Below are 63,289 nucleotides of genomic sequence, written 5' to 3' on the forward strand. Positions count from 1 at the left end.
GCTGTCATACATGTTGGTATCTTCAAAGTGGTTTCTCAGGATAACAAAGATATGCAAGAAAGATCTAACAAGTAGTTACAGCCTAAGGGTTGTGAAAAATAGCAGATTACCTCCTCATCAGTGACTCCTTTCACTGAGGTGTGACGGCTGGAAGGAAGGCCAGGATTGAAAAGACGGACTGAGAGACTAGCACAAGTGTCTGGCAATAGGCTGTTTACTTTTTCCTCTATAGTCATGATTATGTGGGGCTACTCCTTGGAGATAATGGTCTGGCCAGAGGGAGAAGGCAGAGTATGCCCTGGACCCCTTCATTCCTATTGGACCAGCTGGTAGGAGGGGTCTGAGCTCTGGGGCCTTCGCTTCAGAGTGCAGTCCGACCTCTAGTGGTCACCTTTACAGTCAGAGCATGGCCCAGGGGGCTTCTTAGGGCAGTCTCTGTTGAGGTGGTCTGGCTTTTGACAGTGGTAGCAGATGAATGTAGTTGACAAGTTCTTCTTGGGGCCCTGAGAATCAGACTTAGGGTCTGTTTCCCTTAGTGCTGCAACAAAAGCAGCTGTTTTTTCTCGGTCTCTTTGTTTTCTCTCCTTGGCCTCCTCCTCCTCATGGCTATAAAATACTGAGGTGGCAATTCTTACTAACATCTCAAGTGAGCCATCTGGGGCAAAAGCCATTTTTTTGTAACTTTTTTCTACTCTTTGGGGCTGACTGAGTAATAAACTTATCTTTAAGAATATTTTGTCCCTTTACTGAACTGGAATCCAGGGAAGTATGCTTTATCAATGCCTCTTGTCTAAGAAAGCAGAGGGGTGTTCTCTCCAGCCTCCCAGCGCATTGGGACCCCACAACCACTTACTGTCCTCTCCCTGACCATCAACACAGGTGGCAGGAACATGTGGAGGTAGTCCTCGGCCTGCTAGTCAGTCACAGCACTATCAGGTGTGAAGTGTCCCAGGCAGGTAACCTAGACAAGTACCTTCTCCATGAAGGCGGTTCTTCAGAATCTGAATATTGGGCACCCATGTAATCTGTGAAGTCTTGGTGCCCTATTATGTTTTTTGTGTTCTTTATTTATATTTTGAGTTTCTCAAGGTGCATCAATTTTCCTACAAATGACTTAAGTTTATCCTTCTTTATGACAGAGTAGTACTTCACTGTGTGTATATACCACATTTACTTTATCCACCTATACTTTGATGGACATATAGGCTGTTTACAATACTTAGCTATTATGAATTGTGCTGCTATAAACAGGGATTTGCATGTATCACTGTACAATAATATTATGTCTTTAATTCTTTTAGGAAAAATACTAAGGAAAGGAATAGCTAGGTCAAGTAGAATTTTAATTTTTAGTTTTTTGCTGAGTCTCTATACTGATTTCCATAGTGTTTGTACTAATTTACACTTCTACCAACAATGAAGATGAGTTCCTTTTCCCCTGCAGCCTCACCAGCTTTTATTATTATTTGATTTTTTGATGATGCCCATTCTTACTGGGGTAAGATGAAATCTCAGTGTTGTTTTATTTCTAAAAGTATTTTTTTTTATTTTAAAGAGGCTAAAAAACATTAAAAAATGGTACAGTATATCAAATCAAGATGATAGGAAATCATCAGTTTTAAGTGAAAATTCTTGTTGGGTTTTATGCTCAGCTCCTCTGTTCTTAGAACTCAGATTCTTTTTTTATTTTAAATAGAATGAAAAACAAAAAAGACCATTTAAAATGATACAGAATTTCAAAATAAGATGATAGGAAATCAACAATGGTTGTTATATTGCATACTGTTATCTTCAAAGTAGTTGTTCAGATTATCAGATATAGGAATGTAAAATTGATCAAAAGAAAATTAAGCATTAACTATTCTTTTCAATAAATCAATAGAAATTAGTAGTACAATTATCTTAGCTATCTTGTGTATATATATATTTTTTCTCCTTCCTTCTTTCTTTCTTTTCTCCTTTCCCTCATCCCAGTTCTTTCCATTTGAGCAGTTTCTTTCCTTTTCACAATTGCATAGTAATATCTATTGTACCTTTTGAATTTTATTTACCCTTTCAGTTTCTCACATTAGACAGACGACATGATGTTTACACATGCAGGTCTGCTTTATTTCACTTATGAGTATGGTCTCTAGTTGCATCCATTTACCTATAAAAGCCCTGAGTTTATCTTTCTTTATAGCTGAGTAATACTCCATTGTATAAAAATGTATAAAAATACCACATCTTTTTTATCCATCCCTCACTTGATGGGCATTTAGGTTGTTCCCAAGATTTAGCTATGACAAATTGCACTGCTATAAACATGGGTGCACATATATTGCTGTGGTATGATGTTTTTAATTCTTCTGGAAAAATACCCAGAAGGGGAATAGCTGGGTCTAATGGGACTACTAATCCTAGGATCTCATCTTACTGAAAAGTTTTTGCACATCAAAAAAAAATCACCAACAGAGTGAAAAGAAAACTCATGAATGGGGAAAAAATTTTAGCCCACTATCCCTCAGACAAAGGACATCTGTCTAGAACATATAAAGAATTTTAAAAACTCAGGCCTCCAAAATTCAAAGACTCAATCCAAAAATGGGCATCTGAGATGAATACATACTTCTCACATGAAGAAATACAAATGGCAAATAAATATATGAAAAAACGTTCAACATCATTGGTCATTTGAGAAATGCAAATTAAAACAACACTGAGATTCCATCTCATGCTAGAAAGAATGGCTTTCATCAAAAAACCAATAACAAATGCTGGCGAGGCTGTGGGGAAAAAGAAACCCTTCTCCATTGTTGGTGGGAGTGTAGACTGGTGTAACCACTGTGAAAATCAGTATGGAGATTCCTCAGCGTTGTTTTAATTTGGATTTCTCTAATGACCAGTGACGCTGAGCATTTCTTCATGTATATATTGGCCATTTGTACTTTTTCTTTGAGGTGTGTATTCATTTCCATTGACCATTTTTTGATTGGGCATTTTATTTGGAGGCTCTTTATATATTCTAGATGTTAGTCCTCTGTCTGAGGAATAGCTGGAAAAATTTTTTTTCCCATTCTGTATATTGTCTCTTCACTCTGTTGATTGTTCATTTTGCTGTGCAGATGCTTTTAAATTTGATATTATCCCATTTGTTGATTCTTGGTTCTATTTATTGTGCAATCAGCATTCTGTTCAGAAAGTCCTTAGTTACACCTATGACTTCAAGAGTTTTACCTATTTTATCTTCCAGCAGTGTGAGTGTTTCTGTTTTAACATTTAGATCTTTGATCCATTTTGGTTTTAGTTAGGTACACAGTGAGAGATATGGGTCTAGATTCAATCTTCTGCATGTGAATAACCAGTTTCCTAGCACTATTTATTAAAGAGACTCTCTGTCCTTCAGGGAATGTTTTAGAAATACATCATATCTAATAATCTCTCCATGGATTTAATGATAAATTCCAGGGATAACATTTGTATTTCCTTTTACTTATACAATCAATAAGTATCTATTGAATAACTGATACAAGGTATGAACTGGCTTGAACTCTGAAGATACAATAATGATCAAAACAGATATGGCCCTTCCAGTAAAGTGCTTATATTCTAATGGAAGGAGTGGGAAGAGAAGAGAATAAATATCTTAACAAATAGTATGTTATGAAATGAGAAATGCTATGAAGCAAATTTGGGTAATGGGATAAAAATGGCAGGGGTAATTTTCTTCATTAGATTTGATGGCCAAGGAAGGCTTTTCTGTGGTCATTTTAAAGGCAAGATGATGAAGAGTAAGCCATTCAAAAGTTTGGTAAAAAACTTTTCATAATGAACAATAGCAAATGCAACCTTGTTTTGAGACTAAAAAGTTTAGAATGTTCAGAGGAAAATGGCAAGTAAAAGGAGTAGAGGAAGGAAGAAAGGAGAGGGAGGGAGGAAGAGAGACAGAGTGACAGAGACAGAGGGAGGGAGGGAGGGAGAGAGAGAGAAGGAGGCAGCAATTTCTACCTACCGGAGTTTAAAAACAACTTTGTTGTGATGTTACTGAAACACAGCAAACTGCCTATATTAATGTGCTAGGGTCTCTCTCCAAATCTCTGGTTACCCTTGGTTTGTGGCAGCCTCATTCTAGTCTTCCTGGATCAGTCTCCTTGTTCATGTGTTGATTTCCAAATTTCCTTTTTTCATAAGGACAATAATTATATTGAATAGGGATTGATGCTTTTCCAGTAAAACTTCATTTTAGTTAATTACAGTCTAAAATGCTAAGGATTAAGACTTCACATATGAATTTTGGGGGCACATAATTATCCTCTAACACTGCATATAAAGTATACAATTTGGTAGAATGTGTATATCTTGTGAAATTATTATCACAATCAAGGTAACATGTTCTTCACCCAAAAAGCTTCCTCTGCCTTGGTGACCCCTCTCTATTGCCCTTCCATACTTTTCCCCATCCCCAAGTAGCCATTAATCTTCTTTCCATCTTATGATTAATTTATATTTTCTATAAACTGAATCATGTGAAGTGTACTAATTTTTTATCTTTTTCTCACAAAATGTAATATTAATTGTAATATGTCAACTTGAGAAAGAACCACTTAGCAGATTAGTAAATTCTGAGTGTGTTTGTGGATGATCTTATGTTTGAGGGTCACTGGGATTTTGGATTGGATTTATAGTTTTGATAATATTGGTATACTTTTCAACCATTGTATCTTCAAATATTTTTTTCTGAATTTCCTTCCTCAGAAGATTCCAATTTCATATATATTTGAGATCTTGAAATTTACACAAACTCATTGATGATGTTCTTTTTTTCCAGTTATTTTCTCTGTGTTTTTAGAATTATTTGCATTGCTATGTCTTCTACTTCACTAAGCTTTTTCTATGCAAACTCTCATCTGCTATTTTAATCAACCCAGGAAATTGTTGTTTTCATCTTTATAAGTTAAATTGGGACTTTTATTTTTCCATGTGTCTTCATACTTATTCTTTTCTCTAGTTACTTAAATATAGAAATTAGTTATGTTTTGTTGTTCTTATCTACTAATTCTATTATTTGTACCAATGTTGGGTCAATTTCAACTAATATTCTCCTCATTATGAATTGTATTTTCCTGCTTCTTTGTATGCCTAAAGATATTTTTATTGAATGCCACATATTGTAGCTTATACTTGTGGGGTGCTGGGTATTATTATATTCCTATAAATAGTCTTCATCTTGTTATATGACTTAGTTATGTTACTTGGAAACAGTTGATCCTTTTAGGTAGTGCTTTTAAGCTTTGTTAGAAAAGGCCAGGACAGCATCTGGTCAAAGGCTAACTTTTCTTCACAATTGAAGCAAAATCCATTTTTAGTATACTACTTCATTTTTATGAGTTAGAAGATTTTCATGTTACAGGTTGGAGCAGGTTCATTCTGTGTGGATCATTCTGTGTGAATCTAGGATTGTTTTTTAATCCTTTCGGGTGTTTCCAGCCTCAGCTAATTTTCTTGTATGCATCATTTTATCAGTTTTCAGCTAAATACTCAGAGAGATCCCCTCCAAATTTTCACAGTTCCCTCTCAGTGAAGCTCGGTTCTCACCACTAGTCTTGTCTATGAACTCCAGTTGCTGTGGGTTCCTTAGACTCCCAGGCACATCTCCTCAGTCTGGCAACACTTCTAGCTTCTGTCCTAGTATGTCTTCCTGCACCATGGCCAAGGAACTTTCTGATTTGTTTCCATGTCTCTGGGATCACTTACTTTTTAAAAAAGCAAACCCTGATGTTTAGTGTTTATAGAACCATTATTTCATATATCTTTTCCTGTTTCACAGTTATTGTAGGTAGGAGAGTAAATCTGGGTCAGAGTGTAAATTCAATCTGTCTGCATTCATTTAAGAGTGTAAGATTATATACAGAGTCCCCCTTTAAAAAGAAAATCACTGCCTGAATATGTATTTACTATAGTTCTTCTAACAACTAGCCAAGTATATCAGTTAGTGTATATCACTTATACACACTGTATGTATGAACTGATACACACACACCCCAAAAGGGTGATCAAAATATACAGTGAATAAAATTTTTAAAATTATTACAGTAAAAGATAATTACTATTAGTCCCCCTTAAAATACTCCCCCTCCACTTTAAATATACTTATTCTATTGTTCTTGCCACTTTCTGAAGCAGTTCTGGAAGTCCTACTTTGCAAAAGTCTTTATGAGGTGTTATAAAAAATATGGTGAATATTTTCTGCTACCAAATGCCAGTCAACAGAAAGGCAGGCTTGTGAAAACATTATGATGTGTCCTCATCCACCTTACTGACCACTGTGACTCTGGCTTTTTTCAGTTCAAAATAACCATGAAAGGTAAGTATTTTGAATCAATTCAGGACATCAAGGCAGCCATGACAGGGCAATTAAAGACACTCAGGAAAGAAGACTTCCAGAACTGCTTCAGAAAGTGGCAAGAATGAGGGAATAAGTGTACTTGAAGCAAGGCAGAGTATTTTGAGGAGAATTAATGACACTATTTCTTTTACTATAATAATTGTTCTATTTAAACATTCACTATATTGTTTGAATGTATATCTTCAAACAATTATATTTAGAGAGAGTGCATTCCTGAATCAGTGCTTTATATGACAGAAGCATGAATTCCCTTAGAAACACTTAATATCCCTCAGTTTCCATACTGCTATCTTAGCCTCTTGCCAGGAATCACTTAAAGTTAAGTTTGGCATCCCATTCCCACTTTCCCTACTTTCAGTGTTCTCTTACCACGTAGTTCTTCATATTTCTAAGATTTGGGGGTCGCTAGATATATTCCTAGAATGTATTTGCCAAATTTACCTAAATCTTCCCTGAAGATGCCTGTGTGCTGTGAGTCCATACATAATGAACTGAAACCTAGGTATGTGAACTAAATGAAAGCCTAATTTAAGCACATACTTTTATAACAAATAGCTGAGTCTTAGTCAATCGCAGCAGCCTAAGCTCAGTAAATCTCAGGTAGCCAACTGACCGGAACACACACATGTAAGGCATGTGTTGCCAAGCAAGCTCTTTCTATACCTCACTTCTGCTTTCTCTCCATAAATGCAGCCTGTCTGCGTTTGGAGATTAGTTCTCTGAACCTTTTCTGGTTCTGAGGGCTGCCTGATTTATGATTCATTCTTTGTTCAATTAAACTCTATCAAATAAGTAGTTCTTCCTAAAGTTTTGCTTTAATATATTCCAGACTATGCTTTGACTTCCCATCATCCTCCAGGGGAGACTCACTTATACTGGGCACTATTTTTTCCCTATAACTTTCATTAACAGTAAAGACTAGCATAAGTGAAGACTAATGGGGTTGTCAATTGCCCATAAGAATACCTATGATTTACTGAGTATCTACTGTATGTCAGGGTTCCATATATTACCTCTAATCTCCTTAAAACTAACCAGGAGGAAGGCTTCAGGGAATCAGAGGAGGCTTCACAAAAGGGTGCTTTCCTGGGTAAAGGAATGATGAGAGGAAGGTAGGTGAGATAAGGCATAGAATGGCTTGTATCCCAGCAGAGGGAATGGCATATGTAAATTTTTGGAGGCAAGACAAAATGTGTCCACCTTGAGAAACTCAGTTTAGCAAAAAGAGAAAAAAGGTAGCAAAAGGATGTGGCTTTAAGATAAAAGAAAGATGGAAGATGGGGAATGATGAAATTGAGCTAAAATTGATCATGTGGGACTTTGCAAATGATTCCAAGTCTTTGGATTTTTTCCTTGAGGACAGTTTGGAAATGCCCCATGCATTTTTGACATAATACTTTTAGTTACAGTGAGGAAAAGTGGTTTAAAGGTGTCAAACTGAGCTAAAGCTACAGAGATGGAAAGGCTGTACATCTGTTCCAAAAATTCAGTAATGACATATGCATTCTCTCAGCCGTTTTATGCATTCAACAAATATATTGCCTGCTTACTGGATACTGGGACCTGTGACTAAAATATTTGTTAAACAATTATATATTATATTACTACAAATTAAGTATCATTTATTGAGCCCTTTTGTGCCGTACACTGTGTTAAGTGACTTCCAGAAACATTGCCATTACTTTTATAACAGGTGAGGAAACTGAGCTACAGAGAGGCAAATACAACAGTGACAGTTAGTTAACGGCAGGGCTTGAATTTGATCTCAGGTCAGTTTGACATTCTGCTAGATTTGGCTTTGTTACTTACATTCACAAATATCTTTTCAAATACAAGGGAAAAAAAGTATTTTGAACTATTTTTTTAATCAACAACTTGTAGGTCAATTGCCCTAGATTTACATGAAAAAAGTTGTCACTGCTTTGTAGATGAGGAACAATTTTACACGTCTCTGCATGAGCAGTTAGATGAAATTTGGAGCACTCAAGCCTCAAACTAATTTTCATTCCCAAGACTTCCTTAGTTGATGTTAAGGTGCTTTTTTCCTATTTGTACTGCCCCATTTTGTGGCTAGCCTTTATTAATATTAACAAAGGATATGTTTAAAAGAGTAATTTTATTTTGAAATAGGAGAGACGAAAACGCATACTAAAATAATGTCAGAATTTCCAGGGTAAGATATTGGAACTTGTTTGTTTAAACACATTTTATTCGGGGTTTGGTATGAATTTTCAATAGATGTTTTTCAGATAAGAAAGCAGTAATTCAAATACAATTATATAAACAAGAAGATCAGAGGGGAATTATCCTGAAGGGTATAAAATGAAACAAGAGTCTGGGTCATCACAGCATCGGCTCACCAATGCAAAGTAAGGTAGGTGTCTATACTGAGAAGCCTCTGTGAAATAAAACACTTTTATTCTGATTTTCTTTATTTTTACAGTTGTAGCATATATTTAAAAATTGCAAATGCTGAGAGATACTTTGCTTCATTAGGCTTTAAATTTTTAATTATTGCTCCAAATTGTTCAATTGGGTCAAGGTGAGTGAACTACATACGTAAGGATAGGAAAAAACTTTCATCACCTTAAAGGAAGAGAAACAGTTGCTAATTTCCTAATGAAGGATGATTGATGTGCATGGATTGCTTATGTTCTCATCTTGATTTCAATGTTTTTATCAATTTAATAATCTGTGTATTAAATATGCTCTGTTATTAATGGTCATTTTGATGAAAATATACTAGGAAACCTTAAATTCAGTTTTTAGTACCTATGGGGGTAATAAACTCTATTACAAAGTTTTTTGGCTATTTAATAGTGTAACCACCTTAGATAATATCCAACACACACACACGCACATGCCTAATATTCTATTTTTCTGTCTAGAAAAATATACTACTTTAATAAATTCTGGGATTGTTCATAGGACAAGAAATTCATCCTTTTCTGTAGTATAGTAATGAATTCATGAGAAAAGATTGGTGAAAATTAGCAGGGCAGACAGAAATGTGTTTATTAAAAACAAAATTAGAGCAAAAAGAAGAGAGAAGGGATGAAGGAAAGAACCTATTTTGGAATAAGGAAAAGAATTGAAAGCGGGGACATTCTTAGTCATGGTGCTGAAGAAGGCAGGCCACGTATCATTACTAGGGTTCTGCCTGAAATTGTGACTTCTGTCTTTAAGTGCTCAATAAATTATTTATGATGATTTTATAAGAAGTAATTAAATTGCAGAGATGAAAACAAGGTGATGAAGAAATTGTAGCAGATATGTGAGAAAGTACTAATTAATAGTGAGTCATATAGCGTTATATAGTTATATATTTTTTCTTATGTAGCACTCTTAATGTTTCACGTGTTATTCTTTTTATCTTAGGAAGGAGTATATGGAAAAATGAAGGCAAAAGATATTAAACTTTTATTGACACACAATTGTAATTAAATCTGCAAATAGAATTCTAGATTGCTAATTTTCAGACTAGGGATCTAATACTAATTTAGCACATAGAATCACAAACTATTTGTGCTGTATAGGCTTACATAATCACCTTGTAATTCTAAGCCTTCTTTTTATAGATGAGGAATTTGATATCCAGGAAGATTATGTGGGTGAACTTTTACTATATCCAATAAAAAGTTGAAAGGGAAGGAAAGATACTATTTTATATCCAAAAGTTTCTTCCACTAATGTGGCTAGTAATTCACCATTGTTTGATATTTTACTTTTGTTAAAGATCTACATTTACAAGAGGAATTTAAGAAAAGTTTCCACTGCAAATAGGGCAACAAGGGGAAGAATTGCAACATAATTTTTCATCTTACAATATTAAAAAGGATTTCTATGTTCAGGTGTGGAAACAAGGTCCAGATAGATGAAATATTTAGTCAGTTGCTTGTAAATCCATGGAAAAATTCTGTTCTTTTTTAGACCAGTATTCTCAATACTAGCTCACCACGCATATATTTTATATAGAACTATAGAATTAGAAGAGATACATAAAGTTAATTATTTCCTTCAGTAAAACTCAGTTGATGGGTGTCCAAACAGCCAAGAACTATATGATCCTATTGAATATTTTATCTAATCACAATGGTTGATACTTTTAAGATCCTGCAGGGTATCCTCTAGGCCTGTGGCTCTAAAATATTGAAACCAACTTTATACCATAGAAAGAGCTCATATTTGTGAAACATTTGAGAAAACCAGGTCTCATAAGTAAGGGATACTTATATTTTCAGGCTTATATTGTAGCTCAGTGGTCAAACAGGTGCATGAGGCCTTGGGCTTGATCCCTAGCACTGCAAAAAGCAAACAAAAATTTCATAGGAATTCTTATGTTTTTACTTGTTAATGTAAACACAAAAAACCCTCCAACAAATGCTTAAATGTACAATATTTTATTTTTGAGAGTTCACCAGAAAACCTTTGTCCTAAAATGGTTTAGTTCGTCTACTCACAAGTAAATGTAGTGAACATATGGAAAGTTTTGAAAATTGTAGGCCTCAGAGTCATAATTTAGACTTTTTCAGTTCTCTTAAAACAATCTGTATTTAAAAATTTGTGTTTATACTTAGCTCTTCTACTGGACCGTCAGTCCTTCAGGCCAGGGGCCTTCTCTTATCCATTTTGTATCTCTCAGTGCCTTGCTCAGATGCTCAATATGTATATAACTAATTTATCTGCAACTCTTATTCTAGGAATAGGAGATTGGTTGGAATGACTATTAATCTTTAGAAGCTGATATTTTAAATAATTCACTGGTAACCTGTGTAATGTGGTTTCCATTTTTTCCTATAAGTTTAGTTAAGATAAAATTCTTAACTTTGGCTGAGTGTAAGAGGCTGAGGATGTGAGGTTTCAGTAAGCAGAGGTCTTAGAGTATGCAGCTTAAAGACTGCTAGGCTATAATTGACAGTTGAGAAAATCTTGATACTTCCTGGTGATTGAATAAAAATGTTTAGTGAAAATTTGTTTCATAGGCTAAGCAAAGAACTTTGTGTTCATATATATCAATTCTAGTCTATTAAGATGTATATTTGCTTTACTGATAATGATACTTGAGAAGAAAAGAATCTAAACACACCTAGCTGTACAATATTAGTAAAATGAAAAAAATCTTCTAAATCTTTGAGGTGATCAATTTATATCCAAAAGTGTGAAAATTAGTTACCTTCTTTTAGTAGCAGAACTAAAATAATTATGTCATAATGTTATCCAGATCATTACAATGTCCAATTGACGCGGAACATGTTCTTCCTTAGACAAACTATTGAGATGTATGTTCTGCTCCTTCCTGGGGCACAGTGGACCCTCTGTTGCCTTCCATGAAGCTGAAAAATATTTCATATTCCTGGCTAACCCATAATGGGTCTGTCACCCTTCATTATTTTATTCTCTGTATGTTTTTTACTTACCTCTTTCAGATAATGAGTTCCATATCTTCTATGTAAAATGATATTTTATTTGGTTCAATTCTACATCTTTTCAACCTTAAAGGAGGATCCTAAGGATTCAGAAAGGGTTCCTAGATTTCTGAGTTAGCTCCTTCCCCCCCAGTGGAGATTTTAGTTAACCCTCTGTGGACTCTCGAGTTTTTTTGGAATCTACCTTGACCAGAAATACGGGGATGCCACTGGGACGGTACTGACTTTTGGATGTGCTCTTTTCTTTGCTTCTTTGCCATTTTTACTTACGATAGAAAGTGTGCGGGCCTTTTAAACTATCAGAGCAAACGTTTTAGAAAACTACAATTTTGGGAAAGCACTTACTGAAGCATAATTGTTAACTTACTTCTTAAAAGACAGGTATTTGGATTATATTTCCACAGAATGAGTTGTTTTATATTTAGTTGATATGTATATCTATGCCATTTTTTTGTTGTGATGCTTTGGGCTTGCCATTTCACTGCCCAGAGAGTTCAGTGCCACTGCTAGCTGTACCTCCACTAGGTGAGCTACCTACACTATGGACTGTGTGGGTCATTGCTAGCTCTAAGTATATACTTGGAGAGTTTGACAGTATTAAATATGTAAAAACACTTCACATAGGACCTAGAACAAAGCAGGCATAAAATAAATGGCAGTTGTTTTTATTATTGGCCCTTTGTGTATATCTTCATATATCTAAACTTTCCCGAAATGTGCCTTCTGAATGTCCTGAAAGGATACATGTAATAGGTTCTTTAATTTTATCTTTTATTTAGCATGCCTGCCATCTTCCTGCTGTCCTTGCTTCTGGGTCTTGCATGTGGGCGAGCAATGTCTTTTTGTATTCCAACTGAGTATACAATGCACATCGATAGAAGAGAGTGTGCTTATTGTCTAACCATCAACACCACCATCTGTGCTGGATATTGTATGACACGGGTATGTAGTTCATCACCCTTCTTTTAGTTATAAATTATATAAACATAGAGTCAGTCCATTCCTACGTGGAAAAGAAATGAGATAAATCACAACCTTATTTTCTAAATCCAATGGTTAGCTCCTTAAGTAGTAGAACATATAGTCTGTAATATTATGTGGATCTACTCAGCAAAATGAGTACAGATAAATTTATAAAAATTTTACCCACTAGACTCATTTAAACTTTATCTTCTTCCCATGATAAAGGGTAAGACAGGAGGGTATCACTTTTGCCTCTGTAGGATTTAATCCAGATATATTAAATTGGTATTGGAGACTAAGACTAAGGAATCTTCCCCTAGTTGTATTTGCAACAAATAAGTGTATGTTTCCTTTATTTATAAGTTTTCTATCTTCCTTTCATATTATGCTCCTTTTTCTATTCTTTTCTCAGGATATCAGTATCAAGCACCTTGTTCCCAAATCTGCTCTGTCCCAGGATGTTTGCACATACAGAGACTTCGTCTACAGAACTGTGGAAATACCAGGATGCCCCCATCATGTTGCCCCTTATTTCTCCTACCCTGTTGCTGTTAGCTGCAAGTGCGGCAAATGTGATACTGACTATAGTGATTGCATACACGAGGCCACCAAGACAAACTACTGCACCAAACCTCAGAAGTCCTATCTGGTGGGGTTATCTGTCTAAATTGAATAATGACATAATTTGCAATCTGGTTATGTGTGTTTATCTTGAATAAAATAATAAAATATCATTATGTTTCACAATACCTTGTATACATTTGGAGTGTACATTTCAACCCTGTGCATACCCACACACGTATCAGAGAGTTTAAGAGGCTTTAGAAGAAAAGGTGAGTGAAAGATCCTTTGGGGGTTTTTATAAGAGAAAGCGAAGTGGGGGTAAGATGGAAAGCAGAGACGCAAAGTGCTCTGAAAGTCAGCTGTGAGAAGCTCTTCTAACAGAATTACAAAAAGCAATCTGATCAGACGCTGAAGGAACATATGGCATTTGGGTGCTAGAGACATCGTTCAAAGGCTGGAAGCAGGGTGGAGGAGGGGAGTCGGGAATACATGAAACCTGCTGTGTTTAATACTTTATCCTAATCACGCAGCCATACTGGCTAAAACTTCAAAACTCAGTAAAGAGTATGTGAACTATTCTCTTTAATTTAATTACTCTGGTGGGCCAACATGAAAGTTATATCCCAAAACGTCAATTTACAAAGCCTGGAAAAGAGGCCACGATCATTTTACACGTGGAAGTCTAAATCCTTCATAGTCCTTCAGTAATAGGAGATACTTTCCAGCATTGATACCAGCAGCAACTTGTCCTGTTTTGGTTTCTGATATCATGAAAAACTAGTACAATTATGAAAGGTTTTAGGAATGGGGGAGAGTGCTAAGGGATTTAATGGAGTAGAAGAATTCTAATCTAAACCTTCATTAATAGTTAAACAATGTTTTCTGGTGAATACGCTTGGCAAGAAACTGTCTATTTTTCTTTTCTTTCTTTAGATACTCTTTCTTGAGAGCTCAGTTTCAACAGATGCTGAAAGTGAGACATTTGTAATGCCCTGTATATTTGACCGGAAAAGGTCATAATAACTCTAAAAAGAGGATTATTTATTCTCTAGTTGGCCTTTACTCTCTGACAACACTGTCATCATTAAGGTGAAAACCAATTATCAGCAAGGCTTTTGGCTTTGCTATACCTCACAACTACTGGTGAAATTCAACTGGGCATCTTGTAAATGCATGTCAATGACCATGTGACAGAGGTGGTACAGATACATTAGTATTAAAGTATCAAACCATGTTTTGCCAAAGTTAGGAAACATTTGTGCATTTACATACAAAAGTGTCGGGAATGTGCAGTACTTATTTTTACCTTAGTATCTGAATAGATATTTGCATGATTTCCAAATATTAATCCGGGACCTTGGGTTTTCATATCAGTTGATAATATGAACACTTAAAGCTGCCCACCCCTTAGAACTGTCCATCAAATATAGATCTTTGATTAATAAGTAAAAGATCTAATTTTCCAACCTTTCTAGCACTAGTCCCAAATGACTTTCATTGATTCAGAGAAAAATTTTTCAAGGACTTGACCTACATAAAGGCCAAGAGTTTTAAGGAGGCCCCTATAAACAGTCTAGCTCAGAGATTGTAATTGTTTAATTATTTAAATAGGCTTCCTCCACCTGCAGAGAGGAAGCTGGGCCTAGACTTAGGTGTGGTGAGCCTGTACTACCATGAGCCATGGAAGCCCAGAGTGGGCTCATGACAGACTTTGCTCCCTTCCACTGACAGCAGTTCATTTGGATTGGACGCATTCATGAATTACATTAAAGTATTCTTGAAAGTGGAGTATTCCGAGGCAAAAAATTAGGACAGAGTTCAGAAATTAGAGTAACCAACAAATCCAGTAGATCCAAAACTTGGGGTTTGGAAACTTTCGGAGGGTCTTGGTGTCCTCTGGATTTAAGAGAAGAAGAATGGACAGAGTTTAGAAATGGAAAGGTGAACGATCATTGCTTCCATAATAGGAAGAAAATGAACACTGGAACATTTTCTGAGGTGATGTTTAAATTCAACCCTAAGTTTAAAGGAATCAGTTCTTGGCAGAGGAAGTTTGAAACCCTTTGCTTTAAAAAAAATTCTCTCTTCTTTCCCCACCTTTATGTTCTGAAATACAAAGAATTCTTTCAAAACTGGATGGATTTGGGATCAGTACAGCAACAATCTCTGTTTTTCTAATGGGCAACTCTTTAACAGTAAGTAAATGTACGAGGATGCATATTAGCAGGTGACAGCATGGTGATTCCTGGTATTAGGAAATTCTGGGAATGGAAGCTCTCCCATTTATATAATAAATTGCCATTTTCTTTATTTAAGAGCAGCAACTTTAATAAAAATTATTTTATCCAGGCTACTTACATTCTAACCCTATTGTTCAACGTTGGGCTTTTCCCTACCCTCTTATTATACGCCTAGCTAATTATTATCTTTTAAGCAATTTTGTCTCACTTTCTCTTCTGCTACCCTCCTTCCGCCTTGTCTCTGAGCACCCATGTCCTTTCTGATTGCTACACCTTGATTTCCTTCTGGGAGGTTCTCTGCAGCTTATTAGTGCAAGTGGCTTAAGTGGGGCTGACGGAGGCGGGCAGAGTACTCAGGCCCAGTCAAGCTTTACTGGTTGAGAGATGGGCATGTGACTTACTCCCCTGCAGTGAAAGTCAGTCCCAGGACTTTTAACTATTGAAGAGGGATTGCTTGATTGATTGGGGTTTTTAAACTGATAAAAATCTGAGCCTGGAACTACTACTGGCCATTTCTGGCATCTCTTGGAAACAAAGATGAGAATACAGCCAAACCAGAAAATCAGAGGTAAGCAAGGGAAACTGAGGAGGGAGCAACTTGCTGATATCATGAGAGCCTAATCTGAAGCCAGCTTCATCCTTAAGCTTTCTTTTCTGCTTAACTCATTAGACTGGGGTTTCTGACACTTGCACTTGAGAAATCATGATTGCTTCAGCATCGTTCCCGCTAGTGTCATGTTCTTGATTCCATCTCATCTCCATCAGCACCTTGCTGTTTCCTCTTGTATCATTTTTCCTACTTCCTTTCTTTGAAACTGTCTCTTTAGTATGAAGCATCCTTCAACCTCTTCCCATTATATATATAAAAAAAGGCAACGGCAAGTGAACAACTTTCTTGAAGTTGAACAACTCCTGTGCAGTGCAGCTTTCTAGTTATTTGCTTCCTTACTCCTTGAGTGCTTTTTCCGGGTTTTTATGAATGAATATACTGATCATCCGCTTCCCCACTTCTCAATCTCTTTTCAGTCCATTACAATTTGGCTTCCATGCCCATTTATTTTGAAACCGTCTAGTAAGGCCAACAATGACTAGCACGTGGTCCAATACATAGGACACCTTTTAGTCCTGATTTTCTCTATTTCCCAAAGGACCCAGTGGGGGTCACATATCTGTAGTCACAATGTAATACAGTCATGGCGCTTACAATTAATCCTAATGAGGATGAAATCAACCTTTTCTCACTTTTTCATTCCTTCCTTCCCCACTCATCTGCAAAATGACTCAAATTCTATACTGTGATCTTTATATGGCAACAGTTTGGAATGTATATTTCTTGGTCACTTTGTTAGGTGTTGTAGAGGTGAAAATTCTAGGTTTTGTGGAAGAGGGGTTAGAGCTATATAATAATCTTATGTGTCTTATTGACACACAGAGTGCTGTTAAATGTAGGACAGGTTAGAAACTCGGGTTTGTATTAATTCGGCCTTGAATGTCCTAAATAATTACATCCACTGTACTAATCTGAAAATGGCTTCATCCTTAAAGAAACGTTAAAGGTAAGAAACTTTCCTTTTCTGCTTAACTAGCTGTGGTTATGTTTAGATGTTAGATGGCAGCTACTGAGGAATACAGGCAATCAAGAGACTTACCATTCTAACTTACTGGAGGATTCTAATTTTTTTAAACTTTAATTTCTCAGTGCAGATTTAATCATGAGAGGTGGCTCCTCTTGTTCAAATCAGTACTATCACTTTTATGTAGAAGATTCCTGAGTTACAGATTTAGTCTTAACTTCTCTAAGCTTCAAAAGGGTCAGGTATCCGGTGCCTGTCTGTATTTACTCTTGGATGTCCTCTAGTTATCTCTTACATCACCATTATGTTCTGCTTTTCTTCTTGTCAATTATTTTTTTCCTATCACAGCAGAACCCGGGGATTATTCTAGGTTCTGCTCTTTCTCCCATTCCTCACATCTAATTTCTCTTCTTGGTAGGGTTTCTAATACCTTAGAAATCCTCATGACACTGGTTTTGCCCTACATCCAATCCTCACACTGAGGCCGAATGATCTTTAAAAGATTCAAGTTTGATTTTATAACTCACTGTTTAAATTTCCCCATGACCTCAAAACAAATATAATACTTCTTAGGTACAGTTTCTTTCTTTCTTTTTTTTCCTTAGGTACAGTTTCACAGGGCCCTTTATCTCTTGAGCTCTTGACATGCCCTCTTTGAATGTTTGCACGCTCTCTGTTTCAGGGTCTTCTTGCATGCTTTCCCTGGAAATCTTTTTCTTCCACACTACCACTTCTGATTTGGCTGATTTGGAAAAGTTCTTCAAAATTAAGTTTAGAGACCTAATATTCAGGAGACCTATTATTATTACTCTCCCCAAGTCTTGAGTGGGCCCACTCTGAGTTAAGGCTTAACATAGTCCTTGTTTCATGATAATGCACTGGCTTGCTTTGCCTTATTCTAAGCTCCTTGTCTCACTGACCTTAGCATGTCACTATTCTTACAAAAAATTTTTCTGCCTGTCATTCCAGTACCCGTGAGGCTGAGGTTGCAGGATGGTGAATCTGAGGCCAGCCTGGGCTATATAAAAATTTTTTTTGGATGCATAAAATAGAAATATCAAATTAAAAAAAAAGTTTCAATGTTAGTGTAGGCTTTATCTTTCAAGTAGAACAATCCATAGAAAAGTATAAGATTCTGACTTTGCCCATTGATGTTGTTTTTAAATTAGATACTGCACTTGATCTTAGCCAAAAGGCCAAGAAGCAATAAGTTTTTAAATTAGAATTGGGAAATGTATCAAAAGCTACTCAACAAATGAATGTATTCATATAGATGATTGGCATCATACAGAAGTATATTCTTCAGTTTTGTATGATTTTTAGAAAACTGATTTATACTTGACAAAATTCTCCTTTCTTATCAGCACAATAATTATACTAGTAGCTAATATCACTAGTTGCCAGGTGTAGCATGCACTTTCTGTTGATTATAAGGGTACCTTGGTTCATGAATGCTTTTGTTTGTGAACAATTCGGTTTGCAAACAGAAGCATTTGGTGAAATTTTGTTTTGGTTTGCAAACTCTGCATCATGTGACAAACATGACTGCAACCATCTTTCACACATGAACACGAGTGTGCCATCTTTTCCAGGATCATGGAACAAATTAAGTTTGTGAACCAAGGTACCACTGTATTTCTTTTCAATTTATTTAGTAGATTTCTGCTACTTAATGTAAGTAGAAACTTATAAATTACATAGGAAAAAAACTCATTTTAATACCAACACTTTGGAAGAGTTTCTGGCACATCAGCTAAGCACTATACAATCAGGTTATACTTTGCAGTATATGCCCCTCTGGTTCACCACGCTTTCCCTGTTCCCAGGAGTTAGCCCTTTGAATAGTGGGTCCTGTATGCACTTAGCCTTTGCTGTTGTAATAACACCAAAAATTAATAATGTTCTGTTCTTATGTGATCTTTTCACATTTAAAATTACAACTATATAATCCCTTCCATGTTTATTTTCTAGTAAAAAATGAAGGCTCATGTTGAAAGAAAGTAGAAAACTTGTCCCTCTTAGAAATACGCATTAACACGTATTTGATTTTGATGAAACCAAACTGAGGCAATGCTGCTAATCTACTAGCTTCAAGGGCCCATGAGTAGTCCTTCTTAAGAGTATGGAAAATGGTGTTGTGGCAGTCGAGGAGCTGGGGTCAGCGAGGATATCAAGGGAGCTATTAACCAGTAAAGTTGGGGTGTAGTACACCCGCTGAAACTCCAGCGGTTGCCCTTAGGGTCATGGACGTTCTCTTTCACCTATGACAAAGGGTGGCTTTTTTTTAGTCTTTGATAAACTTCTTTCAGAAGGGAAAAATGCTCTTCCCTCATTACCATCTTCCCACCAGCCTCCCTCTCACCCAAACTTTTGTGCACCACCTGCAGGAAAAGGAGAGCAACTACTGCTACTGATTGGGTGCAGGACACAGCACGCCAGACCCTGGACCAAGGTACAATTTTACAGACTAAGCTGTGGATGACAAAAGAGCTATTCTGGAGAAAAGAGGTACAACTGGGGTGAAACAATAGTGATTGAAACACAACTACATGCAATGAAAGTCCTTAGGGTATTGCTTTTAAATCCAGTTCCTAACAATTTTATAGAAGGGTTAATAATCTGTTTCATATTTTATAACATTGTTTGGATTCACAGGTAGTTGGACATATAAATAAGTAGTGTGAAGGTCTACAGAAAAGTATACTAGGATAAAGTATACTTTTTTTTGTACCAGGTATACTAGTATAAAGTATACTTTTTTTTTTGTACCAGGAATTGAAGTCAGGGCCTTGCACTTTCCAGGCAGGTGCTGTGCCACTGAACTACATCCCCGGCCCTATACTAGGAATTTAAGATAACTCAAACAAGCAAGTCCAGCATATAGAACATTTAATTTGAAATAATTTAAAATACCCCATCATGAAGATATTTTAATCCATGCCTTGGCACCTACAGTTTAAGAAAATGACTGAGTTTGATCTCAAATTAGTATAAGTTGACAGAAATAACTCTATATGAACATGTATTCAAACTATATATGTATTTATACTCAAGAGATACATAGTCAAGATGTAAATGAATTTAACACATACAGGGATTTTATATACATACATATGGTGCTATATATTATATTCATACACAGATATATACGTAAATATATTATATAAATATATATCTGCATATTTATACAAAACTACCTATGTGGTGAATGTAGGTATAACATTTGCCTTCATTTAGTGGTAGAATTCTCTAATTTTGGTTATGGGACATATTTTGGAAAATTTTGCCCTAAAGAGACGTGCTACTCATATATTAAACAGATCTCTAGTTTCTTAGTTTTTTAAAAAATTAAAAAACATTAAAAAATTATTTTTTTCCTATTCTTCCACTTTTAACTACTGTAATCTTTAAGGCCTTGAACTTGGGTAAGGAATGCAACTCAGTTTTGTGGAACCAAGGATTATTCTGAGCTAGAAGAACCTGAGTATACATTTGAGCCTTTTTCTTATCTTCAAGAAGAAAGATGAACTAAAGCTACTAAGAGGATGGGTTGGTCTTCGCTTAAAAGGTTACATTTGTGGGATATCAGTGATTTTCTTAAAAAGTTCTTTACATATAGATGCAGCCATGCATAATGAAGTTTGTAGATTGCTTCCAATCTTTTTTTTTCCCCTAGAAAAGTTCCCTCTAAAGTTAGTAGTAGTGGTGAGTATGGTCAAAAGAGAGATGCATTGTGATGTGGGGATAAGACTGTTTCCACCAGTTATGTCTTTTCAGCAAAATGTTTTGTAACTTTCTTGGGAACATGGCACTTTCTCTTGCTGTATACCCAACGCGTTGTGTTCTTTCTTCTGTAGAAGCCTTGTCACTTGGAATTTTCCAAAGTCTCTCATAGCTCCACTTTCGTGTGATCTTATTTACTAAGTGTAACAAGTTGTTAAACATTATTGAAAAATGTGCCAATTTAGGTCCTAAGTTTGTGTTACCTACTTATAATAAAAAAATAAGACCAAAAAAGACTAGAATATTTTACTTTCATAGGGGACTTGCACAGAAATACGTGCTTGTGTTGTCTATGTGTGTGTAGAAGTATGTATTTGTTTCCTTAACTTGTCTCTGTTGTGTGTGCTATAAATAACTAGGAGAAGATGTTTCTCTGTTTATTGTAGTTTATCCAAGGATGCTCATGAAATGATATCTGAATTATGCAGGACTTTTATTTATTGTAAGTGGTGAAACTGTAGTTCTAAATATATGAAGAATTCTCTGGATGAATAAATAAGAAAACTACAAAAAATTATGAAAATATTGTAAACTCAGGTTGTGAGGTATTTCAAAAATACAATGTCAGTAAAAATACTCTTTTCCACAATTGTCAATGGCCAAATCGCTTTAGTTTTTCTGTTTGTTTCTTCCCTTACATCTGGAGAAACACAGCAGAGTGTGAGATAAAAGCCCTTTTGAGGATGTGAGAAGAGTCAGAAAGGGAAAGCAATAAAGCAGTACTTAATGTCTGTGTATAAGAACAAAAATGTTTCCTTAAAAAGTGCTTACAAACTTTTTTAGTCCTAAAAATCACTCACTTTTATAGAACACATGATTGTCTGTGTAACTTCTTTCCAGAGGGAGAGTTTTTTCATTTTTAAATATAAGGAAAGCCGACTTATTCAAATTAGATTTTCCATGCTGTATTTCATTTTATAGGTGTGTTTAGTTTAAAACTATGGTTTACTGTATTCTTGGGAGAATATGTATATAAAAAAAAATCCCAAGGGCCAGAGATAGAGCTCAGTGGCACAGCACCTGTCTGGCAAGCATGAGGTACTGAGTTCGATTCCTGATACCAAAAAAAAATTTTTTTTTAAAAATCCCAGGAAATCCTTACACTCAGATACAGTCATTTTTAACACTACATTGGGACTTCTTAATTACTGTAGCTTATTGCTTCCATTAACCAGAAATCCTTGAATTTTCTATATTTAATTTTCATGGCTGAAGTCTGACAAGCTGGTCTGTTATTACATCTTATGAATAGCCAGGTTTTTAAAGTGTCCCCAAAGCTTTTTGATCTTTTTCTAGTAGACTGTTCCTCTTACCTAAGAAGAACTAGGAATTCCAGCAAGCAGATTTCATTAGGTGTAATGCATTACCAGAAACATACAGATTCCACGTGAATACATTCTCGGCCAACACACACAAGCATTCACTCGGGGCAAACCAATAATGACCCAGACATACATCCATGTGCAAATGTACAACTGACATCAAATTATTTCAGATCCTAATGTCCTCTGAATATTAAAAATGAGCTGAGAGACAGCTCTTGGGACATTTAGTATGAAAGCTTTAGACTGTGGTTTTCATGGTGAAGTAGTTTCAAATCACATCTCGTGAGTTTCTTATTGCACAGCAAAGGACCATACTGAATATCATGCCAAAGATCTGCAATAGAAGGAACCACTCATTAGTGACTGTCAAACATGTATTATTTGATAAAAAGGTTAGCAAACTGCCAGGTCTCTAACGCAATAAATGGTTATAAGCAATAATTATTGTTTGTAAATGGCATTTTTATATGTTCATTAAGGATGACACCGGGTAAAAACTTCATTATTAACTCTGCTTAAAATGCTTCGCCATGTTATTATTGTTAACAACTAACAAGGTTCTATTTTAAGAAAAGGGCCCTATTTTTGGCTTATAGAACAGTTCTAAATTGTTGTGAAATAGTGATATATGACTGGGTTTTGAATTTAATATTTTTAAGTTAATCTAAGACCTCTTATATATTCATTCTGAAAAATGTGTTAATAACTTCTTGTTGTTTAAATATGCTTATAGTCTAAAAAATTTTCCATTGTCAGAAAAACTTTGAATGCTTACCACAATAATCACATATTAAAAAGTGGGGCATCTCTTAATTTCTGGTCCATTTGTAAGTGCAAATGATACTTCACTGGTTTACTCCGTAGTTTCACCAACACATAAACTGAAGCATTTGAATGATGGCATTCCTGACTTCTACCTTTTGGGTAGTTCTTTGAGTGGCCAAATACTTGGGTGAAATCAACCTCCATTTCCATAGTTTGAATGGAAGTGTAACAAAAGCTCTTTCTTCATTTCAGTCATTACCCCAGGGAGTTTGCAGAGTCTGTGGAACCCTGTTTGTCCGTGCTGTTTATAAACAACTATCATTATTTGTTTTTAAAAATTCACACCATAACTCTTTGATTTTCTCCTCAGTCCCACCCTGAGTCAGACAAGGATCTATAAAGGCTAACCACAACAAGGCATAAATGTTCAGTTGTTCTGGAAGGGCAAGAGCAGACGAAAGTAACGGATAGCCTGGAACAAGACTTTGCGCTTCTGAGTGACAAAACCCAGTGCCAGTGTGGCAGGGGAGACACCTAATGGACATTTGGTTAAATAATGACAATGCGCAACCTGTGTCTTACTCAAAAGAACCACAGAAGAAACTCTGAAGGTGCTGATCCAGGAGCCAACCTGCGCATTTCCCCTTTACCATGTGCTACAGTTTGGACCTTAAATGTCCCTCAGAGGCTCGTGTCTTGAAGGATGGTCCCAAGCTGATGGTGCTTTGGGGCAGTGGTGGAACATTTAGAAGAAGGAAATGAAGTCACTGGGGTGGGCCCTCAAGGGAATGCTGGGACCCTAGCCCCTCTTGTCTTTCACTTCCTGGCCACCATGAGGTGAGCACTTTTACCCTACTATGTACTGTCCACCACGGTGCGCTTCCTGTTATGATGTTCAGTCTTGCCTCTGGCTCAAAACAACCAGGCGAAGTGGTCACAGACTGGAATCTCTGAAACACTGAGCAAAATGAACCTTTCCTCCTTTTACATTATCTCAAGTATTCTGTCACAGTGACAGAAAGCTAACACGCCAAGGTTGCAAGGCAGCCTGCAGGCCCTACCTCATCCTGGTTGTACTCTGAAGGGATCTCTCAGAAAGAAAGTTCTTTAGTCTCAGCTGAGCCACCATGAGTCAGGGGTGGTTCTAGGCTACTCATTAGTGGAAACCGGAGAATTATTTAATTATTAAGGGTCTATTTAATGCTTCTGTTATAGAGTTTTCAAATTTCCTGCTTCAGGACTGTCCAGGGGAAGCTGCAGAATTGCAACTAGGCTAACTCCAGAGCCAGTGGAAATGGTCTGAGAGATGTCCTCGGACTCAGAGGACCTCAGCCACTGCCTAACCCTTTTGTGCTCTAAAGTCAGAAAAGGGGAAAGTTCTGGGGCTCCTACAAAGGACAGCTTTATGGATTCCCCCCCCCCCCCATTCTCACAGCCCTGTCTCAGTGTACGCCGTCAGTTAGCTTATACAGTGCACTGGAGAGCAAGTGCTACCTCAGCACTGGCTGTCATCAGCCAGGCTCTGGACAAGGGAGATCACCTCTTCGCCAGCCTCTCCTCCATCGTCTGGTAACAGGCCAAGTGACCCTGGACCGAGCTGTGGGAAACTGAGCCAGAAAAAACCCTTCTTCCTTTTAAATCGATCATGCCGGTATTTTCTCACAGCGGTAGCTTTAAAAGCTTGTTTGTAGTTCTCTTACGGAGAGGGGTGCTTGCAATCCATCTACACCCTCAGACTGCTACATCCTTTGGCTCTCGCCTCAACCTTTCTTTGATCCTGCACCACAGGTTCTTCTATCCCTTCAATGCTCTTCTCTCTGAGGACGAAGTCCAGCCTCTCAGAAGGGCACACTGAACACTCACTTATATGGACCTGAAATCCGCTTCAGTGCCACTCCTTGCCGCTCGTACCACATCTGCCTGTGGTCATCTATTCTCCCCATACGCTCTCCTCTTGTACTGTAGAAGAGGTGAGCCACCTACAGGCGCCTGGTGCACGGCGTTTCATGCCTTCCTGCATGCCATTCCCATCACCTGGATTTGGGTTCAGGAACAATCAAACTGTGTAGTAAGCTGGTACCTATTGGATGCCACATGTTCCAGACATTTCTAATTAATTAATGTGTAATAATAATGTATGTGCCGTATCCCATTTAATTTTCACAACAGTCTTAATTTAGTATCCTAAAACCCTCACCCAAGTGTGGTGATGGATCCCTGAAATCCCAATACTCTTGGAGACTGAAGCAGGAGGACTGCAAATTTCAGTCCAGCCTGGGCAACTTAGTGACTATCAAGACCCTGTCTTAAAATAAAACTTAAGAAAAAGGGAGATGCAGTTCAGTGCAAGAGACCTGGGTTCAATCCCAAGTGCTACAAAAAAAGCCCCATTTTGCAGATGAGGAAATTGAGGTGCAGAGAAATTGAGATGCATTCCTGAAATTTGAGGTCTTGTAAGTAGTAGGGCCAGAAAATTAATCTAGATCACGTGATGCCAGAGCTTAATTAACCACTATGGTTTGCTGCCTTTTCAAATCATAGATTAGCCAAAATGTTATTTTGAATTGAAAATCACATTCCTAGATTAAGATTGGTGGCCTTAAAATGGGAAGTTATTACAGTGATAAACTCAAATTCACAATTATGTCAGGACTGAACTATACAGCCATATTTTAGAGGACTAAGGATGATGTACTTAATTAGTTTTGTTCTTAGAAGATGTACTGTGAACAAATGCCCTTATCCTTTATGAAAATCATCTCTTGAAATACTATCTCACTTGGAGAGAAATCAGGTGCAAAGGTTCAAGGCTTTTCAGAGGGCAAAAAAAGGTAAGTTCTGGAATTTTCTCACCGTGAGACCTGCAACTCCAATTCCAACAATTCCAATAAGCTGAAGCTTAACACTGATTATGGTTTCAATTTCATCAATGCAATTCTGTTTTGGAAAAAAAAAGAATAAAAACTGAATGTATATGTAAATCACTCCTCTCCCCTGGTCAATTCTTTCTTTGGTACAGATAATCCTGTGAGAGTTAATTCATGTCAGCCTCTGCTTGTATTCACCCTTGGGTGACATCATCCTGACAACCTTAAAGCAAAAATGTAGTTTGGGGAAAAATATAATCCTCTCCTTTTGGTGGGAGTTTTCTATTTAGGCCAGTTACTACTAAGAGCCCTGAAATCTAGCTGAGGAAGCTATTCTTTAGGATCTGAGACATTTTAAAATTTGGGACTTCTTCATACTGTTGTTTTTTTTTTTTTTTTTGGTCCCAGGAATTGAACTCAGGACCTTGCGTTTGCCAGGCAGGCACTGTGCCACTGAGCTATATCCCTGGCTCAACTTCTATGTACTTTCAGCAAAGGAAAATAAGAAGAATAGCCCTAGAATAACAACATTTGTTTTTATGTTGCTATTTAGTATTTAAAAGACTTTCTATGTACTTAATCAAATTTGTTATGCAAAGTAGGTGTTACCTGCTAAGGAAGTATAAAGGCCTTGTACAGGTTTAACTTAAACAAAGGAAAACCATGGCTTAGTAAAGCCAGGTTTTGGGAGTCAGAGAACCATTCTCTCTTGTGGTGGCTGTGTTGTGCTGTGGACCCCTGTCCTTATGTCCCTAGGGGACCCATGAAGCAGTGTTCAAAGGATCTGCACAGATAGGGGAAAATTGGACAGGAAGCAGAATAGGTCACCAGTAATCCTTGCATGACTCACCAGTGCTATGGTTTGGAAGTGTTCCCCAAAAACCCATGTGAAGGCTTGGTCCCCAACCTATGAAAAGTGGGGTTTAGTAGAAGGAAGTCAGGTCCCTGGGGTGTGTCCTGAAGAGGGTACTGGGGCCCTGGCCACTTTCTTTTTTCTCCTTCTCTTTCTCTGTGTGCTTCCCAACTGACATGAAACAGACAGCCAGCCTCTCTCCTGTGGCCCTACTGTGACGTACTGTGCTTCCACAGTGCCAGCGCAACAGGCCAAGTGACCCTGGACCGACATGTTGGAAAGTGAGCCCGAATAAGCCTTTCTCCCTTTTAAATTGATCGTGCGGTATTTTGTCACAGTGGTACCTTCAAAATCTTCTATTTGTAGTTCCCTTAAGGAGAGGCGTGCTTGCAATCCATCTACAACCTCAGCCTGCTAGATCCTTTGATTTGTCCCTAGTCAGCTCCCTCTGGTACCCTCAGAAGCTACATGAAATCTTGAGAATGCGTCTCGTATCTGCTTTCATGCTTCCACGAGACAACAAGCATTTCTTACACATCTACCTTGTGTCAGCACTGGAATGTGCTGGTGGATGTGGAAGACAAAAGACATGTTTTCTTCTGTTGTCAGGAGGCTCAGTTTAAAGAAGGATTCATACTCACAAAAAACATTATGATACAAAAAGTTTCAGAGACACCGCTGTAGACACCGGGGGCCCTTACAGACGGGAGAAAATGACAGTCAACCTGTATATAGCACTTCTAACTTTTGTCTCCTTTCCCTGTGTTCTCAAACGCTTCCTTTCTTCAGTGGGGGGGGGGCGCTGCTGCAGGTAGTGAGCAAACAAAGGGGACAAGGCAGTCCCTCTCTGGCTTTTCCTCCTCTTCTCAGGGCCCAAGAGGTACCTTTCCTGCTGCAGATTAACCTCCTCTGTGGGTCTCAGTCCCTCTCTTCTCTTTAGTAAGCCCCGCTACCCGCCATCTCCTTTCCTTCCAATGCGTTCAGCCTCTCCTCCACTGTCATTTCCCCTCATAACCCCAGGCCCAAATTCAACCTAAAACACACAGTAGTACTCATAATGCTGTCCTCCTCCAGCTCAGCCGGAGTACCTCTTTTCCTTCACAGCTGCCTCTTTTCCTTCATAGCTGCCTCTTTTTTGTGAAAAACAAGCTAATGAAACATGTGTTCACTTAACTTAGCCATAAAAGAATATATGGTTATTGAAGAAACTTGGAAAATAGACGTTTAAAGAAAGAAAGTAAGAAACAGCTGTCCTCCCACCAATGATTAACACTGTCAGTGATTCTTACACATAGAAACACCATGCTCCACTTAGTATATTCAACTGCATGATTTTTATTTTTATTTTTTGGAGTGACGGAAATCAAACTCAGGACCTCGCACTTGCCAGGCAAGTACTGCACTGCTGAGCTACATCCCTGGCCCCTACTGCATGCTTTTAAAACTTAAGCTTGCAACTTCAAAAATACCTTGTTCCACTAAAAAATTCCTTGAAACCATGATTCTTAATGGTGTTTCATCATGATTCTTAAAACATTTCATCAACTGAAAGTACCATAATTTACTTAAATACTCCTCTGTTGTCGCATACAAGGGAACTACCCAATACTTTATTCTTAGCAATAACACTGCAGTGGGAAAACCAGTTCACAAGACTTTCCACATTTCTGATTCCTCTTCCTTAGAATAAACTATGAGAGCTGTAGCTATGGACACAGTGCATACTATAGCCTTGGATAATCTTATTAACCTCTGAGACTACTGTACCAAGTTTTTTTCTGAAAAAATTTACTTTACGTCATTCTTGCCAATCAGTGTGATATTATTGAGGGAGAAAAATCTGGCCAATTTCATAGGTTAAACAATGGAATCTCTTCATTTAAATTTTATGTTAATTTTTAAGATTATTTTTAAGTGCTTCTGCCTTTAATGTGCTTAATGGTAATTTGTATTTCGTGTTTTATGAAAACTCTTTTTATATCCTTGACCCAGAGCCAAATACTTGAAAGCGTGCTTTCTCTTTTCATATCTCACTTCCTGCAGGATGGGCCCTGTCCTCACATTAAGTTCCCGTTTACTTCCTTAAATGCTAAGTACTGTCAGCTTGTCAGTAGTTACTTCAGTGGCCTTGTTAGGCTTTTAGTTCCGCAAGAAATGATCATGTTTTCAGCCTCTATGCCATTGTTTGTGCCGTCCCCTCTGCAGGCAGGCCAACTCCCTCCCTTTCGTTGCCCAGGTTTAGGGGAGACATTACTTCCGGTCGGCATCCACCTGGTCTCCCAACTTCCAGCTTATTCTAAGTGCCAGTCCCTCTGTCTTTCACACCACCACCGTTGAACAAAACACCATCTTGTGCCAACTTTCCTGCTGCACTGCGGCCATTCTGTGTTCAGTTCTCCTACTACACTGCCAGTTCCTTGTCACTAGGGACCTCTTCTTATTCATCTTTGTGCGCACAGTGCCGGACACAAGTCAGTACTACTGACCTGACTTCCATGGCAGCACCTGGCCTTGGTGGTTATCGCCGCCTCCTCCAATGATGTCTTTCCGTTGGTGCCTCGCTACTCATCCCTGTCTCCTTATTCTCCTGCTCCCCCTTCTGAGCAGCCTGTAATGTTGTTGTTCCCCTGCGTTCTAGCTTGTACTTCTTCCTTCTAGGTCTCATGGATCCAATCCATATCTATAACTAAGATTCTATAAGCCACCCACACTTCAATCTCTTTCCAAGACCACAAGCTGGACATTTCAATTTTTTTTTTGGATATTTCCTCTTGGAAGGTTTTCTGTCTTCTTAAAAATCATCATAGGAGGGGTGGGGAAAGAAAAAAATCATCATGGTAAACACTGAACTCATTTTCTTTTCTCTGTAACTGGCTCCTTCTCTACTCTTCAAGTCAGCAAATGATGCCATCAGCTACAGGTAGAAGAGTCAGAAATCCAGCGGAAGAGCCCCCTCTTCTGGTATCTAACTGGTTATCCAGCCAGTACGCTTTACCTGTCCTCCATTTCTGTTGCTCAGTCCATCTTGCCTCAGTTAGCCTTCATGGCTGGCAGAGAAGTCTTCCCAACTGTTCTGCTCAGGTCCATGCTGTTCACTTTCCATCAATCCTCCCCACTGCCATCACCGCCAACTTGATAAAGTGCAAATCCCACTCCAGGTTCTCCGCTCTGTGCTTTCCTAAGCTCGCAGCTGTTGGCTGGACTTTTGTCTTCATAAGGATCTTCAAGAATGGCTTGCTCCTCTTTGAAGAGCTTATTTCTTCCAAGCACCTAGGTTTTCAGACTCTTCTACATGCTGGTACTTACCTGAATATGAACAAGTACCTTCTCTGTCCCCATGCCTTTGCCTTACCCCTTCTGCCCCAAATTTCTTCCTTTCTTCCATTTGCTTACTGCACTCCTATTTATCTTTCAATTTTCTCATGTCAGGGAAGCCTCCACGGCTCCAGGTGAGTCTCTTGTGCCATCTGCAATGTAGCCTTAACTGCTCCGCAAGTCTCCACAGCCAGGCAGGAGCACTTTGAGCACCGCTGTGTCTTACTCATTTCATCCAGCTCGGGAGGACCTAGTAAGTGTTCAGTGCTGATTCATGACACAAACTGGAGCATTATATTATCACCCTTCACGGCCAAATGTTGAAAAGGATTGATATCATTATCTCCATACTGTCACCTTTCCCTGTGCTTCCTCAACTACCTCACTGACACTGTGTGATGATCTTCTAAGTAACAAATCCAACAAACTCTTTTGGGCCTTCATTTACTTGTCTTCTTCCCAGCCTTTGACTTTATGGGCAAACCATGTCCTCCTCTGGCTTCCCAGATACCACTGTCTGGATTCCCTCTTACCCTCTGTCTCTTCCCTGGCTCTTGTTCTGGGTTCTTGTCTTCAGTTTACTGCTTGAACAACAGCGTCCTTACCTCTTTCTCTGGTTTGTACACACTCCCAGGCTCTTCTCAGTCATCCCTATGGCTTCATCTACTGCCAATATGCTGAGCTTCCTACACCCGTGCCATCCTTCAGACTACCAGTAAGTCCTACAGGTACCTCAAGTACAAACTTGATTGCAAATAAAATTGTAATTTGCCCCTAGGATGGTCCCTTTCATTATATTCCCTTGTTAGTACACATCCAACCACCGAGCAGAAATATGGAAACTTTGGTGTCCTATCTTGCACTCACCACTTACACCCAAGAGCTTAACCTGTCCTGTGGATGGGGTCTCCTGAACATCTCCCGACTGCCTCACTCCCTCTCCTTCCCCACTGTTTGTTACTTGCTTTGGCCTCTCATCCTTTCTTGCCAGGTGCCACCAAAGGTGGTCTCCCTCCATTAGTCTCCACCCTTCCGTTTGACCCTTAACATACCGCACCTTAAGTTTCTTTCCACAACGCAAAACTGATTAGGTTTCATTTTCTGCTGAAAGCAATGGTTTCCTCAGACCTTTAAGTTTGCCAGCTTCTCCCAAAATGTTGTTCTCTACTCCCTGTGCATTCCCTGTTCTCCTGTTTCTTAATGCCATGCCTCTGTTCCTGCCACTTTCTGGGCCTGGAGTGACCTTCCTTTGTCAAAATTCAGCTCAAGGATCTCCTCCTATATGAAGTTTCCTAACTCCTCTGTGTGCCTCTGGTACCCTGTACAGATGCCTCACATAGCTCTGTAGCCCTTAATTAGTCTGCAAGGCTGCTGAGGGCAGGGGCCGTGTCTTTTTTGTCTTGGAGTGGCATAATGCCCACCTGACACAACACTTAGTAAGTGAAGCATTTATCACTGTTTTGACTCCCTCAGAGAAGTGCGGGGCTATGATCTTGGAGGACACACCTCTGGGCCTAGAGAGTTTAAATCCATAAGCGAGCGACATCCCACTAGCAAGTTAGCCTACCATTATTCCCCAGGATGCCAGGAGGTCAGCTCAGCATTGCTTTGCTTATTTAACATGGAATAAAGTGGGGCTTAGAATCCACACAGAGAGGGTCTCCTAGAACCCATCAAAGGTAGGAGCTGAGCCTCTCTGCCTTTACCCAAAGGCGAAAACAACCTCATACTACAGGGGTAGGTGGGAGCCCTGGTAGAAGCTTACCTTATGGACTAGAAGATCCTTTGGGCACGTGGGTTGGACCTGTTCAGAACTTCCTTTTCCACAGCACTGAAACTAGAAAGTCAGAAAGGAGACTTTAGAACACAGGAGAGGGAAGCAACAGCTACAAGTCTGGGCACTGCTGCTAAGGTCTGGCAGTGCCAGGACAGCAAAGAAGATACAAGTCCTGGTTTAAGCAACCCAAACTGCTATTTCTGGAAAGAGAGTAAAGAATCACATACTCATGCTAACAAACCAAGAAACTTTCCTAAAGCTGTCTGAGTTTTATGACAGGAAGTGACTCAAGTCAACCCAAACAAGGCAAGAAACTAATTGACAGTGTCTGTTCAAATTGCTTTTCAGACAGGAGTTGGGGCCTTCACAGTCCTTCCTTCAGACTGAGAGGCCATATAACTGAGGAGCTAAAGTTTTACAACCTTGGGAAAGGTCTTATTAACCAGGGTACTGTCTGGGCAGGAGAAAAATGGCCACAGTCAATCCCAGGGGCTGAAAGGCCACGCTGGGGGACTGGCTATCAAACAGGTGTCCTGCCCCAGGGCTGGCCCCTTCAGACAAAGGAATCTGTGTGCTGCATTTTGCTTCTGGGACATCTTCCAAGATATTTTTATCACAGAGAAAAACCTGCTGTCTGAGAATACTTAGCCCAGGAGCTTGCAGCTTCTTCTCCAGATCATAGTGTTTAAGAAATCAGAGCAACTCTGGCCTGGCCCATCTCTTTGGTAAACTAGAAAGTAGATTTTCTGGCTTGAAGGCCTTGCTTGCTGCTGTCATACCCACAAGGGCACCCTTTGAAGGAATCTGACACCTACTTGGGATGCTTCCTTTGTGTTCTTGTTCATGCTCTTTTGTCCCTCGTGGCACACACCCTGACTTCCTCTTCTGAACTCTGCGGTACACCTCTTTCTTGTCTACAGTTTTGTATTAAACAAAAGCTGTGGCTCTCCTAATGGCTAAAATAGGAGGCTGCTGCTCGCCTTTACTGAACTTATTTTTATTTTTAATCCAGCTGATCAGAGAGAACCTGCTTCACACATGACCTTTAGAAGATGGGACGTCAAGGAAGAAGTAAAGTTACTCACTGCTGAGTGGAAGGTAATGAGAGTCCCGTTTCCCTTCTCCCGGTCTTTAAGGTAATCACTGTAGGCCTCTTCGTACATGGTCTGTACGTGTCGTATTGCCTGAAAACACACCAGGGAACGTGACAGCACAGGGAGTGGGAAGTTTCAAATGTTCTCTTTCAAAGGAAGGAAAGTCCTTTCTTCCATACCCTTCACATGCCTTTCCACGTGTTCATCTGTATTTTAAGATGATTCTGAATATATGGAGCAGAATGTAGATTCTAGAGTTTCTAACATGCTTTTGATGATGGAAGGATAGACTGGCCAAGAATACTTTTCATGGACTAGAAAGGCTGCTTAGCTTTCCAAATCTGATAAAGTTTCAGCATCAACTGGACCCCAGATCCTGGGTTCCAGCCAGGAGATTCTGATGCATAGCTAAGGTTGGGACCCACAGAGCCAGGCTACTCCAGTGGTTAAAAGTACTCAAGTCTCTTCATGGCATGGTTCAAAAGTTGTTCATTACCAAAGATGATTTCTGAATTCAAATACCATAGGAAGCTTAGGGGATGCTTTCTCTTGTATTATAAAGGCGTATGAACCCTAATCCACAGAAATTTCAGGAAGTCCTAAGATCTAGTTTCGCTTCTACATAGAGCTAAATTTAAACTCACCTAAGAATATAACCAGCCATCTGAGAAAAATTTCAGAGGAAGCAGCATTTACTTATTTTACATATACTATTTTAATAAGTTCATACACATAACACTGACGACACACAAACTAATTGGAAATATAAACACTTAAGGTTCCATTCTTTTTCCTTTTCCTTTACATTCCTCTGTGTGAATATACTCCTAAAGGCAACTTCCTCTGTGGGTTCTCCTGATAACCTATTTTGGATACCTAGAGTTGGACAGCAATGTAAACTGTCTTCATTAGCACACAGCAGGCCATGGTTTCATCTCTGAGGCCAGGCCTTATGGACAAATGACAGTCTGACAAGAAATCCTCATCCCTCTTTCTTATGTCTGTATTCCTGCCTCATTTTGTTGTTGTTTTTTTGTTTTGTTTTCTTCAGGTACCAGGAATCGAACTCACGACCTTGTGCTTGCCGGGCAGGCACTTTTGCCGCTGAGTCAAATCCCCAGCCCCCCTGCCTCATTTTGAACTAGAGATAATCTTAAATTAGAGATTCTTTTAAAAGTCACAGACCACTGTATAAGTCTATGAATGCTGTGAACTTGTTTCCTAAGAAGACATATGTATTTATGCACATGTGTACACACATGCTCTCCACTCTGTACACTACCTCTAGGCTAAAAAGTCTGCTTATACTATAATTTGGAAAGGCTATTTAACTTCTTAGTAACATGATCGGTCAATACCCTCATATCTTTTGTCATAAAGAGAACACTTTAATCATCATCTTAAAAAGTAGGCAATTTTTACTTACTACACTCTTGCCTATAAAAGCAAATACTCCAGTGGTTACTTCAGCAGCAAATATCACCAGTAGGCAGGTAAAAAACTGAAGAGGAGAGAAAAATACTAATTTCATTAATTTAATACCTTCTCAGTGCATTTACCTTTTTTGATTCTAGTCCCATTGGAAAAGCACGAGGCAAGTTTGAACTGACAGACCTAACAGGAAGTGTCTGCCTCCTTAGTTCCTTTTATGCAAAGCTGAGTCAGTTTCATGTAGTTCATTCATTCAGCAATTGTTTGTTGAGTGTCTATTCTGTACCAGTACTGACCTTGGCAATAGTCAAGAGGATCACAATGGACCTCCCATTGGTCAGGGGAAGATATAACAAACAGTAAAGGATTAAAAAGTGAGTAAGAGAATTTCAGGTAATGATATAGAAGTCCCACTACTGAGGACAGTGCTTCCCACTTATCAGTAAAAACTTGATGAGCAAAAAGGATATATAATGAGATAATATAAGGTCAGAAGATGAAGTCCCCAATTGGGCCTGGGCTTGGGGAAGAGGTTAACATGAACCTCATGGTCCAAAAGGCTCCTCTGAAGAGAGGGAGTATAGGTGTACGTGTGTGGGCTCTTTTGGGACATTCTTTCAGGTCTTGGGTTTGCTCTGATCAAACTAAGTTCAGAGATAAACAAGACAGTGAGATGCTTAGCAAGAGGAGAAACAATGAATCAAGAAACAAATTATATGTCTCACATAGCAAGTGATCAGAAGCAGCACGGTCAAAAAGCCCAAAGACGGCCATGAACAGTGAGAAACGCGAGGCTGTCTGATGAAAATGCTGTTACACAGCCCTCAAGGAGAAACAGAAAATATTGTTTCTTCCCAACCCCGTTCTTTCTACTCGTTTCTCCTAGGCTACACTGACATTGGCTGGATAGCAGTTAATTGACATTATTTGTTTTTTTCATTTGTTTGTTTAAACAGAGGCTTCGGAGGTTAAAATAAGCCACCAGAGGGATGTTTGGTGAAGTTACTGACCTTAACCTGAAACGCTTTTCTTGTAGATAACAGCTCTTCTCTGGCCGTAGGAATCATTTAACTACCTCGCCCACAGTGAAATATTATTTTTGAAAGAACAATCATAATCACCTCTGACAAGTGCTAGGCACTTTTCTTTTCCAAACATCTTTTCAGTAATGACCTCATTTTTTTCACACTTTCCACATGAGGCAGGGACTAAAATAATATTATTCTTCTGCAGGAGATGGAGAAATCTGAGACTTGGGGTAAAGGAGGGGGTGCCAGGGGTGCTAGTGAGTCCTGGAGGGGCGGGTGTTGCAGGCCAGGTATCCCAAGCCCCTTCAAGCTAGTTCTTCACCCTTTTTCCAACCCACCCCACTCGCAGTGCCCTACTTACTGATCCGAGCACACACTGTGACTCCCTCATGGCTCCACAGCACCCGAAGAACCCCACGGCCATCATCAGGGCCCCAGCTCCAACCAGCACATAGAGTCCTGTGGGCAAGAGATCGGGAGACATTCAGGGTTTCCCTGAGCAAAGCCTCCACTCTCTGTCCACCCAGGGCCCGGGCATTGTCTCCCACCCATAACTGGGCTCCGGCTGTCAGTGCTGCGAGGATAACACTTGTTGAGTGCTGGCTGAACACTTCAGAAAGAGTGGTTCTTGAAACCTATGCAATGATTCTACAAGGGAGGGGCTTCTCATCTCCAGTGAACACAGAAAGGGCAAGAAACTTAAGGAGACAAAGAATACCGCTTGAGAGCACACGGCTTGCAAAGGGGGAAGGCACATCTGCCGGTCTCCCAGAGCCGGTGCACTGAACTGTCACCACTGCCTCCTCTGAGCCAGGCACTGTGCTCCCTCCCAGGGCAACAGTACAGACACTGGGCCCACAGGAGGCTGTGTTACAAGAAAACAAGGAGGGCAAGTAATATGCATCAGTGATATTATTAGTTCCATGTTCTAATCAACCGAGCTACCCGGCGCTGAGCAATGTTATCATGAATATTAGCTTATCACAAGGAAGCCAGATGCCGGGTCTCACAGTTTCCCCTTATCTCAGGATCAGAGAAGGAGCACGCACGAAGGCCTCATTATTTTCAGGCACTGTTCTGTCCATGTAGGGTAGATTTATTAATGTAATTTTCATGGAAGCCTTTGGAGTGTGTACTATTATCACCTCCACTCTTTAGACAGAGGAACCGGGCCCCCAAAGGGTAAGCGATCTGTCCAAGGTCACAGAGCTGGTGTGCCTGGCAGAGCTGGCCCCTTGCCATCACTCCACCCTGCCTCTCCAGTAACGGCACAGCCTGAATTCAGATGGTGACGTCACTTCCTACCTAAGTCAACCCTCAACAGTTCTCACAGAGAGAGAAAAGGGCAGAAATGCTCTGGCTCTGTACACTCCAGCCAGGCCTTCCCTGATTTCCTTCTCTGATCCTGAGATAAGGTGAAACACAATGTGAGACCTGGCACTTGGCTTACTTGTGATAAGCTAATAGTCTCTATTTCATTTCTTGCATTTTATTCAGATGAGTCACCTGGAAACCACTCCCGTTCACAGGAGGTGGGAGGCTAATGTCCTGTCCCTTCAGGGAAGCCCTGGGACTGGCATTCAGGTGCTTCCTGGGCTCTTTGCAGTGGCTGACAGTGGTTTGCGGCAGCTGCTCAGCTCATAGACATAGATGGAGCCGCAGGCAAAACCCCTCTGCTTCCTGTGCTGCCCCACCCAGCCCCCTGGCAGCCTGGGCTCTCCTCAACCCTGCTGAGGTGGCTGCTCTGCAGTTCCAAGGGAGTTGCGCGTTTCCTCCCACTGCCCTTTCTCTGAAGTGGAATTTCATGGGGAATGGACGTGGTAACAACAGAAATGGTGCCATATTAAAAGTAATAATAATTTTGGCCCCACTGCCTGTGTACCTTACTGTTTTTAATAATGTGCTTTTCAAAACTCTCCCACTTCTATCATTTCATTGGCTGCTCAAAACAATCCAGTTAGCAGGCATTTGTTTAACAAATGGGGGTCAGACAGGCAAGATGGCTGGCAGCCTGGAGTCCTTCTTCTCACTTTACACTCCTCAAAGTAACAACTTGAATAAAGGGCAGCAACAACAACCAGCTTGTATTCAGTTCCTTCTAGTATGTCTGATGGATGGACCATCATTTTATATATATATATATATATATATATTTTTTTTTTTTCCCAGTACCGGGAATCGAACTCACGACCTTGCACTTGCCAGGCAGGCGCTGTGCCACTGAGCTAAATCTCCAGCCCCTATCATTGTATATTGATTTCCTGCTTACGCAGCTCATTGCCTTCCCATTGCCACTGCTACAACTGCTGTGTGATACAATCACAGCCTAAGGACCAGTCCTCTGAGTCCTTATCCATCCTACACTCCAACCACATGGGTATCACTATGATCTGACTGTTAGATGTCCCCCCAAACCCTCATGTGGTCATAGGTGGGGCTTCTTCAGAGGTGGCTGGATCTAGAGTGTGTGATGCTGGGATTAAGGGTGTATGATTACTAAATCAATCCACTGATTGGTTTGGCACTGACCTAATCCAAGTAGCCTAGATAGAGTATAAAAGGGGCAGAAAGAAGCTACTATAGTCTTGCTTTCTTTGCTACCTTCTGCCCATCATGAACTGTTTCTCCTCTGCTATGGCTGTCTACTGTGCCACCCTGCTTAGGAGCGGGCCAATTATGTATTGAAACCTCTACAAACTGTGAGCCGAATAAACCTTTCCTCCTTTTACCTTTGGGTGCAGGGTATTTTGTCTCAGCAATGAGAAAAGTAACTAAGACACTGACTGTACCCTGATCTTTTCTGATTTGTGCCTTTGCTGGTTTCCACGATGTCTCTCTATAGATTTCAAGTCCACAAACAAACCTTTTTCATCCTCCCTAGAATATGCCAGCATAGGCAGAATCCTCAATCTGTGTTTGTCAGTCAAATAAACAAAGAGAGTAGATCAAATCAGAAGTTCTTGACTGGCTATCTCATTACCTATCTTTGTTCAGAGATACATGCTAGGAACCTGTGTCAGCACATATATATGAAGCCACTACAGGGCTGAGTTCTCTAAGGTCAAGCAAATGAGGATGGAGCCTCTATATCCTAAGGAGGTCTGGAATAAAAGAAGGAAGAGTGCTCTCAAGAAGGCGGGGCCTCAGGGAACACAGGGCCTGGGGTTTGAGGAGGACAGAGATGCTCCAACAGGGTAAGGAAGACTTGGTCTCTCTGGCAACAATCTTTACCCTTCTGAAGCAGTGAACTCTCCAAGAAAATATGCATACTTGGACAATATTCCATGCTCAGGGTCCCAGAATCCCAGAGCTCATGGCAAAAATGACCTGAAGCTGCCCTAGCAGCTCTGCTCCCAAGGCCTCTTCTCAGCAAGGCTCTATGCATGTAGGAGGACGCCAATGGCGGCTCCCGTTCCAAATGAGCATGACCTGTGGGGCTAGCGGTAAATTTCCTCGGGCCTGCTCAATCCTGTTTAAAATGAGTCTGGTTGTAACATGCTGCACAATATAAGGCCACCTGTGGCGTCCAAAAATGCCTTATCCTCTATATGGTCTCCCCCCCAAAAATGAATAAATTAATTTGCAGCCACATTTTAATTCACAGATGGTTTCTTTAGAGCCCTCTGCCTTCCACAGCAGCATGCGTGACAGACATTTGACCTATTTCCCAAATCCCCTGTGCTTTCCAAGTCCTATTTCCTTTGAAGAGAAAAAAAAATTGAAATTACATTTTTATCATTAATTAGTTGGGCTTTGCAATGCTAGTGACCTCTAGTGACATGTTACCAACAAGAAAGAGCTTTCACTGGGACACCTTCCTCTGTGATGACTCCATCCCTTCTGTCTCAGACTGCAGATGCTCCTTTTAAAGTAAGTAGCATCACCAAAAAAAAAAAAAAAGAATATGGGGCTGGGGATTTAGCTCAGCGGCACAGCGCCTGCCTGGCAAGTGCGAGGTCGTGAGTTCAATTCCTGGTACCGGAAGAAAAAAAACCAAAAATAAATAAATAAATAAATAAATAAATAAAAGTAAGTAGCATCATTTCAGCTAACAAAGGCCCCCCCCCCCCCGTACCTGGAATCAAACTCATGACCTCACGCTTGCCAGGCAGGCACTATGCCACTGAGCTAAATCCCTAGCCCCTGAGAGGGCTTTTTAAAAGCCTCTTAAACTCCTTTTTGAAATAGCTTCCCCTCATGGGGCCTGGACACTGGCATGGTCATCGACTTGAGTAACTCAGCAGCAGATGGTGTTATGTAACCTGCTAATGACCAATTTCAACTAAAAACTTTATGCTTCTGCATCAAGGCTGTCCCTCCATCCTCCCTTGAGGACATACAATTATGGTTCTGCCTTAGTGCGCATGGGGCATTAGTTCTAGGACCATCCCCCGAAACAAAATTAGTGGATAACTAAGTCTCTTCTGTAAAAATGATACATATTTGCATAAACCTATACACATCCTTTCATATACCTTAATCATCTCCAGATTCCTTATAATACCACAAACAATGTAAATGCTATGTGAGTAGTTGTTACACCGTCTTACTTAGGGGATAATGACAGGGAAAAAAAGTCTGTTTGTGTTCAGTATGACTGCATTCAGTATGGAGTATTCTTAATCTGTGTTTCACTGAATCTGCAAATGTGGAATCCAGGGGCTTGGGGGCCGACTAGATATGAATATGTAGAACGTCAGCTGGGACTTAGTTCAGAGGACTCTGAATCTGACAGAGAGGACTTGATGCTCTCTTGGCAATAGCAGCAGCTGTCAGCTACTGAGCCCTATTCCCAGTGCTTCACTTGTCTCAGTCATGGAGTCACTCAACACTCTTGGGAGTTAGCGCTGCTTCCTGGCGGCTCGGCCTGGGCAGCACCTGTACTATGCTCCTGACAGATGTTATTACCTGAAGGATCCACTGGCTGAGAAGTTCTGTGCTACAAACTAGTCTCCAATCCAGGCTAAAGGGCATCAGACCACTCTATCTCTTCTTCCTGTGTTCTCCCACAGTCATGGCCCTAGCAGACGACCCCTTCCTCGGCAGGGCCCCAGGACCGTCACAGCGACTGCCAGGGTCTCCTAAGAGCTTGCCCACAGTGGGCAGTGCCAAATGCACCTTCACTTTTCACAGCCGAGGAACCTGAGACACAGAGGGCACGTACCTACGACTGCCCAGCTACCGTGGGGTAAAACTGGAGTTCAACCCAGTCACACTCCTTTAACTCAAGGATGCACTTTTGAGAGGAGCTCAGAGCAGTGACTCTCTTAGCCGGACATCTGCTTATTTATGAATGGAAGGAAGGTTCTTCATCCTGTTCTTGAGAAAAGTGCTTGAGGTGTCTGGAGTTGATGATTCCTGATCTTCCTCAAAGTACAGGGCCGGGAGCCAGAAATCAAGGTCCGCTAACCTCAGCTACATGAAACTCCTCTCATTCTTCAGTGTTATCTGCCACATGGAACCAATGAGCGACTCCAATTTCTTGTACAAAGCTTTGGAGAAGTTGTCTTAACACTGCAAGACACAGCACCCCTCGGTAACCCAGCTACCGCGGCTGTCAGGTACAACTGAAAACCGAGAAGTTAAAAAATGTTACCAGATGAGTCAGTTCTCAGAAAAGCAAGCCAACCCCTTAATGTTCACCACTGGAACACTTTTCTTACACACAGTCTCCAGCCACAGCCCAAGCCAGGCTCCGGGACTCTGAATTTCACGGGGAGAGACAGCTGCAGCCAGGCTGTGACCCTGGAGAGCCAAGCGGCTCCTGTGTGTGTGGGCAACCCCTCCACGGAGAAACCCGCTCACATCCTCTGCTCGCAGACATGACCTCATGCTTCCCAGCACACAGTCTCCAGTCCCGCGAGGGCTGAGGGGATGGCTCCCCACTCCGCGTGCCTAGAAAGAAGGCCCTGGTGAGATCCGAAAGCCAGCCCAGAGAGAGACTTTCAGGGAAAGTTGGATGGACAGGGTGCCAGAATTTAGATGATGTGGGGGCTTCTCTCAAATTTTCTGCAGGGACTAAAGTGGAGAAGGTCTAGGAGACCCCAAGTAATCCAGACCTTCTTGCTGCCGGTTCCACTCTTGCCAGGGTCTCGCTTGCCCACCTGAGCAACGCAGGGACACACAGACCTTGGGTCAGGCTCTAGGCATTGGCCCGGACCCAGAGGGCCCACGGAGAGTGCAGCAGCAGCAGTCAATCTGTCTGCCCTCTCTGGTTGTCTTCATTTCCAGCAGCTGAGTTCTCCGGTCCTGGCCTAGGATTTACTGCCTCCCCAGGCTTAGAAGTCATGCCTGGGCCTTTACCATAGGAAGTGCAACTCTATACCGAAGACGTAGAAGCAAGGATGTCAGAAAGGAAAGCATCCTCCCACAGACGGGACAATCACTCCAACAAAGTTTGGCGGCCATCTGCCCAGAAGTAGGGAGCAGGATGACAGGTCTTCCTGGAGTACCTCTCAGAAATAGGACTCTGGCAGAAAGGCCTCCTTTGCTTTCTCTTTCTATGTTTCTTTCCGTTTCCTTTTTCCTTCCTCTTATCCTTCCTCCCTTTCCCTTTTTCTTTTCTTTTTTTTTTGAGATGGGGTCTTGCTAACTTGCCCTGTCTGCCCTTGAATTAGTGGCCTCCCGGCCTCATCCTCCAAAACAGATGAGACTATAGATGTGTGCTACAATGTGAGCTAAAAACTTACTTATTTAAGTCCCACTTCAGTGTGTCAAGCCTGTGCAGGAGATTCTTTAACTAAGAGGTGATATGAGTTTAATGAGCTGATTGCTCTGGAACCCACTGTGAAAAGAACACACGGATCAAGGGAAGGAGCCCTGAGAGATTTTCCCCAAACTGGGCCTACTTCTTTTTAAAGTCCTATTACCTTAAACTGTATGACATAAAGTAACAAACTGTGTCCTACTGTATTTTTCTTCTTGTTTGATTTGAAAAATTGTTTTTTGAGGAAAAAAATTAATTTCTACAAATATGTATGTTGCTCTTCCATAAGAAATATTTTAAGTGAAGAAAAGGTCTCTAACTTCACAAGGAGTTTTTGTTGACACAATGAAGAGGCAGCAGTGGGAAATGAGCCACCAGAGGCCTGCATGGCAGCAGACCTAGGTTCTGGGCTGAAGCCCCCACCGTACCCTAAGGAAGAGGTGGGAGACCTTGGTGACTGCCAGTCTTAGCTGCTTGGCCCTCGGGTCCTTAGCCTTCCTATTCTGCCTAGTGCGAAGTTTCTATAATAACTCACTTCCGTATCCTTTTCGCACTTACCACAAACATCCTCTCCACCAGTTGCTCTGGATAAAACTGGAAAAAGTAGATGGGGCTGAGGATGAGCTAAGGTGGGTAAACCCGCACGCATGCCCCGTGCCACCGAAGGCAAAGACGACTCAAGCTCTTCTTCGGGGCTGCTGTTTTCTCTGCCCAGAATCCACTCTTCTTCTTATCAGATAAATGAGACTCTTCCATTCTCACTCTGAAGCTGATTCACTTCAAGCTCCAGGGTAGTCATGAAGCCAGACTTGAGTCAACCAGCAGCTGGCTGCAGTGACTGGTTTGGGGTTGGGCACCAGACATGATATGGCCTATGAGAGGGTACAGACCTTAGCTGGATCTGTTGGAATGAAAGAAGCATGTTCTCCTAAGGTCAGAAGCCCACAGCCACTGGCAGCCATTTTATCACGTGGAGAGTAAACTTACCTAAGAGTGTTGCCAGAGGAAGGAGACCCAAGTCATCACTGGGTCTGGATTATGGTCACATTATTCGAGTTCTTGAGACTAGCCAGTTTTGGACTTATATGAAGCAGTAAATTTCTATGTTGTGCAAACCGAATGGAATAGGCTTCTGTGATTTGCCATAGAAAGAGTCCTGACAGATATGCCCTTCATGTTATGACAAAACAACTCCTTCTTGCTGCTTATATCTCAGGAGTGTACACACGGCTTTGGTTTAGGTTAGAAAGCAGAATTAAGAATGTCTGCACAGAGATAGCTCCCTTTCCTGCTCAGCAGAGGAGACTCCTGAAGTGGCACACATCCAACTCTGATTTTGGTCACATTAGTGGTTAAATACTGACATAAGAGAGAGTTAACTTTTGTCTATGAAACAGTCTGTTCAACTTTTTTGAGTTATCAAATCACTGCAAAGATTTTCTTATATTGAATCCAAATCTATACCTGTGAAACTGCCATCAGTGCTTTGTTTCTGGAACAACACAGACAGAGGCCACCCCCCGAGCTGGCCGCTGACCCGAGGTCCACACAGCCACCCCTTGCTCTGAGGCACAGGAGGCCCCTTCCACTGTAACTCGGTTTCTACCTGAAACATATGAACCATCACTGCACAGCTTGGTTCTGTCTGTCCCTGATCTTTTTGCCTTTTTAATTCCTTCTGTCTCTGAGCTTGATTAGGTAGGCTTAATGATGTTCAGTAACATTTTTCATTTTTCTGTCTCTATGTTTATAATCCCTACTGCAATCACCATAGGTTATACCCTTATTTCTTTGGGCTTGACTTTATCAATAATTTATCATGTTTACTTAGTCCTAAATAACTCCTTTCTCATTCTACTACTGCTAGACTAATCTCTCTGAACTGCAGTACAGATTCTATCCTGTCCCAAGCCCCCAAATATGTCTCTAGAGCTTACCTTGGACCCTAACATCCAAGGACCCTTACATTGTCCCTCTTCCGCAGAGTAATTAATCTACTTCCCATCATGCCCTACTCCTCCCTCCAGTGAGAGCTGCCACCCGCTCTAGACTTGCTCCTCACTGTCCTATGGACATCCTGTGTACTCTTGTCCCTCAACCTTTGGAGTCTTCATTCTTCCTCTTCTCCAGTCTGGTCTTTAAAATCTAACTCAAATTCTTCTTGCTTTACTGGTCAAGAATGATACTACTTGGCTGACATCTAGTTACACACCAGCACATTATAATCTCAGAAGCAATAGACTTTCATTGTTTTATTGGGGCTGACCTCATGTAGCTACTGACCTCAGAGTAGGGAGTGAAAATAAAGTTCACCCTCAGTATCCCGCTGTAAATGGCTGGGAAGAGTTGGGTTAAGAAGGGTCCCCCAAAGAGTAACCTGAACAGTTGAATATATTCTCCACAGGTGAAGAAAAATATGGTAACTACTTGCTCTACACTTGCCAATCTTAATTCAGTGTCAAGATAAAGCTCTCCCTTACTCAATCTACCTAAAGGCTACTGTCCTTCAAAGCCTCATTTCAGTGAACTTCACCCTGAAGCCTGTCCTACAGCCCCAGTGCTCGCTACTGTGTTTAACTCAGTGTTTACGCCTGTACCTCTCACACAGTGCTTATCGTATGCTGTGACTGCTGTCTGCTGCTGATTACTGAGCATTTCTTTTGTTATGTCTGGAGAGGAAAGAATCCCATTAACATGGGATTAAGTGGGACTCTGAAGATGCCCTTCTTCTCCTTCCTCCCCTCTGCTTGTTCCTGGGGCCCCCTTCCAGGAAGGGGCTTACTAATTCATGGACAAGGACACGCTAGGCTTGTCCTTGGAACACTTGAGTCCTGCTCCGGGACAGGAAGATGCTTCTGGAGAAGCTTCCAGAACTAGGAGTCCTCAGGGAAGTGAGTGTGTTAGCTTTGATGGAAGGGGTTTCCACCTGGAAACTGTGAGTAGAGAAGTATATTTCAGTGTTTATTTTACAGAGGATTGCTCTGCTCTTTTCCTGTCACAAAATCCAAGTCTGGTCCAAGCGTTGGGAGCCTGCTGGGGAGTCCGGGCCTCGGTCCAGGCCCAGGCATGAATATTTGTTATAGTAATTTTCTTGGGCGTGCTTGGATGGGGCATGGATATATAATGCAATTCTGGCCAATAAGCTGCAAGGGAAAATGTGTTTTTGAGGAAGTTCTGGGAAAACGGTTCTATTCATTCCTACAAAGGGCCATAGGAAATGGCACTCTTCTCTCCGTTGGAAGTTGCTGCATGAGGATGTGCGCTGTACGAGGACTCCCCAGGCCATGTTTGAGTGAGGAGGGGAGACACCTGAGGGCCTGCTGAGATTGCAGAGCAGAGCCAGGGAAGGAACGGGGTCTTTGGTGACTTTGCTAAGTCCTGAGCAAAGTCTGGAAATTCCCCAGCTGCAGACACTCATCAATTTTGAATTTTCCTTTCTGTATTTTAAAAAATATTTCAACAATTTTGGAATTAGGATTCATACTTTATGGTATGTCATAATTAAATTGGCAGCATGTCTTTTTTAAAAAAATAATTACGTTTATTGGTATAATTTAGTATACATAATGATCACATTTATCATAGGGAATTTCTACCTGTAGATGACTTTCTTTAATGTAACCTAGGTGGGTGTTTTTACAAAAGACTGCATCTAAGATTTCCTGAACCATGGGATGCTCTTGTTGCTATCCACCTTTTCGTAGTTTTCTGGTGCTTTCCTCTAACACATCCTGATACAGCCGCTCTCCTTGCGGGAGGCTGCTGCACGGAAGGGGCATTGGGAAGGAAAAGGGGGCTCACTGCTGCGCTGGCTGTGTGGGCACTACAGTTCTCCTTGGGGGCTAGAGTCTGTCCTGGGGAAGAGATTCCACTCTTCTTAGGATCTGGAGCCAGTGACCTGCGTAGTTCCTCCCTTCTCCCCAGACACGGAGATCATCACAAGCAAACAATGCTTACTCTATGGCCAGAGCGGTTCTTTAAACAGCCAGTGAGGCGGGGCACTGCCGACACTGACAACGGTCTCAGGATTTGTGAAATCTAGAGTCCAGTCCACCGAGCTGGAGAATGAGAAAAGGCCAGAGGAGAGGTCCAGACGCCATCAGAGGGAACGAAACCCAGGAGCACAGTGCCAGCCCCTCCCACCAACACCTCTTCTCCAAGGGCAGCCTTCCTGCCCCTCCCGTTGGTCCCCTCTCTCTGGTCCTTCCATTCGCTTCTCTCCGCCCCTGCTCTCTGCAGTCCCTAGTCCTAGAGGGACTGAGATTAGCATCTCCAAACCTTGAGTCATTGCTCTTCATTTTGAGTTACATGTCCCCGCATGTAAAATAAAATGCTGAGCCGGCAGGGGCCCTGTGCCACCCTGGATAACCTAGTGGATAACAGATCTATATGTGTACTCACTTGACTCAGAATGTAAAGGGAGTTTTCTTGTTCTCTGAAGTGAATTTTATTTACATTTCCTTGAGACCTTTTCTCTACAGTACAACAGGCCAGTCCTGCCTGTACTGGTCCTTCTTGATCTTGGGGAATGGAGGTGCAGGCAAGGTAAAGCAGGGTTAAGTAAGAACTCTCACCTACCCTGCGTGGGCACATCCCAGAGGGCCAGGCAGAGTGTCCAGGGGCTCAGGTGTTGCTCCTGCTGCCTCTTTCCCTGCCCCTCATGTCTCCCCGACCCATCAAAGTCCAAGCTCCATTTGTGCTCTGAGCCGTGGGGCAGTCCTACCTGAGCTAAAGCTCAAGGAAGCTGAAGTCACTCACCCACGTAGAAGTACTCTGGGGACTTGTCCTCTGACGATAAATCCTTCATGGTGCCTCCAAACCGAAACCATAGTCCAAACGCAATGACGGCTGACCCGGCCAGCTGCAAGGAAAAGCATACCACATTTACAAGGGGAGGGAGAAGCACACAGACCCACGCAGGTGTGGGAAACCTTCTCAGGCTGGGAGAGGTTGCTCCTGTGGAAATCACAGTCCAGCGATGGCAAACTTTTAGAGCATTCAATAATAAACGTCCCACTGTGGTATGTGAGCCCTAGGTTTACCACCACTAACCTAGGCCACCTTGGGTTACAGTGGAAGAAATGGAGGGTCAGAGAGGTGGGAGAGTGTCCACAGGGCCCTGTGTGATGGCCACCCTGGGCTTTGGGTTGTCCATGCTGCCAACGTGCCCTACGGTCATAGGACACAGGCAACCTGGCCCTAGCACAGCACCGCTGTTCCAACAACGTCCCCCTGGCAGGCATCTGTCCCCTGCCTATTGTTCCTTTCAGGGCACACTGGACCGCTAGGTAACTGGCTTTGAGGTGCCAGGTCATCAAGGGCAGGATGAACTCCGAGACCTTGGGGAACCCACTTTTCTAAATTAGAAAATTATGCCACCCTTGAAACCCACCCACATCTCATGATGCATGGTCTCCAATTAGAATGCTGCTGCAGTGCCTTCTGTGACCCTGTCCCCCCATCCCACATGGTGGTCATTGCCTGGGCATAGTTTTGCAGGCAGGGAGGGAGCCTGGCCTTTTTTTTTTGGTTGCTATTTTGAGTTTCCATGGAAAGCAAGAAAGGAAAAAATAATTTTTTTTGGTCTGTGTGCTGTGTGGCTCACGGACAGGCTGAATGGCTGGCGCGGGCAGTGCCTGGGCAGGCTGGCGGCTGGTAGAGTCATCACCGCTCAGGCCCCTTCTCTTCTGCTCCGAAGAGTGTTCTGGGGCTCAGCATCAAAGCTGGAAGCCCTTTCTGCCTTCGCAGGTCTGTCACAACCGTATGCCAGCAGGCTCTGGCCACGGTGTTCTCTCTCCACAAACACTCCTCTCAGATTTCACTGTATCAGTCCATCAGTAGATATTTACTAGGCACTTTCTGGGTGCCAGGCATGATGGGAAAATAAGCAGAAAAGTAAAAATAGCCTCCTGCTTCTGCCAATCCATCCAGTTACTGTCCCAAACGCTCATCAGATGAGCACGCTAAAGTCTGCCCTGCCTGAACAGGAAAGGCACACATAGATGCTGGCAATAGGAAAACAGGATGGAAATCAGAGGAGCAGAGGTTTAGTAAGAGACAGTCCACGTGAGGGTTAGACCAGAGTCCCTTTCACATGCACTCCTTCCTCGTGGGGCAGCGTATGAAGGCCCTGGTGCCACCCTTTAGGGCTATGCAGCTACGTTCTTATGAGAACTTTATCCTTCACCCTCTGTTTCCCAAGGCAAACTCCCGCTGGGACTGGCTGACACAAACGCTGTGTGACTTCTGTAGCGAGGCGGAGTTAAAGGGGCAGAGCTCTACGGGCTGGACTCTCCGTGTGGAATAACTAACAATTTCCAGTCCTCAGAGGAAAGCACTAATTGGATAATGTGAAGGGCAGCTACAGGAACTGGCTCAACCAACTTTTGAAAGACTTCTACATTTTAAAAGAGTGGAACGGAAAGGAAGTCATGCTGAAACATTAACAGTGTTCATCTTTGGAGGGTAGGACGACCATTGATGTTTTTTATTATATTTTTGAAGTTTTCTGAATGAAGCACCTATTACTCTGTTAAGTTGAACAGTTTTTAAAAAGTATTATGTGGTAGTTTTTATGTTCAGGTGGTAAAAATGCGGGGAGAGTCTTCCTGGGCTGTGCTTTAGCTTGGGAGGAAACCAGCTTGGGGTCCTCACCGTTGCTGTGCTAGCCCTTGTCAAATGCTGTGCCCAGAAGCACTGGGGCTTCCTGGGACAAGTCTGCCCCGCAGAGCTGCATAAGCAACTCAGCAATTCTGTGGTGACTCGATGGAGAGGCAGTTTCCAAATACAAAGCAAAATCTATTGACACAGGCACTGGGCCAAAGCCAGCAGCCACCAAGCAGACTGTGGAGGAGGTGGCTGGTCCTAGGGACACCCCACCATGAGGCCACATTTTTGGAATCTCTGTACACAAACTCTAATTTATAGCTGTCTGGGATCTTCCTTCTAGACGGAATACATGTGTCCAGTTCTGGCCCAGATGTGTTTGATGCATAATGGAAAATTAAAAGACAAGTTGCAATTTAAAGCTATCAGGCAACCGGGAAAAAATCTAAGCTTGCTGGGCCACACCCCCAACCCCAAACCACAAGGGTTTCCTCCTGGGTCAAGGAAACTGTGGCTTAGCTGAATGTCATCACTGTGTGCAGGGAATCCTCCCAGCACGCTGCTGGCTGTGCCGGGGCTGTGTGGGTGAGGACCCGGGCCGCTGCGATGAGAAGCAGAGTGATCATACTTTTGCCCTCACCCATCCTGTAAGTCTCACCAAAGGCTCTGTGTTTCCTGGACTTTGGCTGGTCTACCATGCACTAGAAATTGCTTGAAACAGACTCACACCAATTTTATGCCAGTCAGAAACAAACTGAGTAACTCTAGCATCACTAAGTTCTCCCTACTCTCTGCATTCCGCGTGGCCAACAGAGCCGGTCTTCCCAACCCACTGAGGGAAGCCTTCAAGCCTTGCTAATCCTAAATTTCAACCACACCAGGCTAAAACTCCCCTATCCTTTATTATCTCCTCTGAGCTCCGTCCTTCTCATGCATACAGACACACGCGCACCTCAGCCGAGGTTAAGCAAGTAGGAATGAGACGGTGCCCATTTTTCTTCCTTTCCTTCTCCTGTCCCCAGCCTCATCTCCTTTCATTTCCTTTCTGTCTTTCTTCCCTGCATGTTTATTGAAAATTAGGTATACGTGTGGAGACATGAAGGAAACAATGATGGAACATGCTGAGTTCCTAGTCCAACAGAGAAGATGGTCATATAAAATAATAACTGCAATATAAAGCAGAAAGTGTGCTGAAGAGGAAGAGTATGCACACTGCCACGGGATCTAGCAAAGCTCTGCCAGCATGATGTGACAGTCGCAAAGAGGCAAACCGGAGGGAGAGGGCGGTCCGGTCACAGGTCCGTGCACAGGGAAGAGCTTTACTTCCTTACCTGGATGCTGTGCTGGGGAAAGAGGCCAGTCAGGGGAGGTGAGTCTGGCTGGAGTGGGAGTTGGGGCAGCTGTGACTCATGGCTTCCCCTTAGCTTACTACTGTCTAGGGGAGCTCACAGCAAGACCTTGATGGGAGGGGAGACGAGAACTCTCCTATTAATGGGAGCAATAAGGAGCAAAATGTTATCTAAGTGCCTGACATAGTAAGGAGCCAAAGGTAACAGCCTTAGTTGAACTAGCACCAGAGAGAACACTAGGGAGTGGGCCTGTGGAGCGCCGCGAGACTCAGTGAGAACCGGGTACCAACTAAGGAACTGCTGAGGGCTCCCCTGTCTGAGACCGGTACCACTCCCTGTGCTTCTGGAAAAAGGACAACCAGATACATTGTCCTTTCTGCCAGAATGTGCTTTTTCAGACAACAGCATAAATTAGGCCTTGATGTTAATCATTAAAAAAAAACATTTATTGAACGTGCATCATGAGCTGGGAGTGAAGAATTCAGAGAAGAGGAAGAGCCAGAGGTTGTCAGGGCTCATAGAGAAGCCACTGGGTGGCCTAGGAGGAAACCTAGTCCCCCGGGTGAGGATTTAATCCCAGCCCCAGCCCACTAGAATTTGACAGGACACCAAACGGTGTCACTGCTGTGGACATCTTTCCTTTCCTGAGGACCCGTCATGCACAAGGCACTCAGAAAATATGCAACAGGATTTTCAGGGCAAAAGTGTCGCTACTACTTAAAAACAGAAGACAAGAGAGAGAGAGAGAGAGAGAGAGAGAGAGAGAGAAACAAAGAGACATCAAGAGAGAACAAGAAGGAGGAGGATGATGAGGAGGAGAAGAATGTTGTAAAAGAAACAGTAACATATAAATCTGTGTCCTTAAATAGGGGATCACCAGATTCTCAGGAGCAAGTTATTTCGGTAGCTAACCATATTCCAGAGAGTTGTCAGGACAAAATACTGCAAATTGTAAGCATATGTCTTTAGAGAAAACAGTTTGTGGCCTAAAGCTAAAGGAGACGTAAAGACCAAAGTCTTGATTTAAAGCATTTAAAGCAAAGCGGATGGTCAAAAAGTTCCCTTTAAGTAACAACTATCTGCCCAAACCAAGTCATTTAGTATGAAGCAAAATTCATTTATAGATTTCCGTTTTATTTTTCTGCACTTATTTCTGCCTTCCTGGGCTGCTGATGACATATTTTGTCTTGACATATTTTCTTGACATATTTTTTCACTTATAAAAAAACAGGCTTTATGAATTGCAGATATGGTCCCTCAGAAGGCTCTAGTCTAGCTACAGGGGATAATGCAGAGGCAGAGCTGGCCATTGGGATCACAAAGAGCAAGGCATGCTACTCTGCTGTCCAGTGGCAAAACCCAGCAGAGAGCCTCTTTTCTGGGTCAAAAGCATCCCCAGGGACGTTCTAGAAGTCTCTGTGTATATATCTAAGTGGGAGACAAAGGAAAGGTGCTCAGGGGTCCTGGGCACAGCTTCAGTTCTGTCTCCCAGTTAGAGGCTGCTGCTTTTGCTGCTCTCAGGGCCGGACTGCTCCCCTCCGCATCTACCACTGGGATGACACCCACTCACCGCTCTTGGCTGTAAAGTTACTTCCTTGGGGATGATTACTCTGTCCTAGATATGTGCTCACCTTTATACTTCACATAACCATCTCTACTTTGATGTTTCTGTGATTCCTCCTCAGCTTGAGCTCTGTGAGGGTGGGACAGGGTCTGTGTTGCTGTCTTCTAGATATTTTCCTCTCTACCTTGCGCATGCTTGTTAAATGAAGGAATGGAAGACCTACACATAGGTATCCCTTAGGCTATGCTTGGTCCGGAACAGTGTCCGCCCCAAACCCCAAACTCACATGTTGAAATTCTTCCTCCCCATGAGATGGTATTAGGAGATGGGGCCTTCGAGAGATAATTAGATGAGGTCATGAGGGTGGGAGCCTCAGGTGGGACTGGTGCCCTTATAAGAAGAGACATCAGAGCCGACTTTCTTTCCCCCTTTGAGGACACAGGGAAAAGGTACCATCTGCAGGCCAGAAAAAGGCCTTACTAGGACCTGACCATGCCAGGATGCACACTGCTGACCTCCAGCACTGTGAGAAATACATTTCTAGTTTTTAAGCTATCCTAATTGAACCCAGGGCAAAGTATTGCTTTTTTATGCACTCTGAGCGAAAACAGACTCACACGACCAATTGTGAACAACCTCCCTCACAACTCTCAAGGGAAAACTTTGCGAAGTACTATTTTCAAATTCATTAGCACCTGGAAAACACTGCAGATACCTTGGAAGGTGCCATGTGAACACAATGTTGAATATACTCAGCAAAACATCCGCCCACAGTGAAAGAAAACAAAACTAGAGCCTGTAGTATCAGTTCTACATTTTGTTAAGCCTGCAGGGATGTGTGTGGCATGTTGTATATAAACACAAAGAATAAATCCATGCATACATTTTACTAGCAGGGCATATAAACGTTTCATATGATTACAGCAACACACGCGCACGTGCACACACACACACACACACACACACACCATAAATCAATCTCATATTCTTGCTTCTCCAGGGTGAGTGCCACGTCTCACACAATCCAAGTCATTTGCCACACTCTCTTCTTTGGGTTGGAGTCACACAAAGTTGGAAATGATGCTTCAACCCTATAGTTTTCATGAAGTGACTTCAAGCTAATACTTGTTCTTGAGGGCAGTTCTTATCTTTGATGGAATAATGGGCACTCACAAAGCTTGGTCGGATTGAAACCCTGTTATGATACCATGAGGGTAATGCAGTCTCAGTCTTTCAGCAGTGAGATGTCAGAAGTACATTCGCTTTGGAAGGTGGCACTCATTTTCTCAAAGTGGAAAACTGGCTGCCAAGACTTTCATCCTATTACGCAGGGAAAGCAAGGCCAAGACTCAGGTGGCACTTTCTCAAAATCAAGGATTTTATCAGAAAAAATACAAGAACTGAATGCATGTGATGCTCATACAAATAGCCTCCCAGGGACCCTGCCATGGCTTGGTCATCAGAACCCAGTGAGGAGGAACTGGGAGGCAGGGCCACGGCCACACGTGACGGTGAGTAGGATGTCTGTGTTCGTCTGCAACACCCTGCAGCTCCTCAAGGTACAGCGCTTCCTGTTTCCCTTTTCATTTTCTTCATAGAATTTTCAAAGACAAGCTCGTGCCATAAAGACTTTTTTGGTAAGAGTATATTTTACAATCAGTGTGTAAGTGTCTGTGATGATGGGAAGAAGCTACTATTCAAGCTTCTATCTTACAAGAAATGTAAGGAAAAGGAATGAGAGGATGGGAGAGAAGAATTAGGAGAAATCTGATGGTTTTGTAGTTTTCTCTACACAGCAAAATGAATGCCACAAGCCACTGGCTAATGACTGCAGTGAGCAGATGGTTTTATCAAGTGAAGATCAAATATATAAGAAGTGCATTTAACTCAGTGTCTGCTTTCCCTCATCTAGGGGAGAAGCCCCGGGCATAAAAAATGGTCTTTCCTATTATCTTTGAACTTCCCCCCGTATAGCATCCAGCTGGGCCTTATCTGAGGTTCACTCTTGAACACAAGTATTTACCTTAGGGGTCGCTGTGACATCTCATCTATACCGAGCCTTATATAAGCAAAGACATTAAACAATATGTTTCTGCTTCCTGTGGTATTCTTCAAGGAGACTGACAGCACTACTTTGGAGCAGATAAACAGGATTTTTAGATTTTGATAATTAATAATCTTTATCCAGTTTTATTACAGAGAAACAATAGCAGAAAAGAATATTTCTCTCTTTTTTTTTTTTTTGGTACGGGGAATCGAACTTAGGATGTTGCGCTTGCCAGGCAGGCACTTATGCTGCTAAGCTATATCCCCGGCAAAAATACATTTCCTGTAGAGCTCATTTCAGAACAAGCCAAATACTTTGTCAGTAAGAAGTCAGTTTGGATGGAATCTACTGAAGCCATGAAAGTCTAGGTCAGTGTTCTGTAGACATTTTTCTTCGCATCCATCTTACCAGGACCTATTTAAACAGTGGCCCATTCACAGGGACCAGGCAGACCGTGGCATTTATAGGGAGAGCAAATGGACTGAGTGGCAGTAGATTCCTAGGAGGCCCTATCCCACCCGGCTCTGCCCTGCTGGGGAGTTGTGCTGTCCCTGCTCAGATGTCGGCACGCATCTGGGAACGTTTGCCACCTGGTCTTCTCATTTCACCCCTTCAGGGTGTTCAGGCTGAACAGCGATGCCCTCAGGCAGCAAACACATCCACGCGTGCAGACAGCACTGTGGCACAGAGGGGTGACAGTGAACGCCACGGAGGGTCTAGGCAACTGGGTCTGAATCCTCCTCTGTCACTTTCTGGTCCTGTGCCCCTTGGGCAAGCCACCTAAACTCCTCATCCTCAACTTCCTCCTCTGCCAAGGGGAGGTAAAACTAGCTCCTCCTTAAGAGATTAAGTGAGCTCCTGTACACAAGTGGCACAGAGAGTGCCAGAACACAGCCTTATTTTGTTAGTAGACTCGGCAATGTTACAGTCAGACTGAAACCTTCATCTTCACGGTAGGAAACCCCACCCCCATAGTACCAATGACTTGGTTCCCTGCTGTCTTCTACCAATACTTATTGACGGTACGCACCTGCTTTCCACGACGCCTGGGATTCCCTTGAGTTTTCTAAACTATCTCCACTGGAAGGTCAGTGGCCTTTTACAATAGCTATGTTCTCCTTTCTTTACTTCTATTTCTTCAGAACCAGATGAGAAAAAGATGTTAAAAGGTTTGTGTATGAGAGAAAAACTAATTATATTTGAGCTAAACTGCGCAACAGAAATTCTTCCAGTGATGTAAACATTCTCCCTGTGCTGCCAACACGGTAACTGCCAGCCACTTCTGGATATTGAGCACTTGAGTGGCTGGTGGGCCTAGAGATGTTCAATGTTATTTCATTTTAATTAATTTAAATTTAGGTAGATAGAGGTGCTCAGCGGCACAACCACCACAATGGACAGTGCAGGTTTAGAAGTCACATGCTTGTCCGAGCTTCAGCCCTTCCTCCCTGTTGGTCTCTAGACTAGATGGTTAGGAGGACAGTCTGAAGCCACACACCAGTTCGGCCGTGGCTCTGAGACCCGAGTGAGTCTCTTAAACTTTCTTACCTCTCTCTCTTCACCTGTAACCTGCCGATGATAAGAGCTGTTATTTCAAAGGATGGTTGTGGGGTTAAAGAAGTTAATGTAAAAATACGCTTAGGAAAGCAGCCAGTACATAGCTTACATCTGTTTGCTATTCTTCCTTTTTGCTACTGATATTAAATTTATTAAAGTACCTCTTAATAGATACCTTTTCTCAATTTCTATTTTACTTTTTCTCTGCCTTAAACTGATCAGTTAGTGTTCTCAAGCTCTCTCTTCTGCCACTTGCTGGAGTATTCTATGCATCTTTTTTGCATCTGTGTTTCTAGAATCGGTCAGCACTAAATCAGACACTAGATATAATCACCCCATCACAGACCGCACACTTTCCAAGCCAATAGTACTTCTACGGCTTCCATTATACATATCCTAATAAGTTTACACAGTGGGGGGAAACTGGAGTTTGAAATCAGAACAACTAGCACGTATCACCTACTGTGCCTGTCTTTCACTTTCCATATCTAAAAAAACGGGGATAACTGTGACATTTCATCGGATTGCTGGCTCATAGCGGATGGGGTAAGGCATAGGAAAGCATTTTGTAAACTAAAACACCACATGTTGATTGGCACTGTTGTTTTGTTCCAAATCAAAGCCAAGGAGGATGAAAAAAGCAGGCATGATAACCACAATTCATCTGTAAGATGTGCTCCCAGCCCATGGGATGTTCTCATCTTTCTGAGTTTGTTCTCTTCTTAACTTTTACTCCTTAATCCCTAGCAACTGCAATATGATTTGCCTCAGTGGTTAGTATGGCATCATTTGCTTTAGAAGAATAGTCTGTTGTATCATCAACTGTCAATTTTTTAAATTAAGTTTTTTGGTACAATTTAGATACATATATATATATAATGATCACATTCAGCATTGAGAATTTGTATCTGTATATATCTTAATTCCTTTTTTTTTTTCCCATTCCCCTCTCCTCCCTTCAACCGTTCTCCGCCTTCCTATTTAAAAGCTTTGTTTCCATTTTTATCCTTCTTTTCTCATTTTTTTCTTTTCCCTCCCTTCCTTTCCCCTTCCCCCTCCCTAGTTCCCCTTTCTTTTTGAGTAGTTCCGAATTCACAATATGTATTATACATTTTAGTCCTTATTTACACGTTCAGTTTCTCACACCAGAGAGACAATGCAATATTTACACACATGGCTTTGATTTATTTCACTTAGGAGTATGTTCTCAAGGTCCATCCATTTACCGAGAAATGTCTCAAATTTATCCTTCTTTATACTTGAGTAGTACCCCACTGCATAAAAAAACCCACATCTTTTTTTATCCATTCATGGGTTGATGGGCATTTAGGTTGTTTCTAAGATTTAGCTATTTCAAACTCTGCTATAAACATGGGTGTGCATTTATAGCTGTGGTATGACACTTTTAATTGGGGAAGATATCAAGAAGGGAAATAGCTGAGTCAAATGGGACATCTAGTCCTCATTTTGTAAAGAATCTCCACACTGATTTCCACAGTGGTACCAGTTTATACTCCCACCAACAGTGCAGAAGGGTTTCTTTTTCCCCATAGCCCTGCCAGCATTTGTTTTTGGTTAATTTCTTGATAATAGCCACTCTTTCTAGAGTGAAATGGAACCTCAGTGTCATTTTATTTTGCATCTCTCAAATGATCAGTGATGCTGAACATTTTTTCATATTTGTTTTGCCATGTGTACTTCTTTATCTGAGAAGTGTGTATTCATCTCAGATGCCCATTTTCAGACTTGCTCTTTAAATTTGGGGGTCTGATTTTTTTCAATTTTTCTACGGTGTAGATATTAGTTCTTTGTCTGAAGAACAACTGGCTAAAATTTTTTCCCACTCTGTGAGTTGTCTTCACTCTCTTGGTGATTTGGAACCAGAGGAGACCTAGAATAGCAAAAACAATCTAGGCAACAAAGGCAAGGCAGAGGGCATCACAATCCCTGACTTGAAATTATACCACAGAGATACTATGATAAAAACAGCATGATACTGGCACAGACCCAAGGATGAATGGAACAGAATACACAGAAACAACTCCAAATACACTGATCCACCTTATCTTTGAAAAAGGGCCCAAACATTCACTTTAAGAAAGATAGTTTCTTTAATAAATGCTGCTGGAAAAACTGGCTTTCCACAAGCTGAAGACTAAAAGTACACCCATGTCTCTGACCATGCACTAAACTACAATCTAAATGGATCAAAGATCTAAATATTAGAAACACTAAATCTGCTGGAAAAGAGAATAGGTAGAACTCTTGAAGACATAGATGTAGGCAAAGACTTCATGAATAAAACCCTGACTGCATGGGAAATACTACAAAGAATTGACAACTGGGATTTCATTTTATTAATTGTCAGTTTTAAGGTTGGGGAATAGAAGTTATGTTTTCTTTTTGTGTCATGCATGGTTGTAGACCCAAAGATACTTCAGGGATCGTGTTCTAGAATAACACAGTGAAAGGCAATGGATGATACTAATTCTAGAAATCATCAACTATTAAAGTTTGAAAAAGAAAAAAACCACACCAATAATGGTAAAGCAGTCACTAGAATTAAGAGGATTGCAAGCCCAGCGAGCAAGCCAAGAGGAAGGGACTCCCTACCTCATCCAGAAACAAAGAGTCTCTGACCTCAAACCACATCTAAAACAGTGGTTCTCAAAGTAGCAGCAGCAGCCTTCCTGGTGACTAATTAGTGTGCAGACCTGCTGAATCAGGGTACAAAACAGAACAGGGCAAGAGCACATTACAGTTGGAGAGACAGCGATTGCCTAAGGCTTTCCTGTTGCCTCCCCTTGACCTCCCCTTGGTAGCACAGAAGCAAAGCAGAGAACCAAAAGCTCGGCTCTAGCCCTGCTCAGTGCAGAGAGGGAAAATCAAAGTCTAAGTAGACGCACAAGTGCTTGTGATCTAGGATTGTGTCTTAATCATCTTTGAACTGCCAGCACTTAGCAGGACATCAGGCACACAGTAGGTGTTCATCACATGTTTGCTGAGTGAATTGATTGTGGAAGAAGGACTCAACTTTTGACTCTGACCATGATACACTACAAGACTCTTTTCTCTCTGATTAGTCAGATGTAGGACAATTCCTTCTCCTTACCTTAATGAGCCCCCTGGATGCTAGATTCTACTTGTAGTGCTAGTATCTAAATTTAACTATTACTAATATCTTATGTTATCAAGTATCTACTCTGTACATACATGATACTACCTTACATGTATCAACACATTTTATCTGCACAAAGATCATAGACTGATGTAGATACTTAATTAGCCCTTTTTACCAGTGAGACAACTGAGGCTCAGAGAAATGAAACAACCTGCCCAAGGTTCCCTGTGTGTAGTGGCTCCAGGAGTAAATTCAGGCAGTCTGGCACCAGTGTCCACCTTCTAGGCTTTGAATTCCTGTGTCTGAATTGCCATGCTGCACAGACCCGTCTGAGGCCCTCCTGACCGCTGGAACTACAGGTCTGGCCTCTCCAGACTGCCCCCATCCTACTTTCCTTGTTCCTCTCCGCAAACCAGGTCCCTCCTGTCCACCCTAGGGGAGGCTGGCCACGGCTGCTCCCTTCTGTTTTGACAGGAATCAGGAATGAAGACTATCCTACAGTGAGGCTAAGGAAATTCCCATCTGCCTTCTGCAGTGGGCTAGCGTCTGGATGGACTCCAAAGGATACTTTTTTAATCACCTAGTTTTTTGAACAGGTGGTTGATCTGAAGTTACTGTCTGCATTAAGCCTGAGAAAGAGAGAGGTGGCCGCTATAAGATTTGTCCCAGCGAAACTCCTTCCACTCCCACGCCAACCAGACACTGTCTTTCTTACAAGCACCTGCCAGACACGACTAAGTGAAAACTCAAAGCTGTAGTACTAATGGCGAGCAGAAAAGAGAACAGCGTCAAACTTGCCATATATGGAGTGTGACTTTCAACAAAGAACAGTCCTGCTTCCTGTTGGACAGTAACGCCAAACAGCTCAGAACCACACAATGATAGGAAAATGCTGAGCAGACAACAATAAGCTGAGGAATAAACAGGGCCCAGGTTTTTCTTTAAACCAACATATGTGGCCGGGTGGGTTGTAGTGTTTTATTTATATTGCCATGCAACGGAGGAAAAAAAAAATGAAGGTGATTTCAGTGAAAGCCACAGGAATACATGCTATCTGATTGCAGTGCCTGACAGACGTTAGGAGGGGTTTCACGGCAGACATCAACCACGATATCAGAAATTAATTTAATTGTCAATGGCTAGGCTTGACTTCTGTTTTAAAAATTCAGTGGTGAATACAGTCAGTGGCCCTGGGCCAGGCAGTGCTATGCTGACTCTGGCAGGAGCTAGCTGAATGTTTAGAAATCCAGGAGCAGAGCTGAAGGAAACTAAAACCCAGCTGCCAGGAGGAGGCTGTGAATCGATCTGTCAAATTGCAGATCAGAAAACACGCTGGCTGCCTCTGTGCCTGCCTTCTCCTGACAGGAGAGCAAGTGTTGTCACCCGGGGGGGGGGGTGCGCTTATACCTCAGAAAGGCTGAACCTGTGGGTGTGTGTACATGTTACACTTTAAGTGGAAGCCGAGGCCTGCCCTTCCAGGAAAGCCCTCCAACCAGGAAAAAACACTGTCAGAAGCGAGGGCGGGGCTCCTCCGTGATCAGGTTCCTTCAGTGACAGGGAAGGTGGGTATCTGCATACTTCATTCCACACAAGTGCTCGTCCCCAAGTCTTTAGGCACGTGTTTCAGTTTGCGCCTTTCGTTGGGTTTCACAGGTGGACACAGAAGGCTGCCTGTGCCCGCTCTGCTCTCTGCACCTGTGGAACTGGAGGAGAGGAGCTGCCCCGATTTTCCACGGGGCTCAACCTATGCAAGCAAAGAGCAATGGCTGGGGAAGGAGCAGGCAGAGCGGGCGTCTGCAGACGATGCTGATAACTGATTATCTGTGCAAACCAGAAAGCTCTTCATATCTACTTTTCTAACCTGCAGATTCACTAATTCATCCTATATATATCGATTCCTATGTGCTGGGCTCTGTCCTAGGGGCTGGGATAGAGCTGTGAACACAACAGAAACAAATTCTTGCTTTTGGAGTGTTCTAAGTTCTAGCAGGGAAAATCCACAAGTAAAATGTGAGAGACAGTGTGCAGTTATCCCCATAGGAAGCCAGGTGGCAAGTCACTTGGCGTGCATAAATACTGCTCACAACCCGAAGGGAATCAGAGGAAAGAGCGCTGCCATTTGTCGAACGCCTCCTATGGGACAGGCACTTAATAAAGAATATAAACACCCTTGAGCACTCACTACACACCAGGCTCATGGAAAGGTGAGGTTAGATACTTCACATGTTCCTTTTAACCCCCTCAACAACTCTTACTGCAGGAGTACGACAAGAAGCTCATCACAGGAGTAGCAGTAACGTGCGGGTCACCTGCTTGAGATCTCTGCACTCAGGCCCGCTGGCTGCATCGTGCAGTTGTGGCGCACATTCCCCTCGCTCTGCTCCTCTGATGGTACATGCTGGGGGCTCACCTCCATTCTGCAGTGCTGTAAGAGTCGGCGCCCCTGTCTCTGCTGCAGGAGACATTCCCAGCCTCCTCACCACTACAGGAGCTCTCTTCTGAACTTAATCAGATCACACGTAGAAAAGGCTGCTTCTGACCTCAGTGGCCACCAGCCGGAGAACCTCAAACTTGCTTTCTTGCTGTTTCCCTTCCTTACTGTGTTTTGGGTCAACAGTGTGCAATGTGTCACTTGATCATATACCTATTTTTGTCATTCTTTATGCATTGGTCTCATTCCCTCAATTAGATTAGAGGTGTAGGGAACAGTACAGTATAGTTATAAATGGTACATGTTTAGTAATTGTTGAATAGTGCTTTTCAAACTCGCTTGTGGGTCAGAATTACTTAGATGGCCAGTTAAAACAGACTGCCGGGTCCCTTCCCTACAGTTTCTGATTCAGCAGGTCTGGGGAGGGCTGAGAATGTGCATTTCTGACAAATTCCCTGGAGATGCTGCTGATGCTGCTGGTCTAAAAGCCTCACTTTTGAGAACCCCTGGTTCACTGAATGTACCAAAGTAGAGCAAGTAGGCAGGGTTTGAGTCTCATCTCTTCCACTCTTAGGTGTGTGACCTACTCAAGCCTCTGTTTCCTCATCTGTAAAAACGAGGGTAACATCATTCACATCAGCACAGTCATGAGGATGAGCTATAATAATGAATTTAATGTGTTTAGTCCTGTCCCTGACAGACTGAAAACATCCAGCAAATGCTTCCAATTGTCCCTGGAAAGGCTGGCACAACGTCATGTATTAAATAAGCACCAAACCCAGCCCAGTAACTCCTTTTCAGGCTGATATGAAACTTCACTTAAATTTGTAAGCAGAGTAGAGTGTCACTGGGGCATGATTTCTATAATTAACAGCTTTTTAGAGTGAGAGAGAGAGAGAGAGACAGACAGAGAGAGACAGACAGAGTGCGTGTGTGTGTTATTGGGGATTGAACCTAGGGCCTCACACATGCTAGGCAAGTGCTTTACCTCTGAACTATGTGCCAAGCTCTTCTTGAATTTTATTTTGAGACAGGATCTTGCTAAGTTGCCCAGGCTGGCCTTGAACTTGTGATCCTTCTGTGTCAGCCACCCAAACAGCTGGGATTACAGTGTGGACCACCAGGCTTTTTTTTTTTTTTTTTTTAAGTACCGGAAATCAAACTCGGGACCTTGCACTTGCCAGGCAGGCGCTTGTGCCACTGAGCTACATCCCCGACCCACCAGGCTTGGGTTAAGTAACAGGTTTTACAATTAAGTCAGACTACTACAAAGTGGGGTGGGGAGAGGGTTTGAAAAGTGTCCCTTCCCATAGTTTGAGGATATAATGCCCAGGATACAAAATCCATGTGTGTCTTTAAAATGCAGAAGCTGTCCACGAGGTGCCTCCCCCTCAGTTTAGTGCTGAAGGATGCTGAAGATGGCCTTTGAAGAGCTTGGGGTTGTTCGGGTAGCCCTGGCATCTGGGCTAATGGGGTAGGCAGGCACATACGGATCCCCTCCTTCAATAATTACTTCCAGTTATGGGGAGACAACCTCCTCAGAGCAGACGGGATAACCACCTCCTCCAGCCCATGGGTATCAAAACGCCCAGGGCCTTGCCGCTCTCCCCCGTCCCCGGCCCCCCCCCCCCTGCCGTTTAAGAACCTCTCCACCCAAAGCAGACTTGCATTTTCCCTCAGGGTCTATCAGAGCAGTCTTACTGGCTGACATGGTCCGAGGAAAGCCCAAGAGAGAGAGAGCAGAAGAGCCAGTGTTTAGACCTTCCTCACAGTTCTCCGGGGCCTGGGAGAGGGTACTGGGGAGCTAGGGATGGTCCACTCCAAAAAAGCCCTACTAGTATGCGAGTCAAAAGTCACTGCCCCGTCTCTGCGAGTCGCTGTCCCCCAGAATGTTGTCAGTTGAACGAAACCCTGCAAAGTTGAATGAGATCATCTCCGCGGGCGTTCGTGTTTAGCGGGGCTATGGGCGGGCGAGGGCTGTGGAAAGCTGCGGCTGCTTTTTGGACGCTCCCGGCTCCCCACCTTCACAGGAAAGCACCCGCCCCCTCCTCATCCAGCGGAACCCACCCCCAACGCCCAGAAAAGGACGACCCTTCCCACCCCCGCATTTGCACTCCTCCCCCATTTCCTAAGCACATCCCCAGGGGCAGGTGCGGTCCGCACACTCCAGATGGGGCGCTAGCCCAGGCTGCTCCAGGGCAGGGGTTCCCCTCCAACTCCCGGGCTGGGCAGGCGCTCGGCGGGGAGGCGGCGCGAAGGGGGTGTGTGTGCACGCGAGGCCGCGTCCTGCCGCGGCGAGAACTGGGGACCCGCACCTGGCGTCACGGCCCGGGCAGAAGGGTCTCCCCGGGGACGCGCAGCAACACAACCCCCTCCCACCGGCGCTCACTGCTCGTCCTTCTCTCTCCGACCTCGCCCCGTCCACCGTCCCTCCCTCTTTGTCTGCCTCCTCGCCTCCGCCAGTCTCGCACCCTGCCCTCTGGCGGAGCGGGGCTGGGCGCCGTGGCGGCCACCTCCC

The 63,289-nt window shown here is 42.2% G+C and overlaps 2 protein-coding genes across 5 annotated transcripts in view; one reads left to right on the forward strand and one right to left on the reverse strand.

The window, feature by feature from the left end:
• Positions 1–15,640, forward strand: part of Tshb (thyroid stimulating hormone, beta) — a 23,351-nt gene extending 7,711 nt beyond the window's left edge. The window contains exons 1-4 of one of the 3 annotated variants that reach the window (XM_013516550.1): positions 3,202–3,236; positions 8,635–8,759; positions 12,591–12,753; positions 13,187–15,640. In XM_013516550.1, the coding sequence (XP_013372004.1) occupies positions 12,592–12,753; positions 13,187–13,441 (417 nt within the window). In that variant the 5' untranslated portion in view covers positions 3,202–3,236; positions 8,635–8,759; position 12,591 and the 3' untranslated portion in view covers positions 13,442–15,640. Of the gene's footprint in view, positions 1–3,201; positions 3,237–8,623; positions 8,760–12,590; positions 12,754–13,186 lie in introns of those variants that run through there. The other 2 variants (XM_005389018.2, XM_005389019.2) reach the window with 2 other exon arrangements.
• Positions 15,641–20,024: 4,384 nt separating this feature from the next.
• Positions 20,025–46,953, reverse strand: Tspan2 (tetraspanin 2). 2 transcript variants are annotated; one of them, XM_013516547.1, is made up of 7 exons: positions 46,855–46,953; positions 35,752–35,849; positions 34,358–34,432; positions 32,923–33,021; positions 31,826–31,897; positions 25,879–25,962; positions 20,025–22,594 (listed from the first exon to the last, which is right to left on the reverse strand). In XM_013516547.1, exons 1-7 carry the CDS (start codon positions 46,901–46,903, stop codon positions 22,529–22,531), a joined length of 543 nt encoding a protein of 180 aa, XP_013372001.1. In that variant the 5' UTR covers positions 46,904–46,953; the 3' UTR covers positions 20,025–22,528. The 2 variants fall into 2 exon arrangements, with proteins under 2 accessions (XP_013372001.1, XP_013372002.1); XM_013516548.1 differs by lacking the exon at positions 46,855–46,953 and adding an exon at positions 40,801–40,927.
• Positions 46,954–63,289: the final 16,336 nt, after the last annotated feature.

The sequence above is a fragment of the Chinchilla lanigera genome, unplaced genomic scaffold (genome assembly GCF_000276665.1).
Source record: "Chinchilla lanigera isolate Chin_1 unplaced genomic scaffold, ChiLan1.0 scaffold00034, whole genome shotgun sequence".
Taxonomy (NCBI): domain Eukaryota; kingdom Metazoa; phylum Chordata; class Mammalia; order Rodentia; family Chinchillidae; genus Chinchilla; species Chinchilla lanigera.

What these genes read in the sequence shown, in the direction of transcription:
- Tspan2 (XM_013516547.1), bottom strand. Translation starts at nt 46,903, where the DNA reads ATGAAGGATTTATCGTCAGAGGACAAGTCCCCAGAGTACTTCTACGTG. An exon ending in CTTTTATAGGCAAGAGTGTA is followed by an intron (nt 33,022 to 34,357) that starts GTAAGTAAAAAT and finishes GTGTGTTTTCAG; the next exon opens with GCAATACGACACGTACAGAC. An exon ending in TTGGAGTTGCAGGTCTCACG is followed by an intron (nt 22,595 to 25,878) that starts GTGAGAAAATTC and finishes CTTCTATTGCAG; the next exon opens with ATCTTTGGCATGATATTCAG.